At 38.3% G+C, this 72,089-nt stretch overlaps 2 long non-coding RNA genes across 2 annotated transcripts; both read right to left on the bottom strand.

Moving 5' to 3' along the window:
- Positions 1-29,236: 29,236 nt before the first annotated feature.
- LOC122467974 lies at positions 29,237-47,951 on the bottom strand. The gene is made up of 3 exons (XR_006293116.1): positions 47,855-47,951; positions 43,056-43,099; positions 29,237-29,323 (listed from the first exon to the last, which is right to left on the bottom strand). It is a non-coding gene; the product is annotated as an uncharacterized LOC122467974 (long non-coding RNA).
- Positions 47,952-59,058: 11,107 nt separating this feature from the next.
- Positions 59,059-69,052, bottom strand: LOC122467973. The gene is made up of 3 exons (XR_006293115.1): positions 69,001-69,052; positions 64,090-64,203; positions 59,059-59,442 (listed from the first exon to the last, which is right to left on the bottom strand). It is a non-coding gene; the product is annotated as an uncharacterized LOC122467973 (long non-coding RNA).
- Positions 69,053-72,089: the final 3,037 nt, after the last annotated feature.

The raw sequence follows: 72,089 nt of genomic DNA, 5'->3' as shown, positions 1-72,089 counted from the left end.
ACTCAGAAAACTGTATTTTTACATGATACAAAGCAAAGCATGAAGACACGACCACAGAGTAAACACAGGAAGGAGCTAGGATATGATGTAGAGAAACTTTTTCCCCATAAGTAATGGGGCACCAGGGTGGCTCAATCGGTTAAGCGTCTGATTCTTGGTTTTGGCTCAGGTCATGATCGCACAGTTCATGAATTTGAACCCTATGTCATGCTGTGGGCTGACGGTGAGGAGCCTCTTGGGATGCTCTTTCTTTCTCTGTCTCTGTCTCTCTTTTTGTAAAAATAAAATAAACTAAAGGGAAAAAAGGAAATTTTAACCTATAAGTGAAAGGAAAAGCCCTTCCAGCTTGAATATGGGGGTGGGTGTAGGCTGGAGGCTTAGCAGGAACAGGACAAGGGTTAAATGTGGCTTCCGTTTTCAGCCGGGCTCTGCACCCCTGGTTTTTGGCTCTGAGTATGGAGACATGCCCACCTGAGGCAGTTGAGGTGGGGCTGAAAGGAAGGTATAAAAGGATAAGTCAGAGAGAGGGATGGAGGAGATTCTCTCAAGTCCCCATTGGCCAACTGTTTGTGGCCCCATGACCCAGGGAGGGATCACTAAACTAAAACTCTCCTGGATGTTAGGACAAGGAGGCTGCAGAGACCATGAAACTGGATCCTCATAGCGGTTATAAGGACATGCCACGGCCAGCAAGGATCCAGCTGCTACTGCGTTAACCAGAGATGCCTCTCCCCTCTGGGATGATGGGCCAGAGCTTCTCCAAGACCGCATGGCACAAAGAGGGGGAAAAAATAGGACAGAAGTGAGGTAGTGAAGCCTGAAATACTGAGTTTCCCATCAAGAGTGAGGAAGCTCCAAACTAAACAGTGACTGAAATAATAATGCTGACATTTGACTGCAAATTCAACCAGATTCAGTATATTCAACTGAATTTACTAGAATGCCATAAAATAAGATGTCTGCTCTAGGCAGCTTGAGGGAACCTGAGAATGAAATGGAGTTGAGTTATAGAAAACTAAAACGTTATAGTTCTGTGCCCCTGAGTGGTAATGTGTACATTTGTACCTGACCCATTATGTTTATTTTTGTTAAATTGTCTTGTTCCCCCTCCAGCTGAAGGCAATATGGCAAAAACGCTTTTACCAACTATAAGAAAGAGTACCCTGAGTGCAATCTCACCATGTTTGACGTGAAAGCATGCTTCACGGTAGTGTTAGATTTGTGCAGTTATAAACATAAGCTTCAGTGTCAGACAGACCTGGTAGCAAACTGTGGCTGTGTTGTGTGCCAGCCACAAGGCCTTGAACTCCTTATATAGATGTTGAGCCTCAGCTTCTTCCATCATGGAACTCAAATAATCTGTACTTTATAAGGCTGCTGTTGGTTGAATAAGGATATGTATATAATACACTTACCATAAGGACCTGGCACATGATAAGTGCTCAAAAATAGGATTGCTGGCACCAGTCCAGCCCCCACAGTTTTGGATAAGGAAATACTAAGCCAACAGGTGCAGTGGTTCACCAAAAAATAACATCCGATATTAAAAGCATTAATTATACTATTCAAGTTTAAATAGAGAATTCGTTTTCAGAAAGTAGGTCAGAGTCCTGTATCATAATTGTTTGTTTTATTTTTACTGTCAGGACCATCCCTAGGGGCAGGAAATCTAACTCATAACCAATAACTGGCAAAGAGAGGCAATTATAGTATACATATCCCATGGATGTGTTTCAAGTTTAAGGCCAAGGTAAAGCCGTAATACTGTATTTTCTATAGAAAGATTTCTTTTAAAAACAAACCAAAAAAAAAGTACTTTTGTTGAAATTCGGGAAGTTTTCCTATTGATTACACTAAGTATGAACAAGCTGAACATTCAAGGCCAAATTAGCCTTCAGTCCTTGGCAAAAACCACACATTCTCAGAGATACAGCTTAAACAGTAGTGGTGGTGTGCAAGTGGTAGATGGTGCATAGTAATAGCTAACATGTATTACCAAGCATCTTCCATGCGACAGAACTGCGGGAAGCATTTCACCACACATAAGCTCGTTTTATATTTAAAACAATGCTACGTCCTATTGCCATTTCCATTTTCAGATGAGGAGACTCTGAGAGGTAGTCAACTTACAGAGCTGATGGGAAGCCAGGATTTCAACCAGGAATTGACTCAGGACTAGTCTTGCTTTCCTTTTTTTCAGCTCCTGGGAAATTTTCTGTGTACTTCCCAAGTGCAGAGAACAATGACGGTGCCCTTCCCATTTTCTTCAAAATCTCTGTTTATCAAAAGCATTCCGGGGGGTGCCTGGGTGGCTCAGTCAGTTAAGTGTCCAACTCAATCTTGGCTCAGGTCATGATCTCAGTTTCTGAGTTCAAGCCCTGCGTCAGGCTCTGTGCTGACAGTGCAGAGCCTGCTCGGGATTCTCTCTCTCCCTCTCTCTCTCTGCCCCTCCCCTGCTCTCTCTCTCTCTCTCTCTCAAAATAAGTAAGTAAACTTAAAAAAAAATCATTCTCTTTCCTCCCTCTTCAAGACAGCATTTATTCTATTTTTTTATGAATGCTTATTGCTGGATGAACAAAGATGAAGTATGACTAGGTCTAAGTAGTAAAAAACGTAACCACCCTTGTTCATGGTGACTGTGAAGTCCATCCTCCCTGAAAACTAGTCTGGCCACAATTGCACAACTGGAAATAGCAATGGAGCTAGGAACACAAACTGTCACTCAACCTTCAAAGACCTCACACTTGACCTCTATTTCTTAATTGTATTTGTAGCCATGGCAGCAATGGCACAAAGAGAAACTCACAGATCTCTGACATTCACTCCCAGTGCCAGAGTCTTTGGCAAATCAATTTCTCTGAAATCTATTTGCTCATCAGCAAACTGGGACTTAAAACACCTGCAAACTTCAGTGTACAAAGATTCAGTGTGGAATGTTCGTGAAATGCCATGGCATCGAAAGGGTGGATTGTCCCAAATGCCAGGGAAAGTACCAAACCCGTTAAGATGGGTTGCCAAACAGACACTGGCGAGGGATGATGTTATCCCCTGATGAAAGATTTAGTTCCGGAATAAATGGCAAAATTAAAATAAGACACTCTTGGCTGAGAGACTGTATATTAAATGTGTAATTGACCTAGTTCTTGAAGTGCTCTTAAAACATCATTTCCTTTGGTTCCACATACTGGAAAATATTCTTCAAGGTGACAAAGTGTATGTAGGTAATGCTGCCAGTCCCCTTTCTATTTCTCAGAGCCTTTGTTTTTCATTTTCTCTCTTGCTCATGAAATCATTTTTCTTCCTTTTCCCCCCACTTGTTCTCAATTATTGGATGATGAACTTTTGTCAATGATGACGTACAGCCACCTCTTAGTAGTAAAAATAAGATCATCTTTTTCTACAGTGAACCAATCTCTCATCCTCTAGACCATTTTCATCTCAGCATCTTTCAAGGGCCCCTATTCTTCTTAGGATGGAGATCTGTAACTCTTGGGTTGAGGTTGAAGGGAAAGAAATTAATCAGAGTCCTAGTCACTTAAAACTAGAAGGAATCTTAGCTCTCACCAACCTTACCCTCTCCATTCACATCCAGCTAACAGTGAATTTTTAACATGTACTAAGCTAGAGGTTTCATGACATTAACTAGTTTAATTTCATATGATCCCCACAACAATCCTGTGAGATCTCCATTTTACAGAAACTGAAACAAAACGTGGAGATGTGATTTGCTTACCAAACAGCTGAGTAGCAACAATGTGCCTGCCTACACTGAAGGCCTTTCTCTCCCAGGTCAGGGAACCAACTCGTTCAAATTCAGACCAACGACAGCACACTGCCCATAAAATTCACAGCACATTGCCCAGAATAATGAACCATCAACAGGCTGAAAATTAAATGAATACGAAGACTAAATGCCAAGGTTAATATCCTTCAAAAAGAAAATTCTAATTAAAAGAAAAAACAACCCAAACAATTCTTTTGTTGTATATGGTTTACATAATGGTCGTGCTTCATTTCTGACAGCGAAGGGTGGTAAGAAATGTTTCTCTCCAGATTTTCTTAAAAAAAGAATTCACCCAAAGTTAGATTTTCCTTGTTTCGATGGTGCGAAAGATGAGATAGAGAACAGAGACTGATAAATAATTTATGAACAAGACTGCTTCACTTATCAGATTGGGTGATGAAAACTTCTTTGAAAACCCATGAGGAACATTCTTAACGGAAATTATTTGCACTTCTCTTGGGTCGTAGGCGTCTCCCCCCGCCGCCCCCCACCCCCATGCTATTAGTTTGATTTTGGCTTGACAGTCACCACTGTGCAGAAATGTAGCAGCAAACACAATGAAAAGCCTTTCCACATGATTATTTTCGAAAGTAATAAGACATGTGTGACCTGGAAAATCAGCCCCTCCAACGCGTCAGGTAAGGAGCATGGATGATTGTATTTTTAAAAACTGCCTCCAGCTTCACACCACAGAACTCAGAAGCTAAACTCTGTGGGAGTCTAGGGTGGACGTTTGCTGCCATCTACTGGTATATGATGGAAGAGCAACATATGCTTCTGGAGTCTCAAAAGATGAGAGAATTGAAAGGCTGGGGGGTGGGGGAAACATTCTTTGTATTAGGTAAGAAAATGCCAGGGCAGAGGAATTTCTACTACCAGTCATGGAGCCATATGTAACTTGTGCTAAATAATGTTTCATAGCAGCCCTCACCTATAATCTAAGGACTCTACCTGTAAAGAGAGATGCCACTCTCCCTGTCTTCACTCATAGCATGTCGGAATGAGTCTCAATTCACATTCATCCTATTGAAGCTTAAAACTGAGGAGAAAAATCGTAATAGTTTGGCTACCCATATGAGCTTTGGTTGTCAGAACAAGCTAACAATGACTATCTGCCTGGACTTCAGGAAATGTACTTAAACTCTTTGAACATTATCTTCTTTATATGGAGAAGATCATATTCACTGCATAGTGTCATTGCTCATCTTTTATCCGATGTACATTTACTGAGATGCTGGCATGAGGATTAAATGTGGTAAAAATGCATAAAATTCCTTGCCAAATACCTGACACAGATAAGCTCTCACTAAAGGCCAGCTATTATTCCTTTTTAACAGTATCATTGCTTACTTTCTTTCATGTGAGAATGATAGACAACTCCAGTTTGTGGTATTGAAGGGGAAAACTAACCAGAACAATCCTACTGGGTTATACACTTCTCTGAGAAATTAGAGTTCTGCGTGTGGTGTGTGTGTGTGTGTGTGTGTGTGTGTGTGTGTGTGTGGGCGTGGGTGTGGGTGTGTGTGTGCGCGCGCGCCTCCAGGAAGAACGCAACCTGAAGGAAGGGTGGCAAGCTTAAAAGAGAAATACAGCTGTGCAGATTAGGACATTCCGGCATTGATTTAACCTAGATGAGTAGTAGAATATATGCCAATTCCAGCCCAGTTATCAGAACAACCTGAAAGAAAGTGAAATGATTTTCTAAGGCCAAGAAGTTTGAAAGAATGAGTGCATGTGGAAACCTTGAACGATTATATTCACATCATTTCATTTTGTCCCCCATATTTATTTTATGAGCAACACATGATTTGGGCAGATATACAGATCCAGGGAACACTGAAAGGTATGTTCTTAGGAGGGAGAGGACCACTTCCTACCCATGTCAACAGATGATATACGTAGCATGTGATAGTTTTAAGCAATTACTTTCTTAACCTTATAATCATCACTATTAAGATTTGGGGAAATAATCATGCAACAGACATAAGTCTTCTGGCATGCTCACTATAAATATCTTTTAATAAGCTTCAGGAATGTGTTGAAAAGGGTAACAATTGTGCAGGATGCTCTATTCATCACAAAATTTAATCCTGAATCTGTAGCAAGTCCCTACCTCTCTTAAGCACTTCATTTAAATCAGAGACCACATCATTGCTCAAAAAGTTAAAGGTTGCGAGAAAAACAGTGTGACGCAAAATGGCATACAGCAGAGAAGCATATAATGAAGTGGATTTAAAGGACAAATTCTCAAACTGGGCTGCCAAGGTTCGGATCCCAGCTCTGCCAGGTACTGGATACATGAACTTTAGGCAGGCTGTAAAACATCCATGTTCCCATATTTCCTCAACAGTAAAGTAAGGACAAAAACAGTGCCTCCTTTATGGAGTGGTGTTGAAGATTAAATGAATTTAATACATGCAAATCCCTTAGAACAGTGTCTGATATATAGTAAGCACCATGGGTTGGTTATTATTGTGGAAGAAAAGAACATTTGGAATAAACAGTTTTACAGGGGAAAAAAGGAAAAGGAAAGGAAAGAAAGGGAAAGAAAAAGAGAGAGAAAGAGAGAGGGAGGGGGGAAAAGGAGGGGGAAGAGACAGAGAGGAAGGATGGAAGGAAGGAAGGAAGGAAAGAAAGAGGAAGAAAAGAAGGAAGGGAGGGAGGGAGGAAGAAAGGGAAGAATGAAGGAGGAAGTAAGGAAGGAGGAAGGAAGGAAGGAAAGAAGGAAGGGAAAAAGGAAGGGAGAAGGAAGGGAGAAGGAAGGGAGGAAGGAAGGGAGGAAGGAAGGGGAGAAGGAAGGAAGGAAAAGAGAAAGAAAGAAAGAAAGAAAGAAAGAAAGAAAGAAAGAAAGAAAGAAAGAAAGAGGAAGGAAAGAAGGGAGGGAGGAAGGAAGAGAGGGAAGAATGAAGGAGGAAGGAAGAAAAGAAAGAAGGAAGGGAGGAGGAAGGAAGGAAGGGAAAAAGGAAGGGGAGAAGGAAGGGAGGAAGGAAGGAAGGAAGAGAAAGAAAGAAAGAAAGAAAGAAAGAAAGAAAGAAAGAGAGAAGGAAGGAAGTAAAAGGAGGTCTTTTAAAATTTTTCTTTAGGCTGGTGATTTCCAAAGTTCTTTTTTCTCTTTGTTTAGCAGCAGAATTATGTTTTAAAAATAAAATCATACCAAGTCCAAATATATAAAAGATGAAAGCAAAACCAAACTGGCTGGAGTAGGTGGAGGCCAAGCCATCCAGACATCCCTTGAGGAGCTCCTGAGACTCCACAGATGAACCAAGAGGACCCCAGAAACTGTAAACAGTGAGAAAACCATGAGTTTTGCCATTTGTGTTTCTCAGCACAAACTTTTTTGGGAATAGGCTTGAGCTGAGCAAATAGAACCAGAAACACCAATGGAGAAAGACACAGAACCTCTCCTTGTGCCCAGGCAGGCATCTCACTGCAGGAACCAGTTCTTAGATTATATGGGCTGAAAAAACTAAATACACTCCAACCTCCATGAGCACCAAAGAGGTTGGAGCGTCAAGTTCCCCTACTCTAGAATCTGTTTAGTTATCAGCTGTTCCCCATAGCACCAGAGGGGAGTAAGATATATGGAAGGTTATTGAACATTGTATAATGAAGCAAAATGATCTAATCTAGGCAGTTAGGACACATCCCCCCAGGTCTTGGTGTTCAGTGTCCCTCAGATGATAGAGACTTAGCTAGGTGCAGGTAAGTTGGGTCTGATATCCAACCAGTAATACATGTCTGAGGATGACAAACACAGTCCCTAATCAATTGTTCTTCCTTATGCTGACTACAGTCTTAAGAAGACGATGCTTCTGCTCACTCTGAAGTTTTTGGTGGTGGTCGTGCCCTCTAAAAAGTGTGGCTTTGAACTTCAGCCAGGAGCATCAGTGTTGGTTCTCGCATATGTCTGTCCTGAGAGACATTTCTTCTAAATGAAACTATTTCAGCATTTGGCAAAGAATTATTTTAGTTTCAGCACTTATTTAGTAGCTCCTTTCAAACATGCCAATAATCTAGTAAGCGTTCTTCATGTATGTTTTATTTCTTAACTTTAAGGATCAAAAATCTTTTTTTGTCTTTTTATTATTGAAATACAGTTGGCATACAATAATTTATTAGTTTTAGATGTCCAACATAGTGAGTCAACAAGTCGGTACATACTCAGTGCTCACCACAATCAGTATAATGACCATTTGTCACCATACATCATTTTCTAGAATATCTGTAGAAGATCAGTCTTCACCTCAGACAATCATTTTCAGTTTGTGCAATATAGACACTACATAGAAGTTTTATAATAAAGTCCAACCTATATTTATTTCTGTTTTTATAGGGCATCAAAAAGTTTTTCTAATTGTACATGTTTTATTACACCACTTGACATTGGTGATGCTTCACTAAAAATTTTCTAATTGTTCTTCCTTTTTAATATATTCCAAAGACTGAAACTTCTTTTTTCAAAAATGCAATTTTAGTTAGAATAGTTGAATGTTATGGAAGAGACTTTTCTGCCAGCTGCCAGAATGTTTCTATAACACATATGCAAATCCTCAAAAATTATTATTTTCCAGTGCTGATATATCAGTCCAATTTTCTATTTGCTGTCTAAGAAGGTAAAAGGCATATGAAATAATCTGAGAGCCCCTCACATAAGAAGTTGAGGTAGAAGGATAAAAAATGGATGGTTGGCTGAATAAATGTAAGCTTATAAAGAATGGACGAGTAATATGAAGTCTAAAATCCCTCCATATTCAACATATGTAGATATAAATCAATAGGACTGGGAGAAAAATATTTACTTTGGTTCTTTTTGTTTGCTTAAGTTTTTATTTAAATTCCAGTTAGTTAACACACAGTGTAATATTAGTTCCAGAGTACAATATAGTGATTCAACACGTCTATACAACACCCTCTGCTCATCACAACAATGTGCTTCTTTATCCCCATCACCTATTTCACCATCCTGACCCACTTCCCCTCTGGTAACCATCAATTTGTTAAGAGTATGTTTCTTGGTGTGCGTCTCTCTCTCTCTCTCTCTCTCTCTCTCTCTCTTTGCCGTTTGCTCATTTGTTTTGTTTCTTAAATTCCACATATGAGTGAAATCATATGGTATTTGTCTTTCTCTGACTTTGATTCTTGTAGTGACAATTCATCACTTATTTTGGCTACTTAAGCATCTGAACCCCTTTTCATGTTTGGAGAATTCTGCAGTTTATCATTTTGGGTGGACAGCAAAGACCATCTTTAGAAAATAGAAATGACAGCTGATTGCTTTTCTGGCATCCCTTCTTCCTAGGACTCAGAAGTTGATGGGCTCTTCCAATCAGAGTCACCCAAGCTGACTTTGATCCCATGGTTAGTGATACAAGAGAGCATGGATGAAGGACTCTTTCCCCGCTGGCAGCAGGGCTGTGGTGGATGCAACATTGAACATCTGACCCAGAATTAGCAGTCATGCCAACTCTAGAATCTGGTGTTTAGCAGCAGGGACAGCAGTCTGCTCATTGGCTATGTTCTGAGCCATGCCTTGTTCAGAAAGTTTATTCTAGGGTTCATTCTTCTGGTCTTCCAGTAGATCTGTGAGCTACATGATAAGCATAAACTCCATTTTGCTTAGTCTACTCGACCTGGCTTCCCTCACAACCAAGAACCATGAATTAATAACTTAAGACCTCTGAGCCACAGAAGTTAGCATTTACTAACATATTGACCCCAATTTTTCAAATTGACTGAGTTTTACTTAGCCAACAACACCTAGCTCCTTACATATTAGGACTTAGTCATCCTTTTTAAAATACTCAATGCCCAAAGAGCACAATGCCACCTACCTATGATATGTACTAAATCAAAACTGGTCAATTGGTTGAATAACTGGTCAAAGACAAAAAGGAAGAAAATAATTTTCTGCTCTCTCTTCGCCATGTCACTCATGAGGATGTTTCAAGATCCTTTTCAACCCATTGAGCAACAACAGAAGGTAAGTAATTGCTTTAAAATAATGTTAACTAAACCCACAATTGGCTATGGTTATCAGTTCTCCTCGGAGTGTCCAGACTAAAATATTCAAAAAGAAACTAACATAGCAATTTACATGTAGCACAGTGCATTCACAAAAATCAGTTGTTGACACAGAAAGTTTGGATGTTCTTGATTTTCATCACCACCATTATATTTTCTGAGGTTCCAAATTTGAAAATGAAAACACTCATACTAGGTCACCTACAAGTCACTAGAAAGAAACTTCCAAAAACAGAAGATAATCAATGAGCACAGCATCTTACAAAACAGGAAGAGGAAAAGCCCCAAACTACAAAGCTTAATAAAATTAAACTTAGCAAAATTATGATTATAATGATTTCTTCAAATACAATAATCCATCAAATCTTGAATCAATAACTGGGGAGTGTCAAAGGGTCTGGTAGGAGGTGCTCAACAAATATTTGTCCAATAATGAATAAATTAAATTAATTTTCAAAATATTCCATAAATAATAGTGTTATGGTGAGGACCAAATCTAGATAAACAATCTTCCATACTTCCTGTGAAATTTCATCAGCCATATTGTTCCTTCCATCTGCCATTCATGATCTTTCTCTCCTCTTCCTATCCCCAAATATTAGGTAAATTGTGATCTTGCAATCCCCGTACAAATCCCAAACCTGCAATGGCTATTAACCACTGGCTTTGAAATAGGCTGCAACTTGTAGACGATAGATTCTCAAACACTGTTTTCAAAGTGTTCTAATTTAACCTTTACGAATCTCTCCATCCTTCACCCGCAGACCATGACAATCACTCTGCACATATGAGACTCAACATGTTTGTTGATTCCTACTACCATGCTGCCCCTCAGCTGGGTGCCTTTACGCAGTGCACAAACCACTCAACAGTATGCTTGTGGTCTTGCTCATTCCTCTCTTAATCCTGCTCTATTTTTCTTTACAATACTCTTACTATTGGACATACTATATTCTTGTTTATTCATTTCTTATCTATTTCTCCCACTCATATAGCAGCTTCAGGAGGGTTGTGTCTCTTTTGTTTACTGCTGTATCCCTACATTACAGAATAGTCCCTGGCACATGGTAAGTGTTAAAATATTGAGCACAATAATTATTTGTTGAATAAGTGAATTAATTAAATTATTCTTTAAAATAGTCTATAAATAATAATGCTGTGGTCAGGTTTAATATAGATAGTCTCCTATACTCTCCCTTTGAAACTCCCTCAGCCATTTTGCTCCCTTCCACCTGCCATTAACTCTTTTCCTCTCCCCCGCCCCATACCCAAATAATAACATGTGATGTTGTAGGCCCCATGCAAATCTGAAAATACAATGGTTTTTATCCATTGGCTTTGAAACACATTGCAACATATAAAGAAGAGATTCTTCAAACTATATTTATATTTATATAATCTATATTTCTATATTAAAAACTGTTTAGCCTAGCATTGCTCTGTCTTTCAAAGAGTGGCTTGCAAATGTCTCTCTTGTGCTGGGCCTGTGGAACCCTAGGCTGAATTGGGGATGGACCATTAAGCCTCAGTTAGGTGAATGAACTGGGTCACAGTGAAGAGAGCAAGTTTCACCTCCCATACTCAACCAAACAATGATAAATGCTGCATTTTATTTTCCCAAGCATCATCTTTCAAGAAAGCAGTCAAACAAGTAAAAATTGGATATCTCAGCATAAATAATACTTTATCTCCGCTTGTCACTGATACTTGCTGCTGACAAATTGGTATAAATATTTGAAGTGCTAAAAAAAATGTGAAGTCATTGTGCTGAAACCAGTGAATACATTTTTGAAGAGATAAAATGAGTTTGGTCTCAACATGAGGAAAGACACTATCCCATAGAAATGGGGCTTTCCATATCTGCCATTATGGTTCCAAACTTCTTTAGAAGAGAGGGAAGAAGAAAAATAAATGAGAATAAGACGAAGGTGGGGTGCCTGGAAGGCTCAGTCAGGAAAGCATGGGATTCTTGATCTTGGGGCTGTGAGCTCAAGCCCCATGTTGAGTGTTGAGATTACTTTTAAAAAATCTTTAAAAAAAATCAGAAAAAGGAAAAAGTCAATAACATAAGACATTGCTATCTTTACTCCTTGGAGTAAATGTCTTCCATATCACTCATTTGGACTCCCCTTTAAATTAATCATCTCAAAGATAGACTTAATTTTTATTTCACCTAGCTATTAAAGTTATTGCATTAAATGTTTGTTAAGGAATAACACCTTTATTGCTTTTTAAATAACATTTTAAAGAATACCCTTTGATGTTAGTAAGTTGGTTAATGGTAATAGCAAGCCCCAGGTTGGTAAGAAAAAAATTAAAGATATTATACAGAAGCAAGTGACATATACAGGTTTCTTTCAGCTTCCTTCTTCTTTTGAATCCAGGATTTTGAATTTGGCTCCCAAGAGAAGCCCTCTTATTTGAAGAATTACATAAAATTCTCTGAGAAGTAGCTCTTGGTAAGTAAGAAGCTTTGAGGTCAGAAAGACCTAGATACCTGTCCTGCCTCTAGGATAATATAACCACTTTGTGCCTCAGTTGTCTTATCTGACAAATGGGGAAAAATGAAACTACCTTGTGAGTTTGTTTGAAGAAATAAATAGGGTAAAACACTAAAAAGCACAATACCCAGCACATGGTAAGCATTCAACAACCATTAGCTATTACTAATATTATTGTTTCTATCCCTCTAAAACATATGCCAGACTGCCCCAAGCTCTGTGGTTATTTTGCTCCTGCTTGAAGATCTGAGTCATATGAAATTTGACGCTAATTCAGCTGTATTTCCTAAATTAACCGTCTTATGTAATTAGCATCTCCTGATTTGTGTGTCTGGGTATTTTTTTTTCCTATAATTATCTTTTCTTTTCCCTCTTAAACAACATTGCCACCCACGTAGTTTTTCAAATTACAGCTTTCATAGCCTTAGCTTATAAAACTGCTCAAATGGCCATCTTTTTTTTTCTTTTTCAATTTCAGTACATCCAAAGAAAAAATCCCTTGGGGAGGGCTTCTCTCTTCCTCAATCATATGTGAAGGTCCATCCCAAATAAAAGGGGTAAAGAACCAGTTTGACGTGGGCTTTGCCCCAACAGTGCAATGACCCCACTTCTCTCTTTCACTCCCAGCTACTTCCTCAATTTTTTCTCAATCAGAACTTGTAACTAATGAAATGTACTAATTTCAAAAGCCATGCTGACCTGTGAATTAAACAAAGGTGAAAGAGATATGCCTTCAAGCCACTCATTCTCCAACCATAAACACTGAGGCCCACTAGGTACTCTGCCAGATTTAGAGACCAATTTGGATTGTAGAATATGAGATGCCAAAAACTCAGAAATGAATAGTTCATTCTCCCATAACCCTATGGGTTCCTGGCGGGTTTGTCCTGGCAGGTGGAGCATAAAAGAAAGGGGAAAATGGCAAGGCAAAGGGAAACTTTCTTCATATCAGAAATTTACATTTATAATTAGTCCCAAAGAGCAGGCACGGCAAGCACAAAATAGTACTATGTGCTTTCACTTTGTTTTTTTGCATCATCCTTTCCTTCTCTGCTTCAATCCAGCTTTATTTTAAGAAAATAACATCTGAACGCTGAACTTTACCAAGAAAATGTATTTCACTTCAAATGAAAATCAGGGAGATTGCTGGTTCTTTCATCAGTTGTAGAGATATCCCACTGAGTAACAAGTTTAATGGATGACACAGGAATGTTTCAGCAGATAGATTATCCTAAAATATTACCATGTCTAGTGCACATTAACATAACTTTCTCAAGCTGTGAAATTAATGAAGAGCTGCAAAGTTCGCTGACTCCATGTTTTTCTAAGATGACCCTTAAAAGAAGACTCCACACACAGCTCTTCTCTCCCGTGTGTTAGTTCGGCCTTCTGACTTAAAAGCAGTTATTCTTCCTTACTCAATCTCTTGGACTGAGAATGGCCATCCACTTTAATGAAACCGAAGTCCCCTTCTCCATATGAATTACTGAACCTAAAATTCTGCCTGAAATTGGGAAATTGCAAGTGTTTCCGTTGTAAGCGATGAAAATATTTTTCATAAAACTTTTACTGAAATTTTAGCATATAATCTGGGACTGAGTAATCATGGTAGAGAAATTATATCATCTAACAATCCCACGATCCTCTGCAAAATGTCCTGAGACTTCTCCATTTTCTCAAATGAAGCATCTGAGTGTCAGGAGGTATATCCCTATGTTAAGTAGCATGTTTCAAAATAGATGAGGACAACTGTAATCAGATCTGATTCCAAAGTCCATTTGCTTCACCATTGTGATGTTAGAAAGGGAAAAATAAAAATAATTAAACATGTCGAGTTTAGCTCATAAGTTAAGAGAGTGTAGTAATAAAAAGCATCTACAAATATTTCTAAGTTACAAACAATGAGGGAAGAATTAATGTGAAAGAAAAAGAATAATGGAGATGTGATGGAATGAAATCAGACAAGGATGAAGTCTATCTGTATCAACTGCCCTATCCCTTCCTGTGTGAAAAATAACCATGCCGAGAAGAGAATAAAGGACTCTTTGTTTCCATATGCAGAAGACAAAGCATCTGAAGCTGAGTGTTGTAGCTGCCACTGTCTTCCTGTTTCCCTGCTTGAGGGTCCAATTAAAATAGAAAAAGGCTAGAGTTTGTGTTTTTCTGTTACCAATAGCTATATATTATTCACTTTGATTTCTCTAGGTATAGAGACAGTTGGGCTTGTGGGAGGGAAGAAGCAAAGAGACCAGTGACTGCCATCTGCTCAGATCATAAGGGCAGCCTATCAACAGAGTGCTTAATAAAGCTATTTCTTTCAAGAATGCTTATCAACTATAGGGGCTGCAGGCCACTGAACCCTGTGCAGAGTCAGTGATGGAATTCCTTTACATCCCTCCCTCTCCTCAAGTATCAGTGTCATACTTTCCAGTGTTATCCACAAGACATCAAACACCCCTGTTATTAAAAGCAAATCATTCCACCAAATAGCTGGAGACATTGAAGTGTTTAAGTAGTAAACAAATATCCAAATAAATCAATATTTGTGTCATTCAATCGATTGTAAAGTGCTAATCAATCATAAGGTGGCATTAGGATGCAGACTGCTCTCATGCTCTCATGCATTATATTGTTCCAGGTGCATTATATTGGATGGTAGCTGTATTGATTGTATTGTATTGACAGTTTTCAGATGACAACATGGTTTCCCAAATATTTTCTGAAAGGTCTTAAAACTAGGAAGTAGTATAGCCTATATTCAAATGTGGCTCTTTTTATTTCCATTCCAGAAATTTCTTCTCTGTATCATAACTCACTCATTTTGGTTATTTTTTGTTGTCACATGGGTATCTTCAAACATAATTATGCTTGAAAGGGGGTGGCAGAATATGCCATCTCAAAATCTGCTACTTTGGCATGAGGATTATTTTGACCTAAAGGCAATTGAGAAGAAGCAGATACAAGAAAAACTCTCTGTCATCTTCCTATTTGCCTAAAGTAGGACGTAAATCTGTAAAGGTGTCCCCATTTCCTCTCTCTACCAGGAAGGACAGAAGTTAATCACAGGAGACAACTCTAGATCCTGATCAGCCCAGGGAGGACACTAGAGGAATCTGTATAACCTTTAGTAACTAGTACTTACCTTCCATTCATTCCCCACATATATTTACCTTCCCATAGTTTGCTGCCTTTGGAAGCCTAAATTCCTTTTCCTTTGTCTCGTCAATTCTCTACAAATTTATTGTCCTTGTTAAGATGCTGTATAAGCCCAAGTTTTAACCACCTCTTTGAGTTATTCATCATCTAGTTTTCTCCCATGTGATGTGTGCTGCACATAGTAGTAAACTGTTTTTCTCTTGTTAATTTGCCTTCTGTCAGTCTAATCTGCATGGCCCCAGATAATGAACCTAAAATAGGTGGACAAAAAAGAAAATGTTTCCTCACTTACTTCAGTATATCAGTAATATTAAAATAATCTCCCTGACACATTCTCTAGTATTAGTTTATTAAATGAGAATAACAACCTTAGATCTTCAAGGTTCTTTACCAACATACTATTTTTTTTTAATTGGTTCATGAATGCTTATAAACGCCAACACATCACACCAATAGTCACTTCTTTTCACGTCATTTTTTCTATACCTCCAACCCAAGAATTTCTTCATATCTGCCTAGAACAAATATTTCAATTTCCCCATTCTCTCAAAATCTGAAAAAAAAAATAATGAAAAATAATATCCTGAAATGGAAGAATATATTCAGTGTCCTTGAAAACCACCACCTGACTTCTTTAGCCATGGCTCAATGTCCTTGAATATGTTGTTTTATGAGCCTTTGATAATCTCATTGTATTAGAAACTGTCTAGAGTCTGTATACTTTATTAAAGCCAAGCCCCACTGTCTACCTTTTCTGTCCAGGTGAGAACTGACACTCTTGAAACTAGAATAACCCAATGTCTGAGCCAGAACTCCCTTTCTTTGCAAATTACTCACATGTGTCCCAAACTGTTGGTGAGCTGGTGTTGAGTGGCTCTTGGATTTCTTTGTGTAGTTAGTCCCTTCACTCCAAGCCATTGACTTACGGGTAATGTGGTGTGAAGCTTGCTTTTCCAATTGGAACTCTCTTTTCAATTCCAACCTTAGTCAGTGGTGATTGAATGTCATCACCTATAGATTGATTTTTGATCCTAAAATGCCACAGAGCATTCATCTCAGAATGGTTCCCAGGAGGTGACCATCAGCATCTCAGAAACCACTACCAGCAGCATGGTTCATCAATCAATATATGCAATATTTTCTTTAAAACTCTGAAATGAATCCAAGTTTTCCCAAACCTCAAGCCAAGTCCAGATGCATGGAAAATGTTAGCAATTTTTTTCCTCATAACTGGCTCTGTTTCATGCATACTTTGCAAAGATTTAGGTTTTCAGGTAAATAATGTATATGGTGGTTTCATTTGGTGGCAACCAAAAAAAACCCAAAACAGGTGAAAACATGGGAGCTGTGGCTGGCTGTTCTTTTCCATCCATGGATTTGTTCAAGTCCAGATGATTCTGGAGTATGTTTTTATAGGAACAATAACAACAAAATGTTCAAATAACCTGAAACATCCAGCATTCCTGAAACTTCCATAGCCTGGGAAACTATGATCTGGACTAAGGAGTGTCATCCTGTAGAAGAAAGGTTATTAACCACACTGCAAATCTATTACCTAGAATAAGATCATTTTGAGCTGCTGAAAAGAGGGACAGAAGCTGAAAAGGAAAGTTTAATCTTTACATATTCATAGTGAATAAAGGGCTGTTTTAACATTGTTACTCATAATTTATACTAACAATATTAGGATGTTTAGGAAAACAGGAAGAAAGTGAGGAAGGGAGTTGGGGAGGGAGGAAAGAAGGCAGGAAGGCAGGAAGGCAGGAAGGAAGGACACTGGGGCATCAATTATATGTTCATATCTGTTAGCCATTGCTATAATAATGCTTAAATGACAAATAAACATAACCATAATGTCATACAACACCTTCTCACTCACAAGTTTCTAGGTCCTTTGGGGTTCAGCTGAACTGGGCTCCAGGTTAGAATAAGGTCTGTGTATCTCATTCTGTATCTCACATTGAAAGGGTAGTAGCTGCCTAGGATATATTTCTTTCATTTGCTGGCTACTCTAGAGAGATGAAAAAAATGAGTAAAGAATTATCTTTGCCCTTGAGGAGATGATGAATTATCTATGCTGAGAGATAAAGAAGAATAGTTCAGACTAGACAGTGAAAAAGAAAACAATTTGTTCTTCGACTTTTAATGCCTTTACAAAATAATGGATTTACTTTCCTAAGTATGATTCTGCAAAAACTAATGATAGTCAGCTAACATATACTGATTATTGTTAGCAACAAGCAGTTACCCATTGCCTTTTACCCCCATCCTCTCCAACTGTCACACCTGATATATTAAGTTGAGAGAGTAAGGGAATATAATGCAATCCCTAAAACTAGGACACTGTGGTGCTTTCAGAAGCAGAAGACACCTGGACAACACCCAGTCAATAAACAGGCAACCGTTTGACAGAAGAGAAAAAAGGTTTGACAATAAGGAACAGGGCAATTACTGTCCTGGAGATATTTGCATTTCTTTTACTATAAGCAGACAAACGTTACACATATTTAAGGAGGTGGTATAAAGAAAAGAATACTGCACATCTAAGATTCTTCCATTTCCATTTCCTTAAAGTGGATTAGAACTTAGACACTCAGGAAAGAGACTGAAAGTAGATCCTGGTGCTTGCTCTACTACTAATTAGCAGTGTGGTCTTTGGCAAATCACCCAGCATCTCTGGAAGTTGTTTCCCTAGAAACCTTCTTTGATTACTCATGCCCTCCCAAAGTTAGGATGGCCAGGACCCCTTTATTCCCTTGTATCTTATTTTCTATTATCTTGCCTATTGAATTGTTTTATAATTACTATGGATTATATTTGCCTCTTGCACTACCCTGCTCTTTGAGATTAGAGTCAGTGTCTTACACATTTTTGTAGAATAAATCCAGGAAAGAAAATAAGACTTCTGGTGATTGGACTAAAGCACTCACACTCTATCATAGGCCCCTCAGAAATTGTGTGAAAGTCTGTAAAGTTCATTTTGGCTGAGGAAATCCCAACATTTGCCGAGAACAAACCCCACTCACTCTCTGCCCCTTACAGTATGATAAATTCTACTATAGGACCCAAGCCCAAATTCAATCGAGTAGGTTGGTATTTTATTCTTCAACATTGCATTTAAATTCTGGCATGGCTATATGACTTGAAAATAAAATTCAAACCTTTATTCTGCCATCTTTTGGTTGTTAGCAATTAATAAAAATGAACAAAGATGAAAATCTTGGTGTTTCCTGGGCTCACAATAACTCTCTCCTTAAAAACAGCGTTTTTAACAGGCCACTGGTATGACCTAGAGAAAGTGCTTGAATGTTAACTTTAGAAGAAAATTGAAGTTATATTCGATCTAAGGTTTTCTTTTTTTTTCTAATTTGAGAAAATTGAGATCCTGAAAGATAAATTAACTTGCACAAAGTTACTCAGTCTCCTAAATAATAGGCCTGTACTTTAAAAGCCCAAATGTGTATTTAAAAAAAAAAAAGAAAGAAAGAAAGAAAGAAAGAAAGAAAGAAAAGAAAAGAAAAGAATATGAAGAGAAAAAAAAGAAAAGAATAAGAAGATTAAAAAGAAAAAGGAGGAGCACCTGAGTGGCTCAGTCAGTTACGCATCTGACTCTTGATTTTGGCTCAGGTTATGATCTCACAGTTCATGAGTTTGAGTCCTGCATCATGCTCTGCACTGACTGTACAGAGCCTGCTTGGGATTCTCTCTCCCCCTCTCTCTGCCTCTCCCCCACACTCATGTGTGTGCTCTCACACACTCTCTAAATAAATAAATAAATATGTAAAAAGAAAAAGAAAAAAGGAAAAATGACTCAGTACCTTACTTCCTTCAATGCCACATATATCACTTGTTTTTATTTGCCACCCTGATAACTCTTCATGAACACTCTTTAATCCGGAATACTCTACTTGTATTTATGAAAAGCTTTGCAATGATGGGTAAGCCATTAGACCTCTCTGGCTTTAATTGTAATAAGGGACTTCATTTATATGATATCCCAGATACTTTCTACATATCCTCTACACAATAGAGAGATTACATTGGGGAGATATATAGATATAGATATAAATATAGATATAGATATATAGATATAGATATAGATATAGATATAGATATAGATAGATATTAGATATTAGATTGGGGTTATATATATATGTATATATATAAAGATCAAATATATATATAAAGATATATATGTTATACTATATGTTATATGTTATATATATATATATAAAGATATATATATATTTATATATATATATATATATATCATTATATATATATAGAGAGAGAGAGAGAGAGACTCAGAAGGCTTAGACACTGCTGGAGAGAACTTTTTCCCCTAGAATTGGAGGTTTATGTTGTGCCACCAGAGTCTTGGGAACAGAATAGTTGCCCTCAAACTTGACTGAGGTAAGTATTGATATATCACAAAGGGTTCCAAAAGCTGAAAGCTCTTATAAATAGTATGAGATTATTTAAATTAAGGCAGGAAATTAATTGTCAGAGAAAGAGAGAGAAGGGGAAGGCTCTACATATGTATATATATATATACCTTTTGTTGTTGTTAATTCATATTTAAACCATATTGATCTTGATTTATTTTTATTATAATATCCATTGGGGATAACTTGTAATAAAATGGGCAAAATCACATACCTGGTAAGAGTTTAACTTGCTGGTTTTGTTCTGGTAATATATTAAAATTCTTATACAGGACTACTGTTGATCTAGCTTTGGGAATTTATTCCAAAGGAAAAGAGTCATGTACAAGAATATTCAGTATGGCATTATGAAAAACTGGAAATGTTCCATATGATCAAAAGTCATACCAATAACTTAGTAGCAGAACTGCAGTTACCACCAATCTTCCTGAAACCCTGAGCAGCATTCTCTGTTATTCTACTCTCACATCTTACCACCTGGACCATAGAAATATTCAAGGTAGAAGGGCCCTTTGTCACCATCTTCTCCAAGTTCTCACTTGAGAAATAGGAAACTGAAGGCCCAGATGTTAAGTGAACCTCCCACGTGAACAGCCATTTATAGTCAGCATAGTTTTCCTTATATAGTACAGGAGGGATGACCCTCCATCTTCTTGTCTAGCCAAATAGTAATCAGATTTTACCTTTTTCTGTCACAGTTTTATTACTCTGCAAAATACCTAGTTTCTACTGGCAAAATTTCTCTTATTAGGTCAGTTCCCAGAAGTGAAATTATTGTCACCCTTGTGTTCAAAAAATTAATCCACTTTCTACTTCTCTGGTTGCTGATGAGTACAAAGACATGATCACATTGCACGGGTCCACCCAGACTGTATCCCAAAGGCCTTTGGAATGCCTAGTAAATCTGGGCTCAACCTGAGGTTTAAAAAAAAAAAATATCCCTGGATTTTCTCTTAAAATGAAGTGGAAAGCTTTTCTTAGCTCTGTCTTCTATCTTGCTTCCAATATAAGACTGAGCATGCTTCTGAACAGATGACATAAAATGGCCACCTCATGAAGACCTATTCCATACTTCAACTCCTGAGCAATCATATTTTCTAGGACAATGTCCCCTAGAGGGTTAAAATAAATATTTTGTATGGCACCCAAAGTCGTTTGCAAAGCCCAGTAATCATTTCATGTAATGAGAAAATAATGGAGGAAGCTCTGGAAGGAAGCCACTAAAAGCCATCTTTTGAGGCTAACATGTGCAAATGGGTTAGCTGAGTTCTATTGCTTTTAAGGCACAGTGATTTAGGTGATTGTTTAAGTCTTTTTAACTGCATCAGTATTTAAACAGCATTTGTATGTCTGAAGACCAGAGAACCCAAAACAAATTTCACAGAAACCCACTCTAATTCTCTAATTTATTAAGAAGTAGGGGCGCCTGGGTGGCGCAGTCGGTTAAGCATCCGACTTCAGCCAGGTCACGATTTCGCGGTCCTTGAGTTCGACCCCCGCGTCGGCTCTGAGCTGATGGCTCAGAGCCTGGAGCCTGTTTCCGATTCTGTGTCTCCCTCTCTCTCTGCCCCTCCCCCACTCATGCTCTGTCTCTCTCTGTCCCAAAAATAAATAAACATTGAAAAAAAAAAAAAAAAGAAGAAGAAGTAATGGCTTTAGGACCATAAGAATTCATAACATATGTGAGTCTGAGAACACACACCAAAGATCACTGGAATTCTGGTGCAATCTGCAATTGGCTATCCTCACAGTAGAAGGCAAAAAAAGAAAGAAAAAAAACCCCTGTCTTCTCTGAAGCAGTTGAGTCTACTTCCTTAAACGGATCAATGACCTAGCCCACTTATCTCTCTGAAGTCCTCCTTGCCTTTGTCTGCTCTTCTTCCCTTTGCTTTGAAAGCAGGTTGAGCCCTCTGGGTTATGTAGACTGTGGCATAACCTGAAATACAACTTAATATAAGCCCATCACCAAAAAGTCTTCACAACTACCCTGTCTGGTCCCCTGAAAAGCATCACTGTCCATATGGAGAGGTGTTTCATAACCCTTCCATGTTTATTGCTTCTTCCCAGCATTAAAGTATGTAAGCATCCAAAAGAGATGATCTCTTGGCTGCAATAGCTCATTTGAAATGCACTCCATAATTAACAACTTTGAAAGCAAAGAGGTAAATTTTGTCACATGTATTATTAAAGCAGAGTGAGATCCCCCAGGACCAAATTAGGTGCCTGATTAAAAATGTCCATGTTAAGAGAAACAAGTAGATAGGGAGATGCGCTCTCAGCCATCCCAAATTAACATCCCAAATTAACTGATTGCAGTGCATGTTCAAGCCATGTGGAAAGACGCAGAACTTGGGTCTGCCTTGGTGAATGAGAGAGAACTCTGGTGTCGCAGCTTGAATGCAGGTCAACCAGAGTCAGCTTCAGTAGGGTCATCTGCAAGTGAAGACATGAGGGACTGGGATGAGTGACCCGATGGGCAAATAACTGAGCAACCAATGTGTGACAGAAAATGTAATACTGAGAACTACATATTTTCAAGTGCTGTGCTAGATGGTAAATTTTAGGCTTCTGGTGATTTTTTCTTCCCTCTTGATTTTGGCCAAGACTCCTACCACCTCCACACCCCTGGTTCCACTTGTGTACATTGTCGGAGTGGGAAAAAAGGACTCACAAGGGAACTCTTAAGCGATTTTGGGAAAAGAAGTTAAAAATATATCTGAACTCTTATTTTGTTGTGGGATGCAGTATATTCTCATATAACTGCACTCAAATTGATTTTATAAAGACTTTTTAAAGTCTAACTCCTGCCAAACTTCTAGAATGATTTACAATAATCTCTGAGAAGTGCCACATAGCCATCAAAAGAAAGCCAAACTGTGGCACAATAGACAATACTGTCACTTTAAAAGAGGAGAATTCCTACGGCTCCGATGCCTCAGAGAGATGAGGACTATAAAACACCCTCTTAACTTACTGGTGATTGTGGCAGGCAAGAGAGAATTTAATGAGCTTGGCAAAGCAGCTCAGTGGCTCTCTGCCTGGACTCAGCTTTGTGCATCCCACATCCAGAGATGGCTCTTTGTTTAAACAGGACTGACTCCCTAGAGTTACTTCTTCCCTTTTCCTAAGGCAGTGTGTTTGGTTGACAAGAGCTGTCTTCCCCAAATGAATGCAGCTACCAAATATACACAAAACCTAAAATTCAATTAAAAATTTTTAAAGCTGAAAAAGAAAAGAAAACATGCTAATGTAGTAATCCCAGAGACTCTGCTTTAATGAGCATGCTGACTGTGGCCAAGTTAAAACTGTTGTGGGAATCATAATTCGAAATTTCCTGCTCTATTCAAATTCTCCAGGGCCAAATCGTCATAAAGATCTTTCTTATATTGGAATTCCATCTTTCCAGAATGTAAAGAACAATATACCTTTATATCCAATGTAAATCAAAATTAAGAGAGGAATTTCAAGGTGACCTTGGATATGTCATTTCACCCTTCTGCATCTCATCAATGAATGAAGGTTTTTGGATCTCTTAGTCCCTTGCCAGCACTAACATTGTATGATTCTGTTTTACAGGTGCTACCCAGGAATTGCGGGTTATATAAATCACACAGGAGTAAGAAGGAACCACTAAGGAAAGGCAGTTAGAAGCATACATCTCAGATCTCTTTCAAAATGTTAGCCAACAGGTTAATTTCCTTGGCATATTGCCTTCTTAGCTGTCAACATCTAGTATTACTTCCACTGCAGGACTTTAAAAATAAAAACATTTTTAAATGATCCGAACTCTAAAAGATGGCTTGAAGCTAAGAAGTTAAAAATCGATGAATAAAAGTTAAGGATGACCATTCATTGGAGAGTCTGGTCTCTGTGGTTATTTTATATCATACTCTGAAACCATTTTTCCCTAAGTTCTTATTTCAATGTATATGACACATTTCAGGTTTTATCCCCACATAACAGCCTGTGTTTTTCAGAATCCTTAGTGGGATGAAGCCCTATGACATAATATGAGGTTTAAATGACACAGAATGCACAAGTAAAAGCTATCCTCAATGACAAGGAAGAGAGTCTAGTCCATTTTTCTTCTAGATACTGGTTGTATTTTTTTTTAATTTTTTAATGTTTATTTTTGAGAGATCGAGAGAGAGAGAGAGAGAGAGAGAGAGAGAGAGAGAGAGAGAGAGAGAAGGAGGGGCAGGGAGAGAGGGAGACACAGAACCTGAAGCGGGCTCCAGACTCTGAGCCGTCAGCACAGAGCCTGACATGGGGCTCAAACCCACGAACCGTGAGATCATGACCTGAGCTGAAGTCGGACGCTCAACTGACTGAGCCACCCAGGCGCCCCTATTGGTTGTATTTTAAGTAGTATATAGTTTTTCCTCATTCTTGTAATCTGCTTTTGTCCATGTGATAAAGATCTAGCTATTACATGAAGAAGAAAATGAAGATGAAGACTAAAAAGAAAGAGGTGAAGGAGAAAACAAAGGAAAGGAAAAGGTATAGAATATAGTTGGTATGAGGTTGTGGGAATGAAGAGCAGTTAAAAAAAATCCAGCAACCAAACTTTGCACTAATTTGTGCTTGATCTTGACTAAATCAGTAGATGTCTCTGAACCTCAGTGTTTCAGCTATGGAATAATTTGGCTGGATTATGAGTGGTGTCTACCATTCCTTCCAACCCAAACATGTTATGACAATAAGCGACTAGAAAACAGTTATAATTTGAACACCCAAATGGGAATGTGAAAAACCTTAAAGGCCCCAGTTGTGATCTTTTTAAGATCAAGAAAAGTTTCGGTGGATTTGGCAGGAGAGTTGGGGGGGGGGGCGGGTAATTGGCTTCTTGCTTGTTTTTAATCTGTCATTAACATTCTTTTTTTCTCTCACCCTGTCAGCTCAAGGGGGCACATTTTACCCTTAGCACCCCTCCTAAGTTCTGAATTCACAGTATGCCAGAAGATCATCAAAGTTGTCTTATTCCTTTCTCTAAGTACCCAGAAACAATTATTCAAATGTTTGCCACTTACATGGAACACTGAAAGCAGCTCTGGAAGAGTTGAGGGAGTTAGTATAAAGCTTCTGTCAGTGATGCTAGATGGAGGGGTGATAAGATTCATTGAAATGTAGATCGCAAGGAGAGGAGGTTTACAAAGCACTTACAGAGTCTAAGATGAAAAGAATTATATTAGTGCCAACGAGTATTATTCCATAAAAATTCCCTTTGTGACTGATGAGAAGGAGCTCAAATCTTCAAATAAAACATTTAATTCACACCTGACAGCAATTTTCAGAGTTTGGAACAAGCAATGTTAGTAATTCCATTCTTAGCCCAGGGAAAAACCGTGCAGCAGAATAGAGTGGCAATAAAATAAATGTCTATGGTTCTTGAAAAATAAAAACTCTGAAGAGAAAGGCCTTCTGGCAAAAAAAAAGTAAACCCCATGTGCTGGTCTGAATTCCTCTAACTTTCAATTAGTGGGTTAAGGAGATTCCAACGTCTGTGTTATTTCTGCACTAGTCTAACTCACACATTAGTACATGCACACAGTTGAGCCTCAGCATTTGTGGATTCAGCATGTGTGTTGTTGATCATTTACAAGCAACTTCTGAAGGACTTTGACTGGTGGTTGTCATTTTGCAGAAAACCCAGCATAAGTAAAGCGGGGTAGGATGGCTGCTGAATGAATCAATTAATGAGCATCCTCAATAACTACTTCTCAATGTGACCTCACTATTCTCTACTCTCCTGTTGCTTTGCGTTAATTTCCATGAAGCAATATGCACAATAGCCCCCTAAATGGGGGAAAACTAAAAGCAAATGATGGATTCATAAATCTGGTCTTTCATGGACCTACATGTTGGGACTGAGGATGGACAATCACACCCTTTCTGCTACCATGTGTAACCAATTGAAAAACAGAAGGTATAAACAGATGAAGTATCAAAATATGTTTGGTTACCAGTAAACTGAATTAGAGAATGCAGTTTGGCCTATTGCCACATGTAGGCTTCCTACCATTTTCCTCCTGCAATTAAACACACCTATCCAGTCATAGCAGAGCACTAGACAAAAATAGGTCTTTGCTCCCAGCAATTTATAGCAGTAAAAGAAGAGAAACATGCATGTTTTCTGCCTTACAGGGTGGTTTTGCTGTTCCTGTGAAATAGAATAGCCTATTCTCTTTGAAATATTAAGAAGTTCTTTTCTAGTTTGTGCTTTCCTCCTCATCCCCTCACTCAGTCTTATCCAAGAGAAGAGGAAGATTTGGGTTAATGAGATTGGGAACAATTCATGGGATATATGTAGCAGAACCTTTCTTGTTAGCTTTTGGAGCATTCTGCCCTCTTCAATTTGTGTGGAAGGGTTACTCACCAAGCAGGGTTTCTTCACCTTATGGCAGAAGGTTCACTCAGGATGCTATGAAAGGAGAAGGAGCCTCAGATGAAAGTTTATAAAAGCTTTACTCAATGTCACCAAACTAATATTCCCTCCTTCCTCAAGAAGGAATAAATAAAAGGTAGAAAGTAGGGCTAGAAGTATTACTCATAGCAGCATGTGGACACTTTGTTATCTGAATTTAAGTTTTCTACACTCCCATTTTGTTTCTGGAAGAACTCATTGAGTAATTTCCAATAATGATAGCAGTAACTGCAGTAAAAATAACATTCTGCTAAGCTAGGCATGTTGTAACAAACAACACTAAAACCTCAGTGATATAAAACATCAAAACAATTAATTCTTAATCACTCTTTAGGACTATTGCAAAATGGCTAAGGACTAAAAACCAAGGGCAAATAACAGATAAGAAGAAGATAGGTATGGAAGAGGCAGATAGTCAAAATAGGTTTAAAATATGTGATTTCGTTCAAGAAATTGCTGGAATATACAATTCATTATGGGTCTCCTGAGTTTCTCCTATCTTACAAGGAAATTTACTGACAGCTTTTATTCTGGGCCATCTTTTAAAATATACTTATGTAGAAAACAGCCTTGAAAAAGTGATAACTTCCCCCTCTGATGCAACAGGAAGATTTTCTTACTATGTAGTATAATAAAGATAAAGTCTCCATCCAGGGAAAATGGAATATTTGCTTGCAGTTCATTATGAAAGAGTTGTATTTCCTAATTTGGAGATGCTTGGCTATTGACATAAACCCACTGCAGTACCCAGCTAAATTATTCTTCATGTGGGACTTGAAGAGCACAGGGAATCAATGCAATCATGAAGCACAGGCATCTTGCTGTGCTGTGGGTAATATGTCATATTACTCTGACCCAAAGAGCCTTATGTCTTCTGTCAAGATGCATGAAATGGTAGCATGCTAACTTGTTAGCTTGAAAATTAGATAAAATAATAGACCATTCTCAGTTCTTGACAGAAATTAGACAGTTAGATGGATAATTTCAGCAGAGAGCTGGAAACTATTATAAATGAATGGAAATCTTAGAACTTTAAATAATAGTAACTGAAACTGAGAACTCAATAAACAGTTTATAGCAAATTAGACAAAACTACAGAGAGGATTAGTAAACTAGAAGACACATAAAAAGAAAATAGCCAGAGTGAAACTTGACAGAAAAAGATGAAAAATGCAAAAACAACTGAAAATCTCTGTGTATCCATTCATAATTCTATTACCCTCCCCATCCTAAAACTATTTTTGAATTCAATATGTATCGTAATCAAGTATATCTTTATATATTTGCTTCAAGTGTGTATATATATATACAGTATGTTTGTATGTATACTAAACAACAGAGCACCTTTGTACTTTTGAAAACTTTATCTTTGTGATATTACAATGTGCTTGATTTTTTTGCTTAATATTTGAATCTATATAATACTCTTCTTACTAAATCATTTTAATTTCATTTACTCCCCCTCTTATTTCATACAACACAGAAAAATTTTGTTTCACATAATCAATGTGTCTTTTGCACCAGAATTTTATATTGTTTTGTATATTTAGTGATTCTACAAGCTTTCCAAGCAGTCCATATTTTTTCCCCAATTTCATTCATAAACAAAAACTTAGGCAAGAAAATAAAAATTGAAAACTAAGGAATGCATTTTAAAAAAGTAAAGCACTATGAAAGAAATTTAGATCCATTATCAGTACACCACAAGACCTGGAGAAAGATGTGACATTAAAGAATTCATAAAGCTCTTTTTGAAATGTATCAATTAGAAAATTCATAAATTCCGTAAGGAAGATGAAAAAGGATCAACATGATTGAAAAGTAATGGAAGAACAAATAATACAAAATTATCTCAGATTTCTCATGTTACAAGGTAAGAGTGTCTATTGCAGATCATAAAATGAGGCTAAGAAATGTTCAGTGACCAGGCTGAACCATAACCAAATGGGATTTTCTCTGAATGAGTTGCATCAGGCATTACAGAATGAGTGGGGTAGAATTTTAGTCCATTCCAATCTTGGAAATACACAAATTTATTCACTAGAATTTCTTACTAAGATAAACACTGACATGGTTACCAGAGGGAAGGGTACGGGGGAGGGTTTAATAGGTGGTGGGATTTAAGGAGTGCACTTGTGATGCGCATTGGGTGATGGAACTATTGAAACCAATATAACACTATGTTAACTGGTGTTAAAATAAGAACTTAAAAAGCCAAAAAAAAAAAAGATAAACATTGACATATTTCTTTCAAGCCAAGGAAACTAAAGAAATAACATCTAGAATATATGGAGTTTGAAAAATACCACTGACTGAAAAAGGGAAAAGATAATTCTAGCATATGGAAAATTCATTTTATTATAGCCATTGAAATGAGGAAAGACTTGCTCCAGTAAAAATATTCAAAAGAAAGGTTTAATGTCATTCCTGGAACAGGTTTTCTGTAAAGAAAAGTGATGAAGGTTAAGACAATATTTAACAGGTCACACTTTGTAATAGATACGTAAAAAGAAGGGTTTTGAACCATTTAATTGTATTCAACTTAAGCCTATCCCCAGAAAATACAACCTGACCTCCAGCAAGACGGCTCTTGGCAGCTGAGACAAACCCTAATGGAGCTGACACCTTGAGGCTATCTGATGACTGCACTCCCTCAAGCTGGGCAGCCAGTCCTTCTCTGAAAAAGAGAGAAAGGGGGACAGGGAGAGACAGAGAGAGAGAGAGAGAGAGGGAGAGAAAGAAATTTGGGATGCTAGACAAAACTGCAAGCCTATTTTTTAAGACAGGAATATGTAGATATTTTCCTCTTGGGCCAGTCTTGTAATGGCAAGATTCCTCCAATTTAAGTAGCACTCTGTGCTGGATATTTTTTTCTTTGCCCTCTAAATCCACTCTCTACCCTTACCTGTGCCCTTCACCTGAACTTTATTGATTGTATCAATAAACTTGCATGCCCCTTGGTTTGCTGTTGAGTTCAGCCAATGAGAATCACCTGCAAAAGATCAAAGAAAAATACGAAAGGAAGGTCAGGATGTTTATTCCCCTGCCTCAATACTGTCAGGCTTTAAATTAGCGATATTCCCTCACTAGAAGTCACTGCCTCTGCTACACAGCCCTCCTTTACAGCCACTGTTCTCTCCCCGAGTGTCAGTGATGGCTCCCTCCACTAGACCCTTCAAGGTTACAAATGTGATGGTTGGTTATTGCTACAAGAGGGGTGGGTACAACACCATCCTGTATACATTACCATTGCCTGTACCTATGCAAAAAATCTCTGTACTAAGCTGTCTTCAATTACTCCTTCTCTTCCTATTAAGACCTTGGCTAACTCACTCTATTTAGAAATCTCTTTACTAATACTCTTCAATAAAGAAATAAGGATATCCAATACAATAAACTGGGGGCAGGGAGTGGAAAAAAGAGGAAAAATTATTAGAGTACAATTAATAAGGCTGACTCTAGTAAGCAGAAACAAGTTTCTTCATTTTGCCAGGAAGCCCCTCTCAATTTTGTGCATCTGTCAACACCCCATTTTGATGCCTTGGAGCATTTGAGCATATAATCTGCCCAGAAACCACTTGGCCAGAAAGCCTTCCAAAAAGGCCAGGTCTCTTTGTTCATGAACCTGAAGAATTAGTAAACACAGTTTATGGCCAATAAAACCCCACACACAGTTTGGGCAAATAATAAGGTGAAAGCAGTTTCTTATTAAAGTTATGATTAGGTTTATCACATCTAATCATAACGGTCTCACTAGGAAGAAAAGTAAGCAAGTCTTCATTATGCACTGCTACCTGCCAAAGCCAGAATTCTCTTAGGGAGAAAAAAAGCCCAAGGAAGCAATAGCATGCTTTTGGAATATACACTGTTACCCAAAGAATTTGGCCCAGAATGGAATGCACCTGATAAGCAATCACTTGACCAGTTAGTTGAGTTGGTTTTACCGTGAAGCTAATGAAGCTTAAGCTTAAGCTTCACTCACACAAACCCTTTTCAAGGTTCTGGGAGGAGCCCCAACAATATGTTCATATGGTCAGTGTGTGTTTGTAAAATTTGCCAAAATAATAATTTAATCACAACTGGTTAAGATTTATCTTTTTCCACTCTGCTTTTCTCATCATTGAACTTCCAACTGTGTTGGGTAATTTTTGAGTGGCTATAGGCATTTTTACAACTTGGCTAAACAGCAGCTCAGTTAGCGATATTTTCAGTTTTGATTTATGTGATACATGTATGTGGTTCTCAGTCACTTCTGCATATAGTTAAGTTATTGCAAGTTTTCCTTTTGTAGGAATGACCGACAAGAATATTCCCTCTATCCACTTGTGTCAACTCATCCTGCACCAGACACAAAGGTGCTGGGCCAAAGTATTACCATGATATGAACCAGTAGCATGAAAGAATTAGAAGAGAAACAAGGTTGAAAGATCTGGATCCAGAAGATATTATGTGCAATAAGGTGAAGAATTTTTTATCAGACAGGTAAAATTATACATAGATTCAGTTCCTATAAATACATAATTAAAACAGAAGTTGCCTCCTATCAGGAAGGTACTCAATAATATACAAGATATAGTTACCAACACCATACATGTCTTTTCTTTTTTGATGAGAATCACGCAAAAGAAGGATCAAAGAGAATTCCTATGGCGAAAGAGTACAAATTTGTAGTCATCTTACAAACAGAAAAGCGCATCTGTATTTTTATTATTATCAAAAATATAAAAAAGTGTCAATCAACCTCTCTAGAGGAAAGATTGGATTATCTTTATTCTCTCAATAGAAAATGATATCACAAAATACTATTATGTGAAGAAGCTGTCAAAATAGGATGCAGGAAAGAAACTATAAAAGACAAGTGACAGGCTGCTAAATAATGTAAAAATCATTATTTTTCTGTTTTTTTATGCTTGTGATATTTCCCACCTTTTTAAAAATATGTGTTTGGTTGTGATTTCTTTTTCCAGATAAATATACACTTTTATATCTAATGTTATATTTGAGAGTTTTTATTCTTTTTCTTAAAGAGGCCCCTGCTCAAATTGTAGAGGCTTCAAGGTCCATGAAAGTGGGATTGCCCTGCCAGTTGGCCTCAAATGCAGTAATGTACATTCCAGGTTCAAGTGCTGTCTAATTCCATAAACACAGAGCAGGCACTACATGAATGGGACATAGGGGGATGTCTCAATATTGGAAAGAACACCTGTCATGGGTAACATGATGACTTCCATCTGCCCAAAAATGTAACTTAATCAGTTGCCTCAAGAAGGTCATCGAGTGTATGCTGTCATCCAGCAAGGAGCTATGAAGCTGGACTTCAGAAAAACTGGCCCTTTGTTCTCTTTGTCTATAGTATCTTCTAGCCAGAAATAAGTCACATGATTTCCCTGTGCCTTAGCTTCTTCATTCTGAAAGAAGTGTGGTGTGTGTGTGTGTGTGTGTGTGTGTGTTTCAGAAAGAGAGCATGTGCAGGAGATGGGCAGAGAGAAAGAGAGAATCCCAAGCAGGCTCCACGCTCAGCACAGAGCCTGACACGGGGCTCGATCCTACAACCCTAGGATCATGACCTGAGGCAAAATCAAGAGTTGGATGCTCAGCCAACTGAGCCACCCAGCCTACCGGGCATTGAGTTTTTGATTGTCCCACTTGCATCTCACTTCCTACACCTGGCGTTCTCTCCCCTCCCCACTTGGCTAGGATATATCCCTTCTTTTTTCATTCTCTAAAACAACATTTAGACAAAAATATTTTATGCAGAAGGTTTTTACTAAATAGTTTGGCAAAGGAGGAAAAATAAAGCACAGTGCTCAACCCAACATTATTTTGAATAAACATCAGACACCACACTGTGTCTCAAAAGTCGTCAAACATGTCTTCCCCAGGAAATATTTTACCTAAGGCCAATATATGACTAAAAGCCTGAGCTTTCTCCTTGTTTACTCCTTCAGTCTAGCTCTTCTCATTTTCTCTTCAAGTTTCCTAAATACTTCCTTAAATCTATGGACAATTGCAATATTCTTTTTCACTTTCTTGTGTAAGCCAATTTTAATCATTTTTATCTAAATGAATCCCAAGTAGGAAAACTCCTTATGTGGGGTTTGGCTCTATTTCATAAGGAAACACTCTATTCAGGTATTTAAAAAAAAAAGGTCAATTCTCTCCCAAAGAATTCATTCTAGTTTCTTCCCTGGCCAACAAACTTAAAATACTTGCAGATTTTTTTAAAGTCAATAAATTCTTCCAATTTTCAAGTAATAGAAAACTTTTGAGAATTAAAATTTAATTTTTTAAAGTTTTTATTTAAATTTCAGTTAGTTAATATATAATGTAATATTAGTTTCAGGTGTACAATATAATGAATCAACACTTATATACAATACTCAATGTTCATCACAACAAATGCACTCCTTAACCCCCATCACCTGTTTACTCACACCTTCACCCACTAGTTAAGTAGGCTCCACGATCAATGTGGGACTTGAACTCATGACCCCGAGATCAAGAGTCACATGCTGTACTGACTGAGTCACACCAGGCACCCAATACTAAGTAAGAAATTATAAAGCATACATATATAGAACTATGCTAGTGTTTATTACATTATTTCCAGTGGAAATGTTATTATTGCCACCTCCAGAGTTATCATTTTGAATTTCCTTTTTCCTGCCATTAAATCAAGTCCTGTTATAGAAATATACAAAATAGATGGTAACACAAAAATATCACAGAAGAGAGACGAATGGATATGGCTCTTCAGACCACTTTATAGGTCACTGTTAAGAAAACCCAGCTGTTTACCAATGCAGGAAGGGCTGCATTCATTCTTCCAATGAAGACAAAAAGTCCGACCTCACATATATCAATTGGCATCCCAGGTCTCCAATTCCCATATGCAAAACAGGTCCAAAAGAAATTATATCCTCTTCAAACATAGAACTTTCTTTTAGATAAAAGACTTATAGAATTACAAAGGACCTTAGAGATCATTTATTCTAAGCCCCATTTTAAAGATAAGGAAAACCGAGACCCAAAAATCCTAACTGGCAGATGGAAGATCATACCCATATTCAAGGCCAAGATGGGCACAGAAAATGACTGCAGTTTAGGCAAAATTGGGAAATTGCTAGAAGGATACTGGGTGTCTTATATAAAGACCAGAAGATAGGAAGTGCAGCTGAACCTCAAGGACAAAATCAGTTGTCTCATCTCTGTTTCCTTGTGCATTTTTATTCCATTCCCAGAAACCAACTTAAACCACAGCAGGGAGCATGACTGCCAACAACTCCCCAGCCTTCTATCCCAAGCAGTCAGGATGTTCGAACTTTGAAAGTCCAAGGGAAGAAGATAATTGGCCCAATTTGAGTGGGTATTCCTTCCTGGAGGACTTGCTTATGGTCAGGCAGATGAGACCACACCAAGACAAAAATTTCATGACTGAAAGAATATAGTACTGCTGCTAGCAAAAAGGAGAAGTACTTGGCAGATTAAAATTCAAAATAATTTAATATCCACTAAAAATATTTTCAATTGGGAAGCCATAAGTGTATCACTAGGGGCAGCAGGGTATAAGTGGTTCTGGTTTCTCTTTCCAAATTTAATAACTCTGGACCTTGTGCCAGTGCCTTAATCCACTAAGCACCCTTGACCTCAGTAATTAATTCATAAAATGGGAATAAATATTTAAAATTTCTGAAGGCAGAAGACTAGAGAGAGGGCACGTGGCAGCCATGAGCCTATGCCTTGCAAACCTCCTACATGGAGAGTGTTCTTGACCAAGGGCTTCAGCTGCTGTGCTTTGAAATTCATTGCCTGGTTTGTGCCAAGGCTACTCTCAGACAATGACTGAGTGTGGGGGTAGTGTGAGGTGGGGGGAGTTGCACAAGGCAGACCCAGATTCCTGGAAGACATAGTATTCTGCTGGAATCCAACTTTGGCTCAGTATCCCCAATACCTTTGCTGCTTCATTCTGAGACTGCATAGCTGTCTACAATGTGTTGACCCAAACTTCTCTCCTTCACTTGCAATCAGACTTCCATTATGGTCTGCTGAGTCTCCCGGTTTTATTACTCCCTCTCCATTTCCTTTCACACCAACATTTCCCCAGATAAAAATCCATGCATGTTTAGCTCTGTCTTTGAACCTGCATCTCAGAGGACCGGGACTAATACAAGATGGCATCAAGTTTCCTTCATGATCTATGAGACGAATATATGTTTTTCACCTAGGACATAGTTCCTGTGAATAATTAAATCAACTGGGAGATTTTTTTTTCCTTGTAAATACTGATTACAGTTACTCCTCCTCCACCGACTAAATCAAAGTCTCCCAGCTTATTCCTAGAAATCTGTATTTCATAAAAAGGCTCTTGTGATCAGTGTGATAATCATAAGAATTCTTCAATATTCCTTTCATCCCTCCCTCCATCTTGAGGGTACTCAACAGAATGGAACTCCTTGACTTTCTCACTGTTGGGAGAAGGAACATATGACTAGTATTAGCCAATGAATTTTGAAAGGAAATGACATGTTATTTCTAGGTTAGAGTATTTACCAGCATGAGACCCTTCAGATCAGTAGTATTCCAAGTGTGGGCTGCACACTGGTCCATAAACTATTTTTAGTCCATGAAAAGATAAGTACAAAGATGAAAATAAAGATGAAAATAATAGTACTTTAGCACTGCTGCAACATTCAAACACATGATCAATGATTTATCTTTACCATATTTTATAAAAGTACTGGTCCATAACAGATTAGAAATAAAATAAATAAAAACTGGTCTTTCACCACAGATAGTTTAAAAAGTACTACTTAGAACTTTCATTTTCCTCTGGCACTACGAATTACAACGTTCAATATAATGATCATTCTACTAACTTGAATCCAAGAGCAACAAATGAGTGAAACTCCCATCTCATCCCTACCTTCAGCTCTCAGTGAATCCACAATGGAAATGTTAACGTAAATGGGAAATAAGCTTTTGTTTGGTTAATCCAGTAAGATTTTGGAGTTGTGTTATTAGAGCAAAATTTAGCTCATCCCAACCAATACAATCTCATTACCTAGGACCACATGCAAAAGATGAAAATAGAAAATCTAGTTGATATAGTTACAGATCGAAGAAACCAAAGATCTAATGAAAGGAACTGAGAAACATGGAATTTAGAATGGGAACTGGTCAATGAAGAAACTTCTTCTTTGGATAGACATGCAATATTTCCCTTAACATTTCCAGTAAGGGAAGTTAGTCTTCACTGGGCATTCCTTGTTCCAACTGGGGGTAAATTGTTGATATATATTGAGTGTCAAACACCATGCTAAGCACTTTATATAGATTAACATATTTAAATCTAAAACAAACTCATGAGGCAGGTTCTATAATGAGTGAAATTTTAGTAATAAAGGAAATGTGCGTTTGAAGATGTAAGTAACTTGTCTAAAGTCACAAAGCTAGTAAATATAGTCAGATTCAGTATCAGGTAATGCTGACACTGCAATGCAATAATATGCTATTGACCCTTACCGGCCTATCCAGAGCTAAAATGTGCCTCTTTGTCTTTTCCATTCTACTGGACTTAGTTCTTGTAAATGGTGAAGGAGATTAAATCCAATCCCTTTCACTGTGATGGGCAATCAAACATATTCAATAAGTGAAAGGGAGCAGTTAAGAAATCTAACAAATATTGGGTGCTTAGTGTATGCATTATAACATATAATCCTCATAGCATAACCTTATTTTACACATAAGGAAAATAAAGATCAGGGCTCCCGGATGGCTCAGTAAAGTGTCTGACTCTTGATTTCTGTTATGGTCATGTTCTCATGGTTCATGAGTCTAAGCCCTGCATCTGGCTCTGTGCTGACAGCATGGAACCTGCTAGGGATTCTCTCTCTTTCCCTTTCTCTGCCTCTCTCTCTCTCTAAAAATAAATAAATAAATACTTTTAAAAAAAGAAAATTAAGACCAAAATATTTACATAACACTTCCATGACTAACATCATAAGTGGTAGCATTGAGATTCAACCACATGGTTTTTTTCACTTCACTATAGAGCCTATTGATTAATCGGCACAATAATTATTGTCTTTTAAGAGTTCATCTTTCCCAATAATCCATTCATTCATTCATTCTTTTCACTTATAATAAAACTCAGTGTTTACTTTGGCCAATAATGTCCTATATGTTCTGCCCCCCCCCCCCCCGCCTTGTTAATGCCATTCTGAATTCACCTTAATCTACACTTCTCTTTATTCACTTAAATTCAGTCATTGTTGATATTCTAGTTATTGCTGTATGACAAACCACCCCAAATCTTAGTGGTATAAAACAAAATTCATGTAATATGCTCACAAAGTCTAGTCAGAAAAATGGAAGGAATGTTAATATCATTGTAAGAAGTGCAATGGATACATTGTGGTGGCCATCACAGTAGCCTTCTTGGTATTCCTCCACTCTGCCAGGCAAACTTCTGCCTTAGGGCTTTTGTTGTTTCCTCCACCTGGAACACAATTCACCCAGATATCTGTAAGGCCAACTATCTTGTGTCAAGCCTTTGCTCAAATCTTACCTTATTCAAGGAGCCTTACCCTAACTAGTGACAAAGACTGTCTTTAGCCAAATTTAATCAGGTCCTCTGAGCCCTTGTCTCAACTAGCAAGAATTTTGCGAAGTAAGCTTATTTCATCATTCGTATCTGATCATCCTTAATATCTGATCAACTTTCTCATTCTCCAATGTTGACGAATAAGCCCTTGGCCTGCCTTTAACAAGAATCCTGTTAGGCCAATCTAGCAAGAACCCCTATCTTTGATGTACCCTCTTAGTAATTTTCCATCCACTGATTTTCTCACTCTGCTTGTTGGCTATAAATTCCCAACTGTCTCTGCTATATTTGGAGTTGAGCCCAATCTTTCTCTCCTATCAAAATACCCCTATTACAATAGTTTTGAATAAAGTCTTCTTTACCATTTTAACAAGGGTAAGAATAGTTTTTTTTCTTTAACACCAGTCTACTTTACAGTGCAGCTTGAACACACATTAAACAAAATTTGCATTTCTTTTTTTTAATTATTTTTTTTGAGTGGGAGAGAGAGAATGAGCATATGTTCAGGGGAGAGGGGAGAGAATCTTAAGCAGACTCCCCACTCAGCACAGAGCCTAACACAGGGGCTTGATCCCACAACCCTGGAATCATGACCTGAGTCAAAATCAAGAGTCAGAGGCTCAACTGAGTGAGCCACCCAGGTGCTTCCATAATTTGTATTTCTATGAATGGAAATTATTTGCACTATTTTCAGTTTTCTACAATTTACATTGTTGTCAAATAGCCAAGTCAAACACAAAGGCAGAGAGGGAAGGCCCAGTTGGAACAACCACTAAATTTCAGAAATCTTTCACATTTTTTCCTTACCCCAACTATAACTAATAGTTAAACCCAAGATGCTAGTTTAGACCACCAAACGTAAAAGGACTATTTGTGTATCTTCTAACCTTTAGATTCAAGTCTGAATTTCTGCAGGCTGACAAAAGTCTACCACGGATTTCCTAAAAGAAAAGAGTTTTCAATCTCCAATTTATTTTCTCTGCATAATTGTTTAAGAACCATTTTAGGTAGGCCTACTTGTCTTCTGACACTGAGAATGCCTAAGGAACCCTTGAAGATATCCCAACACTTGGACACCTTTGCTGGGACTTGACATTGCCTCTGTGTGTCCTGTGATTTCACTGTGGAGGAGAAAATATGTTAATCACAGTTTAAAAATATATCTAATTTGTGTAGGAAGGAAGGAAGGAAGGAAGGAAGGAAGGAAAAGGTAACTGAGTAAGACACATGAAAGCCACACAGCACCCTGCAGAAGTAGCTGTTTACCAAACAATCCCATTTGTATCCCTGATTTACCTCCTCCTAATGATGATGATAAAATAGTAATAAACAAGAAAGAAACACTTCTATCTAAAACCACACCCAGTAGGTTCACAGTAGGTTCTATTGTGCACATGGCCTTTCCTTTAATTCAATAATTTGATAAGCTACTTTGGGTATACCCAAAGTATACCCAAATTTGGTAGATTATCAAATCATACTTTCTAAGGAGACTGTAAAATAAAAAGATAGTTAAGCTGTTTAACATAAAAAATGAACAAGAATTTAAACCTGTTTGAGAAAGGAAGGTAGGTGAGGAAGGAGTAGGAGAGAAAGAGCTGAGAAACTGATTGGAGTCTAACAAATGTCAGCCAGTAGGAAATCCCTAATGGGAGCCATGGTAATTTTAAACTATTTGCATTGTTGGGATACGTATGTTTTACTGCCCCTTGCATTCATAGACCTTCAGGCTGGTGATACCTCAGGGGCATGGGGTCATTGGGATCTCAGCTCATACAGGGTGACATCATGCCAAAAGGGAACATCACAGCACATTTCATTGAGGCAATCACCCGCTGAATTCACACAATAGAATCAGGAACTTCAAACCAGTCTTGATTTAGAAGAAAACACTGGAGCACACACAAATGGAATTTAAGCCAATTCCATTTCAGTCTCAAAGAACAGGGTGACCCTAGGTGACATCGAGCAATAATGATAATAGCAAGATTTGAGTGTACAAAGAAACTTGGAATCAGCAAATAAGATTACTGGATTTCTCCAGTGGCAAATTATGCATTGTTAAGAGCATAGCATTCTGGGTCATCTGATTCTTTCTTTTCATCACCTTTGAGCTATTTTTCAACTCTGTAAATTGTAGGAAATTAAAACGCAATGAAAACGACTCTTGACTATGAACATGTAAATGAATTGTCTGGTGAAAGGACACACTTCCCTCCTCCAAGCCAGTTTTGTGTCGGTTTGCAAATTAATTTCATTGTTTTTGATCTATAAATCTCTGGGGTTTTTTAAACATATCTTTTGAACCAGATATGCTATCTGCCTGATCCCATCATTAATAATGAGTTGAAATCTTTAACACATGTTCATTTTATACCTGTGTGAAAATTATGATTTTTTAATCCTTTTTTAAATTATCTTTTTAGCAAAGACACTTATTATAAACCAGATGCTACATGAAATATTTTACATGTACTACATCCATATCATCTTCCCAACTCACTGGAATTGGGTACTATTATTATCACCATTTTATAGGTCAGTAGTCAACAAACAACAGCCCTGTGGGCCAAATCTGGCCTGCCAATTTCAGCCTGCAGCCTGTGTTTGGCAATAAGATTTTATTGTAACACAGCACGCCCATTAGTTTATATACTGTCTATGACTGTTTCTACCCTACAACAGCACAGCTAAATACTTGCACCAGAGACTATATGGCCCACCAGTTCTATAATATTTATTATCTATCCCTTTACATACAATGTTTGCTGCACCCTGTAATAGATGAGAAAAATAGGCTTTGAAAGGTTATAAAAATTATCCAAATTCACACGCTGGTGAGTGGCATAGCCCAGACCCTTAAGTCTCCTTCCCTGTATTATTTCTCAGATGTCAATGCTCCTGAGCTTTTACTTGTCCCAAAAAAGATCAACTCCCATATGGCATAATTTTAGTATTTTTATAGTCAGTCTCTTTCTGCCTCCATTCATATACCCGTGCTTGGAATTTCTTTAGGAAAGGACCATTCTTTCATGTTGCAATGATAAGGTAAAAATGAAAAATATCTGACAGAAGAAATATAAAAAGTTTGGTTTGTGTGAAGGTGATAATGATGGAGAACAGACCCCATTCTCTGAGTAGAAAAAGAGGCCAAGCCATTTATTTGCACCTGGAGAGAAAATGGAGTGATCGTTCAAAGGGAGGTTGGCACAAAACAAAACTGAGGTTGCCTAAGGGCAGTCAGGTACCTAACTCAATTCACCTACATGGTTTGCTCTCCCTCACCGCCTCCAATCTGGTTTGCATTTTATTGTCAAAAGTAGGGGTAAAATGTTATTGCAGCAGTAACCTCTTATTAGCTGGCATTAGCCCCTCAGGGCAATTGTTCTATCTAAAGCTATTCTATACAGTGGTATTTAACAAGTTTCCTTTTGGAATCTTGTCATCTCTCCCTCCTTCCCCATCTCCAGCTCTTTACTCCCATATGACCCCAATTAGTGTGTGTGTGTGTGTGTGTGTGTGTGCGCGCGCACATGAATGTGTGTGTATGTGCAGGGGGCCCACATGGTTTCCCTTCAAAGAAACAAGCGCACAGAGCTGTAAAATAAATGAGATCTGCCCAGCACTCATGTATTCATTATAATTTTTCAAAACCCACAAGAAGTGAAAGGGCCAAGGTGTCAATGGAAAGGCTAATCAGAATTTAGAAGGGCAATGAAAACCATATAAATGGGATTCCACTTGAAATTCTATGAACTGCTAAGGATGAAGTATTCAGGCAATTAATTCACTAGTAACTGAGCACAATCTGGAACAAGAGGGACATCGTGTTTAGATTGTATTTCCATCCCTTCAAAAAAAAAAAAAGGAGAAAACGCTTTCCAAAAGAATACTGCTGTCTTTCTTTAACCATCTCTTGACAAGGGTTTGACACAAGCAAATATCTTCGAGTAAACCAAACGATATAAATTTTAGCCACAAAAGAAAAGCCAAGAAGAGTCTGCACATTAACCAGGAAGAAAAGTCATCACTGTCCACACCAACATGCTCTGAGATAGATACAATTGATTCTTGTTGTTCTTGATACGTATGTTCTATAAAGTCACTGCAAACACTGAATTAGTGAATATTAAATCATTGCTCGAAGGGGAAATCCAGGGATAGAATCTTCAGAGCATTTTTTACATAACCTGTTTTAGGTGTGGTTCTGTTTAAAGACACCTTTTTAAACATATATATTGTTGATTCATTAACATTGAACTTATGGCTAACAGCACTATAACTCATGCTTGAATGAGACTTATCTAACACACATGTTTTTTCCATAAGGCACCTTACAGCCCTCTTGCAGCTAGAAAAACTAGACAGAACTTCAGCAGTGCACTTGAGGGCCATTTTAAACAGAGAAATCACCCACAAACAAAAATTTGAAAAAGGTGACACTAAATAAACCATGAAAAGGACACTGGCTACAGTACGAGAGCTGAAACAAGAAGACAGAACATCACCTTGTTCCACCTCAGTTGTGAATATGTGTCAGGTGACTCAAATTTTCACCACCCTGCCCATGCTTATGTCTGTGAATGACTACAAAAATACACTGAATTTTGATTTGGGAATTATGAATGGCTTTTAGCAAGTAGATATTTGCAAATACAGAATCTGAGAATAATGAGGATTGGCTGTATCTATTTTCCCCAGAAGCTGCATAAGCAGCAAATAACACCGTGAGGATAACACAAACAGCATTGCCAGAATATGTAATATAAACATTTTTAATTATAGAGACCTCATGCACAAGTATCACAAGAATTCACAAATACTGTGAATTCTTTAAGGAGAATGTCAAGTTGAACAGTTGGTATGAATGATTTATGAATGGGGAAAATGTTGACTGCTTTATTATCTGGCAGGGATTGTGTGAAACAGTGGCCATTCTTGACATCCAGGAAGCTGGCAATAGTAATTGATTTCCCAGTTCTCTAAAGCTAAGCACCTAAAATCCAATCTCAAGCAACCCTAAGGGCTTCTCGAAGTGTTCTTCCAAAAATCCCTAAAACTCCAGCACATTAACCTTGAGAATATTAAAAGTCTCTGGGTAAGACCCTGTTGTACAATAAGCCTGTTAAGGAAATGGTTGAGTCAAAAAAATATTAATGGTTAAGAGAAGTCAACAAAAAATCAGTATTAGCTATTTTGCATTTCATAGAATAAAACTGTGTTTCAGTAAAGAAAAAAAAAAACTATGCATCTTTGACATATAGCACATCCTTCCAATTTACCAGATTCTAACCTTTTTTTTTTTTTTGAGCTATGTTGTAATCCCACTGAGTTGTAAATAACTGATACACATGTAAATGCTGTCCAGTGTGGTAAAGATTTAATTGATTCTCCTTATCCCCAGGGTAAAATATAATTTTTACCTACAATGGAAATTCATTTCAGCATTCCTTTGCTAGCCAGATAAGTTTGCAGACTTTTCCTCTGAACCAGCTATAGTTTCTGCCTGGTTCCCTCTGTCTTTCTTTCTACCCTCTTAGGTACAGTACCAGGAAGCCTGAGAAATAAACTAATAAAGGACAAAATAGTAGGAGGAAAGGCACACAATTTTTGTTAATGTTTATAGGCACTGAAGTTCACAGAAAAGAAGTAAAATGCAAAGAAGAGTTGGACTCTGGGGTTACGTACCATTTTAACAAAGAAAAGAAGGTTGTGCTTCAAGAGCTGATAAATCACTGGGAAGTTACTGGGGGGAAAATGGAAAATAAAGTCTTATTTTAGTAAGATCTGCTGTACAAACTCATTGTGGTATAGGTTCTGTCTCCAGTGATAAGAGTGCTCTTATCTTCTGGGGTGGGAGAAGGGTGGGGGATCTGTAGGTAGAAGGGGGCAGATACCTTCATGAAGGGAAACGTATGCCCTGCTTTAGGCAGATAAGGGGAAGGCAGAGAACTTCCTGCATCTGTTGCCTCTCAGTTGCCTTTAACTCAAAATAATCCTTGTGCCAAAGTGGCATATTTAGGATTGGTATATTCTGATCCTCTTTACCACATATATGAGTAAAATAAAATCATTAATGCATGTTCATCTTTTAATATCTGTATAATTGTTATTATTTTACCTTTTTCTAAAGAACTGCTCCCAGGGCCTTAATTCCTTTGTGCCCTGTGGGAGAAATATGGGAAGATGAAAATGAGATGTTTGTGAAGTCTTATGTATCATTGTCCAGACACTACTTAAGGGTAGGTACAGTATCAGCTCTACTTACAGAGCACAATTCTATAATTTGTATGGAGGAGGGTGAGGAGAAAGGCCACTTTGGAAAGTGTTTCTGGTTGGGATTAATAAAAGGACTATATTAATCAATCAGAGTGGCGAAGGACTGTAGACAACTTCCTCAAAGATTTTTCAAATCTTAGGTCGCACTCAAGCTTAGGATAGAACTTTAAGCAATTTTCCAAGATAGCTCTTAGAGAATAACTAAAAAATTAGGTTGCTGAGTAACCCAAGGCTCCTCTAGATTATTTACATTGTCCAGAGCCTCAGATATCATCTAAAGGTAGTTACTGACCACCACATAACTTTCTGTTAAGAGACAATTCTAGTATAGCTTTCTTTTGAAAGTGTGTGTGTGTGTGTGTGTGTGTGTGTGTGTGTGTGTGTGTGTGTTTGTGTGTGAAGAGAGAGAGAGAGAGAGAAGAGAGAGACCCTTCATTATCTAAGCAACATGTTAGAGGAATGATGGGTGGAAACTGCTCTACTTCTCATTAACAAGTCTCTATAACAATTACCAGAAATGCAGAACTTCATGGCTGGCTAGGACTCCAGGAAATCTGAGACACATTCTCAGGCCCAGGCTAATCAGAGCTACTGCATTCCTTCCACTCTCCATACTTGGAGACATCTAATCACTATCTGGAAGCTCAGCCCCATCGCTTCTTGGCCTTTTGGCTAAGATCAAGTGTGGAAGCTCAGCCCAACTTTTATAGTAGCAGTCATGAAGCATTCTGACCTGAAGAAAGAGGTTCTTCAACATCCCAGTTCATTATGCCTGCATTCAGACTCAAATCAACTGCTTCTTAGCCAACGCAGAAGCAATGCCTCATTTCCAATAACAGCAATACTTTAGCTTTATTCCCAAACTTCACTCCCTTGCAAATATTCCTCTTGCCTGTGGTAGACATTTGTTCATTAGGGCCATATAGTATCTAATTTCCTCCTTCCTATTTGCACTCTGATCTCCTTTATAGGGAAATTCTTCTTTATGAGTATTTATGAATATTTTTGGTAAGGATAACAGCTCACTTCCTTACATCACAACCCAAAGGGGCTGCATTATTTTCTTTTTGTCCTGGCATCATCAGTGAGATGGGTACATGACTTAGTTTCAGTCATTCAGATGTGTCATGTGCATGTGCTTTTGAGAATAATCAATTCTATCAAATAAATAAGCATGTATCTAATAAAAATAGGCAAAACATTTAAGGTGCTTCAGTATAGGTAAATAGCTAGTGAGCAAAAAGTTTGTTGGATGTAGGCAGATCCTACAGAGTATGACGAGCATAAGATAAGAAGCTAGCAAGTAGAGCATGTGTGTGTCCAACATAGAGAACAATGAAAGGACCAACAATATTGGTGCTATATTCTACAGCACATGGGTACTAAGCACACATACACTTAAATACACTATATTGCAGCACTTAATATATATGATGCCTTAATTCATCACCAACTGGTGATACCCATTCCGGCACCATGTGTTTTCTGCCCACAAAACACAAATAAAATCCGTGGCTGCTCTTCAGAATATTTGGCACTGTCCAGCTATGGCTAGTTGCACTTGTCCCTGTATCTGTCCAACAGAGCAAGTGTGTGTCTTTGGCCCAGGGCATCATCCGTCTGTGGGCCATTTGCTCAAACCCCAGTTTTGGTCTGCAAACACACTTTTGGTGGAGAAGACTCATGGGGCATAGACAGGAAAGGCATACAAACATTGCATATCCTAAGAGTTAGATTCTATGGCCCTCTCGTTCCATGTGCTCCTATGCTATGTGGGTTAACTTACCTCAGCTCTTTCCCCTTGCTTCTCACCATGTGTTTAAATTCGGTTGAATAAATCATGTCATTTGAGCATCTTAATTTGGTTCATGAGGTTTTCTGTCCTGTGGCCTCTGGGATAGCCTGCCAGGTAGTACATTTGGAGACTATCACTGCCTGGTAATTCTCCTCTGTCCTGGGACTCTGAGTCAATAGTGAGTGATGCAAGGGTGTGTCGTGGCAGCCTGAGGACCAGGCTGTGTTAGCACAGGAATCTTGGCCGTGGTGCACCAACCCCCCTGCCCCACACCTCCTAGAGTCCTCCTGATTCCAATATTTTTGGTTTTTTTAATTGTAAAATAAGGCATACATAAGAAAAGTATATAAAGGATGTGTAAAATTTGGCAGATAATTATAATACAAACAACCGTGAAACCTCACCAACAGGTAGGAAAATTAAAGCCAGATGTAGGAGTCAAATTTGCCCAAGACTCTTTCTCCTGTAAGTTGGTCTCTGAGAAAAAAAAATTGTTTTCATGCAATGTTCCCTGGAAATGGGCTGCGGGCTGGTGTTTAAGGCAATTGATCTTGGTCAACTGTAAGGCTTGGATCACAGTCTCTTTGAATATCACAGGAGAGGGGGAATGCTGATTTGGCAAGTCCTGCCACTTACTTGCCATGTCATTGAGCTATAACTACCAGGCCAGCCCCTGGTTTGTAGGCATGGTGCTACATCATACACAGGGACTAAGCTGGTGGGGTAGGGCCAAGGCCAAGGTTCTATCACTGCAGTAAAAAGCTCCAAAGGCCAAGGGTTGCAATCCCTGACTCAGAGTCTTATATCTGGCTCTGCTGGTTATCCATGTGCTGCTCAGGGACATGCACATGTGCCACTGATACTCACTGCATGAGTTTCCCCAGTGAACTTGACTCTAGCAGGTAGATGTCATGTGTTATGCCTGGTGACTTGTCCTCATTTGCATGATGCAAACATTACCAGTGCCTACTCTCCCCTCTCATGTGCCCTTCCCATTCATAATCCCCTTCCTCTCTCCTAGAGAGGTCTCTTGTGACCTGTCTATTGTGACTCTTATTTTCTATCACCTGAAGATTCATTACTAAATAACTCAGTTTAGTTCTGTCTCTTTGTCTATTTTGAAACATTATATAGTATATGAGATTTGTCCACGTTGCTGTGCATAGATGTATTTTATTCTGTAAAGTTATTTATAGGTCTGTTCTATCATAGATAAACATCTCCAAGTGGAATTGCTGGGTGATTGGGTACGTGTGTGCTCAGTTTTGCGGAGATAATGGGAATGAGTTTTCCATAGTGCTTGCACCAATTTGTGTTCCTGCAGTGGATGAAAGTCCTGTTCTACATTCTCACCTCTACTTAGTATTATCTGATTTATTAATGTTTGCCAATCTGGTGAATATGTAAGGATGCCTCAATGTGGTTTTATTTTGCATTCTCCTTATTTCTAATGAGGCTGAGAGCCTTTTCATGTACTTATCAGCCATTTTAATTTCTTCTCTTTATCGACTCAATATGTCTTTTTCATATTTCATATTTGTAGGAGCTCTCAGTATATTTTGAATCTAGGTGTTTGGTAGCTAAATACGAAAAATAACATCTTCCACTCTTGTAGCTGGTCTTTTGACTCTTTTTTTAAGTGTTTTTTGATGGATAGAGTTCTTAATTTTAATGTAGTAGAAAAAGTGATCTTTTCCTTTATGGATAATATTTTTTGTGTCTTGTAAGAAAATTCTTCCCAACCCTGACTTCATGAAGATACTTTCCTGCACTATCTTCTAAAATGCTTTACAATTTTATCTTTCACATTTAGGTCTTTAAGCCACTGGGAATTGATTTTTTGTAAATACTTCTACTTTTTTTCCCGCAAGCCAAGCCTCCAACCTCTAATCAATTTTGCAAGTCTCTGATCACCCTATAATAAATCCTCTTTTTGCCTTAGATAGCTAACATAAGTTTCTGCTGCTTTCAATCAAGAGCTCTAGCTGGTAAAATGGACTACTGCCTTGGCTCCCATCCCTGGAATCCTGCCTTTTAACCCCAGCCCAGTTATGTGCCCTGTGACTACACGCAGACTGGTTTTTGTCCGTGGTTTGGACTGTGCCCAAAGATTGCCATACTCCATGATCTTGTGCCTTACCCAGCAGACTTCATATTTCAGAACCTGCAGTTGGATTGGTTCCACCAGCTCCTGTCCCACTGCCCAGTTTCACTGTAAGTTAAAAACCATGCTCCACTGATTCTCAAGATATGACATGAAATTGTACACTAGCCTGTAGACGCTCAGCTGGAAGAGCGAGAGGCCCATAGAAAGAGGGTTATAGAGATAACATTCATAAGTCATCGCCAATTGACGTCATCTGCTAAGCCAGGCAGGGGAAAGCAGGCTTAATTCCCAGTTGGGGATTTCAGATCTTATTGCTAGTCTTTGTTTCTCCTATCAGGAGACCATGCAGGAAGATTCACACTTTACTTTTATCCAAGTGGTTTATTGATTTGTGGATTCAGTGAAATGTGCATCAATTGAACTAACCATTCCCTTTAAGTAAGGGGGGAATTTCACACTGTGCTGAAATTAACAGGCACAACAGTACTGCCTCTTAGAGTTCAACCACAGCACAATAGATGCACACAGCGTGAGGGCAATCTGAAGATTAAATAGCTCTACTTCATCCCTAGCAATCAAAAGCCAGTGTGCTCTTATTCTACTTTCTTTGCTTTCTCTTCCCTCACACCAGACATACACACTTCAAAGAGATTATGTACACTGTTTAATAGAAAATAGATTTCTTTCCTTCCCATCCTTCCACTTTCTTTTTATATCTCTAGGTTTTATTTTTCCTCACCTGTTCTTAAGTGTGTAGCAAACTTTGGATCCTTTTGTTCCTAGATGACTGCTTAACTTCACAGCTTCTCTGATCAAGTCACAATGGAAATAATGTCTAAGACCAGACAAGGTGACAAATACACCACATTTAATCAATGATTTTTCCTTATAAAATATATAAGCACATGGATATGACTCCACTGACCCACTGGTTTGTTTTTTTTTCCTCTTGATAATGAGTAGCTATACCCCCTTTCAACCACTGTGCCTGTGGCTCTGGTGACTAATAATTATAATAATTGACAATTTTATAACTTTTACAGGTTTCATAGTCCTTTGATACACTCATTTCATTTTATCTCAAAACTACTAATAAGATAGGTAAGACTTATAGCATCATCTTTAGATTCTTGAGAAGGAAACTGAGGCTCAGAAGGAATTAGTGAATGATATGATGTACAGCCAAGATCTAATCTTGACTATTATGCCTCCTTGGCCAGTGCTCTTTCCCAGATTATTGTCCCATATTAAACAGTTCTCTATGTGACTATAATAATATCTATTTTATGGAAAACTGACCAAGGATCAAACCTGGCCATTTTCATGTCTTTTAAAACCATCTGATTCCATACTTGGCATAAGTGTGCTACTATAAGAACTATAGAGGCACAAACTGTAGGATAATGCTATTAATAAATATTACTATGTCTTAGGATTCTGGGAATACCTAATATATGGAATAGAATCTGATTTGAGGTTTCTAAGCCTTTTTTTTCTTTAGCAATTCACATTAAAAACTTATTTATTGTTGAGATTAAAAAGCCAAACATATTCCAAAAAAATGTATTTAAACAAGAAAGGTAAAATTCCAGACTTCCATCTTTATGAGCATACAAAAAGCCTGTTTATGAGTAAACAGGCTTTTTACAAACATATTTAGGTCTTTATAACTGTACAGAAGAGGCAGGAGATGGTTGGTTTCAGGGCACAAATCTGATAACACAATCTGTCCCATTTATTTATTTATTTATTTATTTATTTATTTATTTATTTATTTATTTATATACTTATTTTGAATACTTAGCTATTAATTTCAAGGCTGGGTGAAGTTCTACTGCATTAGAAATAAGGGATTTGTTTAAATAGGATTATAAGAGATGAAAGAAGAGTGTTCAAGAAAAAAGCTATTATACATGTATATTTTTTTTAAATCTTCTATGCTGATTACTCCAACTCTTCCAAAAGAACAAAGGGAATTTCTTTTTTTCATGTTGTCATTTATTTAATCTCATGCTTGTTAATTCAATCTCCATTATTCATATAGTTACTACCATATGTTTGTTGCATTAAACCACAGGCTATAGAAATATGGGTAATCACTGTAACCTTAGGGGTGAGATTACACAGGTTGACAAGAAGTCCCACAGAAAGAGAACCAATCACTGCCTTGAAAATCAAAACAAGCTTGCCAGAGGAGATACTATTTAATCTTGGAAGAGCAAACAGGAGCATCCCTTATAGTAAACCCAATTCTTCAGCTGTTTTGTGACATTAAAGCCTTCTTATGGAGTTTAGTGGGACGTGAAATAGGCATGAGAATTGGAAACCTATGGATTTCAAGATTTCCATCCTGGCATCCCATACTCCTATGGCTCCATAAACTAGTTCCAATATTTCAAACAACCTAGAAGAAATCAAATGGTTCTTCTCCACTCGTTTGTTGTTTATTGACTGCTCTGCCTCTGAATTTTCTTTATCAGTCTGAGCGAGCATCCTTCAGAAGATAGCCCTTATAAGTCATGTATCCCCAACATAATTTATAGGAAATAACTTCAACTTCTTTATTTTACTTCAAAGTCTACTCTTCCTCTCCCATGCCACTTAAACTACTTGTGACTGGTGGGCTTATCTCCCCATCTTTCTGTAGAGGAGTTAAGAATGGCCTTGGGAGAACTTTAGCCTTCATAATTTTAATCACCCTTTTCCCTTCCACATACACAAATTACTCCAAAAGAGAAGAAATTCCAAATTTAAGAAACATTTTTTTTTCTATACAAAAACAACACAAAGAAATCACCTGGTCTCCTCCTCTAACCAAAATGCTGACTGTCGCAGGTGTTTTTCTCTATATACCTAGCAAATCCACCCTCTTTCCTTGCTAAAAGAACCCTGCTTTTGTTCAAATAGTGGGCAGCCAAGTGCTCAGAAAGGTTGTACCCCTTCCCCTCCCCAGGGACTGAAATCTGATCAGTTTAAGACTGCCATACCAGTGTGGACTCAGATGTATATATAAGATCCTTTTCTGTCCAGTGACATCTGAGGGCAAGTCAGGAGCTTCTAGAAAATATTTCAATCTGTGATTTAAAAAAAGAGAGAGCAAAAGACATCTGATAAGAACTGTCTTTTTCTTTCTTCCTGCCTGTGGATGTCTTTGAAAGCTTTGGGACCCCTTTAGGCTCCTTTGGACAAGGATGCGATGCTACTTTGTGATATTGAGTAGATAAGCATAAAGGCAAGACCACTATGCTGGCTGTGGTAGGGTGATCAGTGAGATAGAATCTAGATCCTATGTGACATCACTGTTTCATCGTACAACTATGGAACTTCCCTGTCTCTGAACTTCTTACTCGATATACAAAATGTCCTCTTGGTTTAATTATCTTCTATAGAGAAATATTGGAGCCAGCATTCTCCTCTTGCCCTTTTAACCTGACAATGTACCTGGTTCCCCTACCTTAAACTTTGGTTTTACCCAAAAAATTTAGCTCCAATCCTGCCCCCATTCTCCCTACCCTGTCTGGATTTCTTTCCAATCTAATACAACCAATAAAACATGCAGCTCAATCTGATATACCCAAACCTGACTTTGAGTCATTTGGCCCATCTTGGTCATTTGTGAAAACACAAGAGAATGAAGAAGTACTTCATTATATACGCCGTTGATAGCAAATAAATTGAAATCAGTTCTAACATGATAACTTTCTTTGGGGCAGACAAAAGTGGTTTAAAAGATAAAATATATAAGTAATTTTTAAAAATTCCTGGTGCTGGGACACCGGGGTGGCTAAATTGGTTAAGCATCGGACTTCGGTGCAGGTCACGATCTTGGGGTTCATAAGTTTGAGCCCCATGTCAGGCTCTGTGCTGACAGCTCAGAGCCTGGAGCCTGCTTTGGATTCTGTGTCTCCCTCTCTCTCTCTACCCCTCCCGCCTTTCACTCTGTATCTCTCTCCCTTTCCCTCCCTCTCTCTCAAAAATAAACATTTTAAAAAATTTTTAATAAAATAAAATTAAAAATTAAAAAAAATAAAAATTCCTGGTGCTAAGTGTTTGCAAATCACTATCATAATGTGGGTACTGATTTGACTTAGTGGGAAAAATCTAGAATATATAAATCTCTTGAAGATGTGGTCAACCAAAACCTTACAGTCAATAGCCAATTTTAATTCTGGGTGATGATCCAAATAAAAAATTCTAAATTCAGAAAAAGCTTAAGATAAAAAGCTATTTATACAGCTAAATATTAGAAACAATCTAAATAATAAACAATAGTAGAGAATAAATTAAGTAGATTATGATGTAGCCATATAATTAATGTAATAATTAAAATAGTATTTTGCTATTTGACTAGCCTGTGAAATGCTGATTTGTTACATAAAAACTCAAAGTACGAATATGAGATGTGTAATGTGTTTCTAAGAATCATGTTTTAACAATACCCTACATAGAGAAAAGATGGCAAGATGAAAATGTTACTAAAATATAAAAACAGTTATTATATTTGATAATGGAAATGTGGAGAATTTTTACTTGCTTCTTTTTATTTTTTAGTACTTTCCAAGTGTTCTTTTGCAAAGGTTTAAAAGTTTATTTACTTATTTTTGAGAGAGTAAGCACACGTGCGAGCATGCACATGCATACAGGGGAGTGGCAGAGAGAGAGAGAGGGAGAGAGCATCCCAAGCAGGCTCCACACTGTCAGCACAGGGCTCAGTCTCAAGAACAGTGAGATTATGACCTGACCTGAAATCAAGAGTCAGATGCTTAACCAGCCAAGCCACACAGGCACCTTTCTTTTGCAAAAGTTTATTGCCAAAAGTCTATTGCAAAAGTTTATTTGGTTGATTGGTGGCTTACTGTCAGCCACAGCCCGAAACTGGACCAGGGCTTGGCAAATGCCCCCAGATAGATAAGGCATAAGTATACCTAACACCAAACCAGATGAAAACTGAAAATTTTAAACCAAACAATCCAGATTCCAAATTCCCAGATGTTTGCTGGAAAGTAAAGTAAGCCACCAAACGTTTAAATGCTTAGGTTTGTTTTCCACTTGGCGTTTTGTCTGTGACTAGCTGGGTGTTGAAACAACAGCAGCTAAGGTTTCTGAAAAAGTGGAGGAGTGGATGCTCTGGCAGAGAAACACACAGACAGAAGTTGACTGTGCGACTGTCTGAGCGACATTTGTGCTGGAGTAACTAACTGCTTCCAAAGAAAGGTCCAGATTTTTAATAGAAGCATGTCGGGTACAGTAGCTTACTGGATACTTCTACCGGTCTAGAGAGGAGAAGAGAAATTGCCATTGACACAAGATGAAAGGATGGTTGGGTTCCATTAGGAATCTCTTATAAACCTCTAATCCTGTCTTCAAGGACTGCAAAGAGTCACTTAACCAACAACAGGGACTGGGGTTTCCTAGAATAGGCACAGCTCCTTAGCTGCCTCCTAATCTCCCACTTGCCTGGAGAAGTGCCAAGGTATTAACATTTAAATCACCAAACAGGGAATTTGGCCTCTCTGAGTTGTTCATATCCCATTGAGGCTATTTCTCGTTATAGCCTCAAACTTCCCAAGGGGATGGAAAGCCTCACTCTATTAGTATCTGAATCAGCTTACAAGGAAACAGCTGCAACAACCTGGAATAAGAATTAGATGGGGAATCAGGAAGCCTCACTTCTAATTCTGGCTCTTTTGGGAACAACTTTGACCTTAGGCAATCCGTTAAAACTCTCAGGCCCACAGATTCTTCATCCTTAGGAACTTGATGGGTTGATCTCTAAGGCCTCAATGATTCTATTTCCTTATCTTTAAATGTAACCTAGATGGTTGCCACTCAAATGAACACAGAATGCTCTCAGAATCACCTTTTACCTTAAAGTGTAGAAATTCCAGTGTTCTTTCAATGTTTTCTGCAAGTTCCCTGGAAATTATATTCTTATAGTCACCTCATGCTCTAATTTCCTGCATCCAATGCATCTTCCAGCACCTCACTTGTCTTAGGTCCAGCTATAGTCTCTTCTCTCTCTACATTTTCACCCTACAATGTGACACTTCCCTTTCTTGTTTATCCACTCCTCTCTTCTCTACATTTCTTCCCCAAAACAAGCACTATAAACTCTAGAGACAAGAGAGAACTGATGACAGAGATGGTATCCAAAAGAAAGCAGATTTGGGAATTAAGCTGAACAACAACAACAAAATCCAGCCTAAAAAAGGAGACCAGGCAGGGGAATGAAAATCAGGTCTAGTGATTTTAATAAACAATCGAATAAATAAACATAGGAGGGGTGCCTGGTTGGTTAAGCATCCAACTTCGTCTCAGGTCATGATCTCTCAGTTCATGAGTTCGAGCCCCACGTTGGGCTCTGTGTTGACAGCTCAGAGCCTGGAGCCTAGTTCAGATCCTGTGTTTCCTTCTGAAACCTGCTTCAGATTCTGTGTCTCCCTCTCTCTCTGCCCCTCTCCTGCTTGTGCTCTCTCTCTCAAAAATAAATAAAAATTTAAAAAGTTTTTTTTAATAAACAAATGTAGGAAAGAAGACAGATCTTTCTCACAGAAAAATTCCAAATAATTTATGTAGAAAATGTAGGGGTGGGAAAACTCCTCTGTACCCCCATGATTTTTGCTGAGTCCCCACAAAAGAATGAAAAAAAAAACCCAGATGAACAAGAGAAAAATGAACAAACGTTATTAACACATGGAACAAGCATTCACAGGGGAGAAACACAGTGATGGGTAACTCCAAGAGATGGTTAGACTTTTGGCTTATATAGCATATTAGCAAAGACCAATACATTTGTAGAGAGGTGGCAAAACAAAGGAAAAGGGTTTTAGGCTTCCAAAGGAGGCAAACTATGGTAAGGTAAACCAATGAGGGAAACCACATCAAGATAAGCACTGCTTTTGCAGGTTCATCTTGGCACCAACTTCCTGTGTTCTTCACGGCCATAAAACTTCCCCAGGAGAGGGAATTTATGGCAGTTTTCAATCCTTAGAAGTTTCTTCTTTTAGTCAGATATAAAGGAAGATATAGGAAAGCTTCTTTCTGCACTGTTGAATCTCAAACGCCTTTACCTCAAAATAATCCATCTGCCAAAATGCCATAGGGTGACATATTTTGACCCCCTAGAATATTCTCCCCTTTGGGAAGTGAAGCCTAGTTCCTTCCCCACTTTCTTTGGGTATGGGTGCACTGGTGACTTACTTCAAAAGAGTAGAGTATGGAAAGGGAAAAACCAAAAAAGTAACATTACAGTGGATAAAGCAGACCAATAGCCACCTCAGTCAGGTGACAAGATCAACATCAACAGTGATAAATCATGTGATAGTATATGGCCTTGATATCATGTGGCAAAAAAACTGGCACTTTACTTCTGTGACCTTCCTTCCAAAGACCTCTAACCACAGCCTAATCATGAGAAAAATATTAGAAAAACTCAAATGGAGGAACATTCTACAACATATCTGACCAATGTTCCTCCAAATTGTCAATGTCATCAAAAATAAGGAGAGCTGAGAAATTGTCAGAGCCAAGAGGAGTTTAAAAGAGAAATGATGACTGAATATAATGTATTTAATGGATGAGGGACATAATCCAAAAGAACTAGTGAGATACAAAGAATATGTAGAGTTTAGTTCATAGTAATGAACCAATGTTCATTTCTCAGTTATGACAAATGAACTACAGTGATGTAAGATGCAAAGAATAGGAGAAACTGCATGAAGGTATGTATGTGGAAACTCTCTACAAAGTATTTGCAATATTCCTGTATTATCTAACGCTATTCTAAAATTTAAAAGTTTATTTGAAAAATCCACCTCTGGGGCGCCTGGGTGGCGCAGTCGGTTAAGCGTCCGACTTCAGCCAGGTCACGATCTCGCGGTCCGTGAGTTCGAGCCCCGCGTCGGGCTCTGGGCTGATGGCTCAGAGCCTGGAGCCTGCTTCCGGTTCTGTGTCTCCCTCTCTCTCTGCCCCTCCCCCGTTCATGCTCTGTCTCTCTCTGTCCCCAAAATAAATAAACGTTGAAAAAAAAAATTAAAAAAAAAAAAAAAAAGAAAAAAAAAGAAAAATCCACCTCTAAGGCCAGTGGACTGAATTTGGAGATGAGCAAAGTAATTTTAGAAGGAAAATAGGAGATGAGCCTGCTAAGGTTATGAAGAACAATCCCCAGAAAGGGACCAAGGACTTACTCAGGGATGAAGAGGAATGTGGGAAGGCATAGCACTAGAAAACAGAAAACATTATTTATAGGCTTTTGAAAAATTATTGGCTCTTTTTTTTTTATTCAAGGTGTCATATAAGGGACAAGCCATATGACCAGAGAACTGTATTTCCCATTTAGAAAGCCCAAGACAAGCCATGGCCTCAGAAGCAAGCATTCACTTCCCTCAGCCACGTTTATAACAGCACATTGTCCTTGAAAAGATTTTGAAGAAAACCAGAAAGCCCTGCAAAAATACCTTGCTGAAACAAGGAGAAGTGACAGTGACTGACTGGCTTGAACAATGTGAGATTAAGATTGTGCCTGAGGATAAAGTGACAGGAAAAGCCAGGTGGGAATCTGACTAAAATTGCCTGCTATCTCAGAAAAGAGCCTGAGCAGAAATGTCACCTTTTCACTCAAGGCATTGGCTTCAGGCTCTCTCCAAGTCACATTGACAGAGCTTCCTGGAAAAAAAAATATTTTTTCCTCCCATTAACCCCATAGCTCCCCCACACAACTGTCTGGAGGCTGAACTGCTTGCCCTTTTCATTTCTTTTCACTGTGAACTGGGGCATACGGGCTCTGTGGGTGTAAGTGAGTCAGCTGGGCCCAAGGAACAACAGTGTGAAAGGCCAGCTGCCTTTTCCTCCCTCCCATATTCTCAGGGAGGATGCCAAGTCCCAAGGATGAAAGGGATCTTACCTTTCTTAGTAAATGCACCACCAATCACCAGCCCAGCTACACAGTCCTCAGATCCCCACTTCTCCTCATGCCCTTAACCTATCCTACCAGCAAATGGCACCAACTTAAACACTGAAACATTGCCTGAATCTGCCCACATCTTTCTGCCTCCATTACCCTCTTCATCCACCTTCTACAATAAGCTCATTTTGCCTTTAGGGGTTCTCCAGTTTCCCTGTATGTCTATAAATTTTCATACTGGCAAATTCAAAATATATTAATGAATATTAACCGTCTCTCACATGCACATGCTCTCACTCTCTCAATTTCTCAGAATGTACATAGTGATAACCCACCAAATCAATCTTATACATAGAAGGTAATCAGTTGGGAAGTTGGGAGGGCAATTTATGTCACTTCTCCACAAGAATAGCCCAGTCAACAATTTAAATAATCAACATCAGGGTGCCTGGGTCGTTCAATCGGGTAAGCATCCAACTTTGGTTCAGGTCATGATCTCATGGTTCATGAGTTGGAACCCCACATTGGGCTCTGTGCTGACGTCTCAGAGATTGAAACCTGCTTCTGATTCTGTGTCTCCCTCTCTCTCTGTACTTCTCCCTGCTCTCTTTCTCTCTGTCCCAAAAATAATAAAATAAACGTTTTAAGAGTTTAAATAATCGACATCAATACCAGACATCAGTGTTCTCCGGTTTTCTCAGCTATTCCCATTTCTAGAATGATTTTCCTCACCATCTCCTGCTTCACTTGAGTCTCATTTCTGCCACATTGTTGGGTCTCTAGCTCCCTTCTCCCTTCTCCCAAGGAGAACTCCTTGTTCTCCTCCTGGGGCTCATTGATTCCAAACACTCATAGTTACCATCATTTCTAGTGAAGAGCCATTTATCTAACTATAGCAAGTTTAGACTATGCTTGAAGGGACTAATCTTCAAAATCAAACATGCCCATTACTTTACATGCCAAAATGAAATCAGGCTTCTCCTTGCAAAGAATCTCACCCTCAATTGCCAACAAACAAAAAACAACAAAAGAAAATCTTTTCTTCCTATTGTGAGGACTCACTTGGAACCCCATAGTTAATATGAAAATTATTTTAAACTGAAGACATTTGAGATTCAACAGATGCAGAAAAAAAACCTTCTCAGAACTTCCTTTATATGACTAAAAGCAACAACTTCTGGGAAATGAGGCTGCCACAAATTATCTCTTCAGGGCGGGTCTACTCCCAGGAAGAAGAAGGAGAGTAAACCTACCATAAATCCCTCACTCTGCGGAGTTTTATAGCCCTGAAGAAGATGGAAAGACCATTCACATCTGCATAGACAAACATCATCACAAACTTTATCTCTTGTTCTCCTAAAAACCCATTTGTCTTGCCTAAAGAAATTTATTTGTTCTTCCCATAGAAGCCTTTTCTTTCCTCCCACTTTCCCCTATTATATCTCCCCTACTAAGCCTTTAACTATTCTGGGGCACCTGGGTGGCTCAGTGGGTTAAGCATCTGACTCTTGGTTTCAGCTCAGGTCATGATCTCACAGTTTCATGAGGTCGAGCCCCATGTTGGGTTCCATGCTGACAGTACTGAGCCTGCTTGGGATTCTCTGTCTCCCTCTCTCTCTCTGCCCCTCCCCCACTCGTGCTGTCTGTGTCTCTCTAAACAAATAAATAAAGATCTACTTCTTTTGTAAGCTTCCATATACACACAAATAAACTCTTCTCCTGTGATCCTGTTGTTAATCAGTTTAATTTGCATGTCCCAGTCACTAAACGTAAGAGATTCAGAGGAAAAGTTTTGTTACAGAAGGATAACCCCAATTTCTATATTTGGAAACCATGGTTTTCTTTTAAACCTAATATTAACTTAGTATTAAAATCAGCTTGTAGCTGTCACTTAGTACATGACATCCAATAGTTAGGTTTGCTCCCCTAAAATATTACCAGCCTCAAAAGAAAACCAAAAATGCTTTCTAGGATCTACATCCCCCAAATACCTATAGAGTTAGTGGAATGTACTTTAGTACTTTTTGATAATTATTCCTTGACCAGACTTGACCTCCTTGCAGGTGAGGCCTTTTTCTTATTCACTGGTCTAAACGTCACACCAGTAAAGAGGTGCTCAATAAATGTTTGCTGAACTGAATTGATCAGGATTTTGGTTGTAAATTTAATCTTGGCAGGAAGATGAGATTTATGACAACCATGTTTAGACACTTTATGAATCCACTAAAAGTACTATTTACTGGTCAAAATAATACCATTTAAGTACAACTTAAGCCCTATTATCCAGGAACTGCAGGAAACAAACATAACACAAAAAGTACAACCCCCCCCCAACAGGTTATAGAAAAATGAGGGGCTTACACCCCACTGGCAACCTTTTGCCTCTTCCTCAGCCTCCCCACTCTAGCTCAGTCTGTGGAGAAGGAGGGAATGTTTTTATGGCTTCTTTGAAAGAATACACTTACACATAAAAAAAAAAAAAAAGCTTAAATTCCCCCACCTATTTCAAGCCCTTAACAAGGTTAAAAAAAAAAAGAGAGAGAGAGAGAGAGTGACAGGGAAGATTTTGGGATGGGCTACTTCTCTTGTACACTCCCTAGAGTCTTTATGGTATCTTTTTAGGAATGCTTTATCCATCAATTTTACATTTGATATATTTAATTTTTTATTTAAGTATCTTACATTAAAAAAAATATTGTTTTATCATCAGAGTTTTTTTTTAACATAATTTCATCTCTGCACCAATTGGGTAAGGGATTGGGTTGAAAAGAATCTCATAATTCATACTCTTTCATCTCCTTTGGGACAGAAAGGGGTTCTGAAAAGAAAGGCATGGTAAAGCCAAACTCTTAACTTTGTTTTTCATATCTGCACCTGCATCTAGGATTTCTTGAGTATACTTGAAATGGAGAAGTCAAGGAGAGACAACTTCTAACCCTGCCCAAATCCTCCTGTTCTTAGTAGAATATCAAAATACAGTCTGTGTTACAAGCAATAGATGACATACAAAAAGAAAAGATCCATGAAGACAGACACAAAGGGAAGGTAAAAATGAATTTTAATTTTTGCCTGTGTAGCCAAAGGGCTGAGGGGGGTGAGGGGAGGGGGGAAGACAGTGAACAAAGATTCTTTGAAAAGTTACTGATCTCCCAGTGGAAGTTGGAGTTGTTAATTGAGCTGTTCATTCCCAGCCCGTCAATTCACTGTGGTAAGAGATGCGGCCTGTTTCCAGAGGAAGAGGGAAAATTAAGAGCTTCACACAGCTTCCATTATTACATCTTAGATGTATTCTCATCAGCCTCCAAAAAGCAGTCATTACTCTTCACCCACTTAGGACCTGCAGCTGGAAAGACCCGAAGGGCTCAAACGTGACTTGAAGAACTTCAGGGCATCTTCATGACCTTTCAGAGTCCTTAAGTTTAACTCTGTAAAAGTTCCAAAGTCCCCAATTACGAATGATCAAGCAATTATTCAGGTTTAAATAATTTAGCACTAGCTGACTCTCTCGTTTTAATTGCAGAGATAATTTCCCTGAAAGTTTACAATTTGTACTCAGGGGATGGAAGTGAAGGTCAAAATCCACTCAGGGACGGGATTTGAATGGTTTCACCCTCAACAATCCTGAGAGTTGTTTAGTGGATGGTGTCTCTAGCCTCAAAGCACTGACACTTCTTTTGCTTTAGACTGTTGCTTTCATGCTTGTGAATTCACTCCCAGATGACTATAATAGCGAAAAGTCCTTATAAGGTATGAAGGCATACGGTCTGATTACTCCTGTAATTATGTTCAGATTTCTGGTCACAGCACAGAAAACCCTCCACCACTACTCACTCCCTTACATTCCCAGCTTCGCTTTTCAGGCAATACCACCACCTACCCTGCATCTAACTGCACTGGACCATGCAGCATTCCTGAATGCACACATGTCCTCTGGCGACTCCATGTCTGTACATAGTCTGCACCCTCTGCATGAAATTCTCTGCTTGACTTTTTTTTTTTTCTGGCCAGGTAAATTCATTCTTCAATACAAATATTAGATATCACCTCCCATGGGAAGACTTCCTAGATTTCTTTGGGGAGAGTTATTTTGTTCCTTCTGTGCTTCCACAATTCTAAGTACACCCCTTATTTGTGTGATTGGTCTTCCACAACAGAGCTCGAGTTTTTTTTAGGATAAGTTTTCTTCAAGCCTGAGACAGTACCAGGCACATAGGGAGCGTGCAAATAAATGATCATCAAATACACGTGGGTGACTCTCTCACTTCTGAAATCCTGTTAACAGCTCTCAACACTCATGACTAAAAGAGGTGCTGTAACATTTATTGCTCTTTTAATGCTTGCGATTAATACACACTACCTGCCCTGTTTCAAAATGGCATTTTTAATGATTCAATTAAAAACTTAAAAAAAAAAACTGTCCTCCTAATTTACTCCTTCCACTTTCACTGTTTTAAACTTTGCCTCTCATTTTAAGCCAATCCTCTCTGGGAAAATATATCAAACTCTGAACATGGATCCAATTATCTAGGAGCACAATGGTGTTCACACTGGGGCCCTGAGTGTGATTGCACAAGGGACCCAAACACTACGCAGTATCAGGAGACCCAGTAAACTCTTGCCTCTTCCAAGAAATTACTAGGACATAATTAAATTTTACTCACAAAGAAAAAGCTTCCCAGCATTCATTTTCAGACAGCAAATGGAGAAGAGGAAATCTTGATTTTCAAGGAAATAGAAAAAAAAGCAACGCTGTGTGTGTTTCTTCTACAAAGTCCTTTCTTCCTTTCACTCCAAAGCACAAACATTCAGGTCTCGCTTTCTACTCGCTCTATATTTTGCCTTTGTCTTTGTGTCTCATTTAAAACTAGTGGAAATGTGTTGGGAGCCAGATGAGAGATGAGACAAATGACTGGCCTTCAAAGAGTTTACGATCTGTGAGAAAGACCAACATATAACATAACTAACTCAAATACAGGAAGGGGTGACATAATGTGCACTTAATTTGATGGAAGAATCCAAATGAGAGAGTATTTAGTTTTGACTTAATATCAAAGAAGGCCTCTCAGAGAAGGTAGCACTTTAGCACTTAAGGATGAGAAGAAATTATGTAAGTGGCACCATGATCATAGACACAAGGCATGACTTAAATGACATATTCAATAATAGTAAGTATTCCATTGCAATTGGGCTAAAGTGGGAATGAATATAAGGGGATATGTATATGTTAATTCTGAAGGGATCTTTGGAGGCTAAATACTTAAAAACATAGAAGTTATAAAGAGGCATTTACACATTTTTCCCAAGAGTTAACTGATTTTGAACAATCCTAACAACGACTAATAACAAGTAAAGTCGATGGTGTGCATAAACTACATTTTAATTGTCCCTTTAATATATCCCACCAATAGCACCTCTATGGCTTTCCAGCATGCTAGGAGGAATGTCAAAGAATAGATATAATCCAATGGGGAAATCCAGCTAATGTAGAAGACAAGAACAATAACAACAGTACCCTGAGATCTCTGATGGAGTTCTTAGTGTTTTCCTTTCTTTTTTTTCAGATGGAATTTTAATTATAGTTAAGATGCAAATTCCCTCTAACTTGAGGATGGGGGCAGGAAAAAATTTTAGTCATGCATAGTTTTAATTGACTTCAAGGCTTCAGTCCTAGCAGAAAGGCAACTTTCCAACATCAGAACCTGGAAAACCCTACTGCTCAATATATTTTTTCCACTCCAATCTGTTTCCGCTCTTCTACTCCCTGCGTCCTTGGAGCCATAGTGAATGATGGGGGCTATTTGCTGTATTGACTGGCAAAGATGCAAATTCACACAAAAGCAACATCCATCTCTCTGATCACTTAAAGAAAGCTCATTACAAACCAAATAATTCATGAACTAAGGCCCATCCATAAGGAATAATTTGCACTAATTGTACTAATTTAAACTGATAAATTCTACAAGATTCAGAGAGAAAATTCTTGTTATGTCAATATGGAGATAATTTCCAATGTTTTGAAACATAGAATGTCACTAGCAGGTGCCGGCAACTCTGCTTTGTGATATACTTTCCAACACATTAAACATTAGCCCTTGCAAGTAGTTGTGTCCAGCAGCTTCTATGAGCAATCTGTAAGTTGTGCTGTCCCTTGACTGGAAGAGAATGTTATATCCTAGACTCTGGGTTCTCCCTTAGAATTAAACCAAGTCAGGCAAAACATGTCCAGCAGATTCTCTCAAGAACACTCTAGGAATAGAATAGCTGCTGGCTTTTTTACCACCACTAGAAAACAGATTATTCTGCAGGTCATGAGGCAACATAGAACTGCTGGGATACTCAGACCCTGGGCTGATTTCTGACCCAGCTGAGAAGTCATAGAATCCCTCCTGAATCTTGGCTTCCAGCAGCAGAGCTGCTATTTGAGTAACACTCACACTTGCTCAGTTACTCACACTTGTCAGGTCCTGACAATCACAAAGGCATGGGAATGGCGGTGTGAGCAGGACAGCACAGTGGAAAGAATGTGGGGTATGGAACTAAGCAGAGCTAACTCTGATGCTATTGGTTTTTGATGTCAGGTAAGATCATGACCCTTGAACCTCTTATTTACTCACCTTTAAAATAGGGAAAAATGATAGGATTTCTTATAATTATTGCGAGAGTTAAGTTAGACAATGCATGCAGATAATCACATATAGACATTCCCTAAATGGTAATAGTTATAATGACATTAGTGGTCAGGTTATGAGAACAATCTCCACTGGATGATTATACACTGGGTCATCCTAATTGTGTGAATCAATACAAGTCAACACACCTAATATGTAGGGAGGAGAAAAAATATTTCTTAGAACTAAGGGCCTGGAAATCCCTTTTATCAGCTTCTACTGGTTTGTGAATAAGTCAATTCCTTTTTTAGTTGACTAAAGCCAATGTCAAGAGAAAACTAAAGTACATGTTAAAAGTATCTATATATCTATATATCTATATATCTATAGATTGGGGCACCTGGGTGGCTCAGTTGGTTAAGTGTCCAACTCTTGATTTCAGCTCAGGTCATGATCTCATGGTTCGTGAGCGAGCCCCGCATCACGGGGATTCCCTCTCTCTCCCACTTTCTTTCTGCTCCTTCCCCACTTGCTCTCTCTCTCAGAAATAAACTTAGAAAAAATCTATATCTATATATTTCCCCACATTTTAATAAAATAATTACTTATGAAATTAATCTCCATTAGGTAGGAGATATATCCAAATGTCTAGTATAATATCAACATACTCAATAAATATAAGTTCATATTTTAAACAATAAATACAATCAGCTTTTTATTATTTACTACTTATAAAAAAAGTTTGTTTGCCAAGACATAGAGTAGGGTTTCTTTTAGTAAGATAACTTACAGCTGTATGTATTCCTAAATGCTTAAGGATTCATAAAGATATGAATTGATCACCCAGGATTTTAAAAACTTAACTCATACTCTAGCTTTACTTTGGGGAAAAACAGGAAGCAGTTTACACTCTGGAGAATTAAACCTTAACTTGACAAAGCAACTGGCAGTTACTAAGGTTTCAATTTCACCTGCTCTCATGTTTTCAGAAGGAGAACTCTGAATTAACCCAAACTGAAAATAAAATTCCAATTCCAATCTGCCATTTTTGTTTTATTACAGTTCAACTTAATGGGCACCATGGAGCTTTAGGGAAGGTAAGCTGATGAGAATCTTTGAAGATATATAATTTAGAAATGACATTTGGAAGTAAATAAAAACCTTTGGGAAGCTGATTTAATGAAATATAGTCATTGTAGGAGTGTCATTAGGTAAAATTTAAAAATTTTAAAAAACTTGGTTTCCTCCACCTTGAGCACAAAGTCCTTACTCAGCCTCAATCTTTAAAAGGTAGCAGAAAACCTTCAAAATTCCATGGTAAAGATAACGCAAAATAATACTTTTTCAAGATAAAATTTGTAGCAATAGCAAACATGCTTTGGAGCATGCAATAAAATTCTGAAGCAGTATGGAAGCCAGGCTCTAGTGCTGTACTGGTCAAACAAGTCCCCATTCATTTCTCACCTGTTTGCCACACTTATTTCTTCTCCTGGTAAGAAGGGTGTGAGAGGGTGGAAAATGGCAAGAGGAGTGGGGTTCAGTAAAATCTTCATGATTGATTATTGCCTCATTGGCCTCCTTCAGCTCCATTAGGACATAAGAAAAGGAGAAGGAAAGAAACAGACTGGACATTTAAAGTTGTTCGTCTTGTTCAAATTCAGGTGTGATGCTCTATAGAGGGTGACTCAATTATCATTCTATGTAAAGTTTTAATTTGTTCATAGATTCTCAGAAGGGAAAGGATCTTGGAGCTACCTAGTCCTCATCCAGAGCTTAATATTTAATACTTTTCAAACAGTGTTTCATGGAACCCTAAGGTCTTCAATGATACTTCAGTTCCAATCCAACATAAGAAGTACCATGTTTACCTGATTTATATATTTGAACTCCGGGAAAGATTTTATTGGAGTCAGGGTGATCAAGAGTTACAGTTATAGGGGCGTCTGGATGGCTTAGTTGGTTAAGTGTCTGACTTTGACTCAAGTCATGATCTCATGGTTTGTGGGTTCGAGCCCCATGTGGGACTCTGTGATGACAGCTCAGAGTCTGGAGCCTGCTTCTGATTCTGTGTCTTCCTCTCTCTCTGCCCCTCCCTCCCCTGTTCACACTCTGTCTCTCAAAAATGAATAAACGTTAACATTTTTTTAAAGTTACATTTACTACAAAAAAAAATCTACTTTGAAGCCACTGATCTACAGTCCCCAAGTAATAACAATCCCATATAGGAGTACAAATACCTTGGTGGTGAGTAACACACTACCTTATAAGGCAGCCCATGAAAATTTTATACAGTTAAACTGTTAGGAATCTCATTCTTATGAAGACACGATATCTACCTCCTAACAGCCACTCTAATTTTGTCCCCTCAGAGCATAGAAGGAGGTCTAAGCCTTTTCAACATGACGATTTCTCATTAGTGGAGGACAAATGAAAGGATGTCACCATCCTCTATTCCCCACCTAGAGATTTCTAGTTCCTTATGCTTGAAAGGCTTTCAGATCCTTCCACCATGCAAAGCACTCTACTTTGGGCACACTTCAGGATGTTGAGCCCTACACTGTGTTCTTGTATATAAGAGGGATGGGGCTCACTGTCACATCTTTTCCGTCTCCTTCAGTTCCCTTAAGAATAAAGACAACAGTGACCAAACATTTGAAAATGTTTGCTTAGTTCATGAGTCTAGCTTGTACATGGTTGTCAATGGCATAACACAATGGCACTTTTTGAAGATAAATTTTATAGCAACAGGAAACTGCTTTGCCTTAGGGCACAACACGAAGTTTCACAGAAGTATAGCTGTCAGTCTCCAGGGCTTTAATGAGCAAATAGGTCTCTATACTTTTCTCACCTGGTTGCCACATTTGTTTTTCCTCCCATCGGAAAGGAAGGGGAGCTATAGCCTGTCATAATCATTCCAATCATCTTGTAAGTCTCAGATTTTAGCAGCTAGGGAAGAGGAACCTAGCATGACAGTGTCATGAAGGAGGAAAAAAGATTTTGGAATCAGACAAAACTGGACTTAAATTTTGTCTCTTCAGTGGTACCTTTGGAAAATCAGTCCATAATTCTGAACCTCAGTTAATTCATCATGCTATAGAGTTGTTATATTTGGAATAATGTATGTAACAGACTTCTCACGGAGTCTGATACTTTGTAAGCTCTCAATAAATATTATTAAGAGCGTTATAATTTCAAGTATTTATATCTCCTTTATTTTAATAGCACTATTTTCAATGGTATCTCATTTTTATGCTTCAGCATTAGAGAACGGGAACTTCCTACACAAATTTTCAGAGACTCGAAGCTTATACTTTAAGGGTCACCCATTTTTTTCAAGTTGTTATTTAAATTCCAGTTAGCTAACATACAGTGTAATATTAGTTTCAGGTGTAGGATTTAGTGATTCATCACTTACATATAGCACCCGGTGCTCATCACAGCAATTACCCTTATTAATATCCATTACCCGTTTAACCCGTCCCCCCACGAACCTCCCTTCCAGGAACCCTGTTTTTTCTCTGTAGTTGACAGTCTGTTTTCTGGTTTGCCTCTCTTTTTCCTCCCTCTATGTTCATCTGTTTTGTTTCCTAAATTCCACATATGAGTGAAATCATGTGGTATCTTTCTCTGACTTATTTCATTTAGCATAATACTCTCTAAGCTCCATCCACATCATTGCAAATAGCAAGGTTTCATTTCATTCTTTTTTATGGCTGGGTGATATTCCAGTGCATATATATACCACATCTTCTTTATCCATTCATCAGTGATGAATGATAAGGGTTTTTAGGCTCTTTCTATAATATGCAACTGTTGATAATGCTGCTATAAACATCGAGGTGAATGTATTAGAGTCAATCCATTTTAATTGGAATTTATCCTAGAAAATATTATCTACTGCTATGACTGTAAAAAGAAATGATAACCAATTTAAATATTTATGGATATTTTTATCATCATATTTATATGACAGTATTCACAGTATGATGTAGTAATATTATGATGCCTAAAAAAATGTTAAGTGGACGGGACATTTCCCTGTTCACTAACGGGTCTCAGACTTTTATAATATTTGAGATTTTATGCTTTTTTTTAAATGAATATATCCAATGGGCCCGGCTAGCTCAGATGCGTGGCCCATGTATGGTAGCAAATGGAATTAGATGACATACTTCAATAGTATATGGTCACTTATGGTTCTCTTATTTTCATGACATCAATCAGTATTTTGTTTGGAGAAATGTTTGTACTATAATATCTGAAATGAGACCTGCCTGCAATCAACAAAAAAAAATGAAATTTTGTAGCTTTTTTTTCTCAGCAGTAGGAATTCTTCTCATTATGATGGATTTAGTCACATCTCTTAACTGACAGAATGTCATCACTACAGAGTACTGTCCATTGCAGCATGGTCAGCAGCCCATGGGCAGGGAGACTGATTACCTAATGGCAGTTGGTAGCTCAGAAGGTGACAGCAGGCAGCATCCATGCGGGCCGATAGAGCAGCAACCAACACTGGCTACAAGTAGGGTCAGGAGAAGCACTCAGAGCAGAGAAACTGAGAGGTCAAGGTAGTTGATTTAAAACATCTTGCCTAAGATTCACCAACAAGTAAGACTTGCAAGAGACTGAGGTAGTACAGGCAACTTTCTTGTGGTTTTTGTCCCACACTACCAGAAAGTTTTTCAACCATCCTGCTGCTATCAGAAAAATTTCTTCTAACATTTTCTCTAAACTTTAAAAACAAGTAAATAAGCTTTATAACATTACCTAGAATGAATCTATTGATACCGCCTGAGAGCTAAAGGATACTGTTCTCATTTATTTATTTATTTTTGAGACAGAGACAGAACATGAGCAGGGGAGGGGCAGAGAGAGAGGGAGACAAAGAATCTGAAGCAGGCTCCAGGATGAGTTGTCAGCACAGAGCCAGACGCAGGAGTCGAACCCACAGACCATGAGATCATGCCCTGAGCTGAGGTCGGACGCTCAACTGACTGAACAGCCCAGGAGCCCCAACTAGAGGATACTTTTTTTTTTTTAATTTTTTTTTTCAACGTTTATTTATTTTTGGGACAGAGAGAGACAGAGCATGAACGGGGGAGGGGCAGAGAGAGAGGGAGACACAGAATCGGAAACAGGCTCCAGGCTCCGAGCCATCAGCCCAGAGCCCGATGCGGGGCTCGAACTCACGGACCGCGAGATCGTGACCTGGCTGAAGTCGGACGCTTAACCGACTGCGCCACCCAGGCGCCCCTAGAGGATACTTTTTAAAGTGTAGCCTAAAATCTTAACCATTAGGCCATATGGCACCTGTTTGTAACTGGACAAATTCATAGAAGAAATGTGCAGACAGAGGTGAAACCAAACTAAATCAACTTTGCTTCCTAAACAGACACTAGTTGTACATTTCCACCAGGTGTCTGAGAATCATGACAGACATCCATTCCATCATCTTGATTAATTGCATAGCATATATTTTATAAAAACATCTAGGGCTAAGAAAAAGTTCTATTTTGAAAATCAGAGCAAAACCAACTGGGAGACTGACAGTTCTGGAAGCATTTCCAAGCCTCCTGAAACTTCACAGATTCAGTTTTCAGGCCAATAAGTTATCACTGCAGCTTGATGGTCTCTCCAGGGTCCTATCTTCTGTAATATGGATGTTTATGATATTTGCCATTGTTGTAGTTAAGATTAATTAAAAATAGTGTAATTTTAAAATACAGTTAGCTGAATTACATGAGCTAACACGGAACATTTAAACAGCACATGATTACATTCAAACAGCTGGTGGGCTATAGCATAGAAAGAGATTTTAAAAACAGGCATTTAAGTTTTGTGTGAATATAAGAACAGATACTTCTTTTGGGAAGCACTAGTGCTAAATTACTGATCCAGTGATAAAGTCATCAAATAAGTTGTCAATAAATACTTAAGTGAGTGGGAGGAGCCAAGACAGTGGAACAGCATGGAAGTTTTTTGTGTGTCTCCGTCCATGAAATACAGACAGACCAACACTTAACCATCCTACACACCTAGAAAACTGATTGGAGGATTAACGCAACAATCTGCACAACCTGAACCACAGAATTCAGCAGGTACGCAGCGCAGAGAAGTGAACTTGGGGAGCGAGAAGGCGCAGGAAGGGAGGTGCTTTTGCAAGTGGATAGAGGACGGAGAATGGTGGGGGGAGAATACGGGAAAAGCACCCCTCCCCAAAAGCAGCTGTAGAGAAAATGGAAAATTGAAAACAGCTGCAGGGACTAAACTAAAAAGGGAGAAAGGAGAAAGGAGAAAGGAGAAATGAGAGGGTTTAAATTCCATTAAGACTGCAAACAAGGGAGTGCAGTCTGCAACTCCACAGCTCCATACCTGGTGGTGCTCTGGTGGGAAGGGTGAATCCCCAGGAACAGAGTAGGGGCCGGGAGGATCTCGGGCCACACGGGGAAAAGCAGTTCCACTGCTGGAAGGACATTTGGTAGAGACTGTTGAAGCCACCTGGTCCCAGCAGACCCCAGAAGGCGGCCACGTTCGCCGCTGCTGGAACAAGGTCCTTAAGGGTGAAGCCTGGTGCCAGATGTGTGATGTGATCTTCCATAATCCCTGAAACGCTGCTGCTACACTATCTCGTGAACTTTTTCTGGGGCGGGCTGGCACCCGGCTGCCGTCTCAAGCCACCAGCAGCAGCAGGGCTCAGCAAGCATTCCTGGGTGCAGCCGACATTCGGCCATTGCTCATTCGGCCACTGCTCGGTGAGACCCTCCCACAGAGGGGCGGAGCGGGTCAAAGCCGCAGTCCTTCAGAAGGAAGGGGCTGGGGAAAACAGCCGCATCTGAGACAAAACCGGGGAGAGAGGTACTGCCTGGGGCCTGGTCACGGAGAGTGAAAAAGAGGGGAGTGGAGGAAAGCTGAAGACAGAGGACGGGCACGCGATTGCTAATCTGGGAGAACAGACTGGGTAGCTGGGTGGTGCCATCTTTCACCGCTGCTGCGCTTGCGCATATGCACCTATGAGCTCCACCACAACACTCCACCACAGTAAGCTAGCAGCGCCATCTAGTGGAGAGCAGAGCCATTACACTGAGCCACGCCCAAATGGGCCAACCTCTCTCTTCAAGAACACAAACCTCACCGCCCGTTTCCTTTATGGACTATAAAGCGCTACATAGACTGACTTCTAGGGGAAAATGAAGTAATTTCAGTCCTACTTCAATCTGTTAGCAGGTCCATCTACTCAATTTTCTTTCTTTTTTTTTCTCTTTTACACTTCTTTTGCTTGAATACAGAAAGAAAAAATTCATTTTTATTTTCAAGTTTTATTAAAAATATTTTTCTTTAATTTTTATTACTACATTTTTCACTTTTGTGTAAATTTTTTCAAATTCTATTTTACTTCCATCATTTTATTTTAGTCTACTAGTGTATTAATTTTTTCAAATTTCCAAATGATTTCCTTTTTTTCTTTTTTCTCTTTTTCATCTTTTTCTTTTTCTTGAATATAGAAAAAGAAAAAATTCATTTTTATTTTTAAGTTTTAATAACAATATTTTAATTTTTTCTACTATATTCTTTACTTCTGTGTATATTTTTTCAAATTCTATTTTACTTCCATCATTTTATTTTAGTCTACTACAGTGTATTCATTTTTTCAAATTCTCTAACGATTTCCTTTTTTTTCTCCCCCACCCCTTTTTTTTTCTCAAATCTGTCAAACCACTTTCAACACCCAGACCAAAACACACCTAGGATCTAGCATCATTTATTCAATTTGTGTGTGTGTGTGTTTAATTTTTAATTTTAATATTTTTTAAATTTAATTTTTTTATTTTAATTTTTCTACTTCATTACTTCCTTTTCTTCCTTCAAAATGACAAAACAAAGGAATTCACCCCAAAAGAAAGAGCACGAAGAAACGACAGCCAGGGATTTAACCAACACACATACAAGCAAGATGTGTGAACCAGAATTTAGAATAACGATAATAAGAATACTAGCTGGAGTCGAAAATAGATTCTAATCCCTTTCTGCAGAGACAAAAGACATAAAAGCTAGTCAGGATGAAATTAAACATGTTATAACTGAGCTACAATCACGGAGGGATGCAGCAGTGGCAAGGATGGATGAGGCAGAACAGAGAATCAGCAATATAGAGCACAAACTTATAGAGAATAATGAAGCAGAAAAAAAGAGGGAGATTAGGGCAAAAGACACGAATTGAGAATTAGAGAAATCAGTGACTCATTAAAAAGCAACAACATCAGAATCATAGGAGTCCCAGAAGAGGAAGAGAAAGAAAAAGGGGTAGAAGGATTATGTGAGCAAATCATAGTGGAAAAATTTCCTAACCTGGGGAAAGACACAGACATCAAAATCCAGGAAGCACAGAGGACTCCCACTAGATTCAACAAAAACCGACCATCAACAAGGCATATCATAGTCAAATTCACAAAATACTCAGGCAAGGAGAGAATCATGAAAGCAGCAAGGGAAAAAAAGTCCCTAACCTACAAGGGAAGACAGATGAGGTTTGCAGCAGACCTATCCACAGAAAGTTGGCAGGCCAGAAAGGAGTGGCAGGATATATTCAGTGTGCTGAATCAGAAAAATATGCAGCCAAGAATTCTTTATCCAGCAGGGCTGTCATTCAAAATAGAAGGAGAGATAAAAAGTTTCCCAGACAAACAAAAATTGAAGGAGTTTGTGACCACTAAACCAGCCCTGCAAGAAATTTTAAGGGGGGGGGGGAATCTCTGAGGGGAGAAAAGATGAAAAATATATATATATCATATGATATATATATACTATATATGTGTATATATGTATATGTATGTGTATATGTATATGTATGTATATATACATATGTATATGTACATATACATATACATATGTATATGTACATATGTATATGTACATATATGTATATGTACACTATATATGTGTATATAGTATACACATATGTATGTATATATGTATATACATAGTGTATGTATATATACACTATATATGTGTATATATATACTATACATATATACACATATAGTGTATATATACATATATACACATATATAGTGTATATATATATATACTAAAAGCAACAAAGATTAGAAAAGAACAGAGAACACCACCAGAAACTCCAACTCTACAAGCATCATAATGGCAATAAATTCATATGTTTCAGTACTCACTCTAAACGTCAATGGACTCAATGCTCCAATCAAAAGACATAGGGTAACAGAATGGATAAGAAAACAAGATCCATCTTTATGCTGTTTATAAGAGACCCACTTTAGACCTAAAGACACCTACAGATTCAAAATAAGGGGTTGGAGAACCATCTATCATGCTAATGGTCAACAAAAGAAAGCCAGAGTAGCCATACTTATATCAGACAATCTAGACTTTAAAATAAAGACTGTATCAAGAGATGCAGAAGGGCATTATATCATAATCAAGGGGTCTAT

Source organism: Prionailurus bengalensis, chromosome B3 (assembly GCF_016509475.1).
Source record: "Prionailurus bengalensis isolate Pbe53 chromosome B3, Fcat_Pben_1.1_paternal_pri, whole genome shotgun sequence".
NCBI lineage: Eukaryota > Metazoa > Chordata > Mammalia > Carnivora > Felidae > Prionailurus > Prionailurus bengalensis.
This window is presented reverse-complemented; position numbering and strand designations above follow the sequence as displayed.